Raw genomic sequence first — 61,842 nt, forward strand, 5'->3', positions numbered from 1 at the left:
CCTCCTTAAAACCACTCTGAGTTATAAAATAACAAATTTAGGCATTTATTGTCTCCTTCCCTTTCTCAACACATTTTCCTTCCCCTGGCATCCTGTCCTACCCTTCACCCCGAGCCTAGCTTGTGCCCAGCCAATTGTTGGAGAAGTCCTGGTGAACATGTCCACTGAGATGGCTCAATGGTCCTCTCTCTGAAGTATTTATGTTTTAACTGGGAGACTGGGAAACCCAGACACATTATTAGCGTGTGAAGGTAGGCTTTCAGATGCCATGGCACCTGGAAGTGGGAAGTTGTTTTTAGATGGGATTGGGAACTGAAGCTCTGAGTTCCCGCTCCGACCCAATCCGTCAAATACCGGGGAAACTCCAAAGTGAGCAAAGGTTGACCGTGTCCTTTACTGCCAGCCTCAGACCTCTTATATCTCCGGAAGGGTAAGACAGTATTCAGCATGTCCCAAACTTTATTCCGTGGAACACTCAGAGAGCCTGGTCTTCAACCTGAGCTGGTCTCACCCTCATTTTAGTGCTGAAGATTCTGTGGTCAGCAGGCAGATTGCCACAGCCAGGAAGCTCACAAGAAACTGGGAGGTGTCTGCGGTTTGGGTCGCTGCTCTTGGGCCCAGGTTTCCGCACCACCTTCCACTTGGTGCTGAAGACATTATTGAGTCTGGTGTTGCCAAGGCCTCCTCTGCGGAGGGTTTACAGAAAGCCACAGTCCTGGACTCAGCATCTCCAGGCTTCCCCTTGCTCCACAGAGCTGGAAGTTCCACGGCTCCCAAGGGGGCCTGCCCAAATGGAACATGAATTCATTTTTGCTTCCTCCTGACTGGATCAGCTCCATCCTTGAAATGCTGCTTAAGAGGAGCTGAGCTCAGGTGCCTGTGGCAAGGAGGATGGTGCCTGGGGTGCTATTCTCAGAGCAATTTGGGCAGGCCATGCCGGCTCTGCATCTCCACGTGGTCTGCGCCCAGGGACTCATGTTCCCAATGTCTTTGCCCCAGGCAGGAGAGATGGACATCCACAACGGTGCTCAGCTGCATCCTGGCTCAGCTGTGCAGTGTGGATATGAAACATCAAATCTGATGGCTTGAAAGCATGGGAGAAGGCACCTCTGCCCTGCAGGCTGTCTGCCCACTGCAGGCAGTCTCCAAACCTGCATTTGCAAACTTTGCAACCTCTCTTACATGAGACTTGCTTTCCAGGCTTGTTAACATCCTGAGACCGAGGCCGCCCTCACCCTCCCTTTAGTATTGTAATAGCTTTCTAGCGGCTCCCCCTGCCTCCACCAGATACTTGCCTCCAACTAGATCCCCTTCTGCCCCCAGCCACTCAGAGCCCTGAGCCCCCTCACTGTTTATGAGTATAACTTTCCCACACATGGTGCTAAAACTCCTTGGTAATGGCGATGGTTGCACAATCCTGAATATACTAAGGACCATTGAATTGTATACTTAAAAGTGTGAATTTTATGGTTATAAATTATATCTCATTAGACTGTTACTAAAAAAAGAAAAGAAAAATAACTTCCTGGACACATTCCCTTGTTTATTGCAGTGTTTCTCAAACTTTTCCACCAAAGCACCTCTAATAGAGGAGAGGTGATGGAACCCTTGTGTCTGGAAGTAGCCTAAAATCATCTGTCTCAATCATTTATTTATTCATTTATTCCACAAGTATTTATTGTGCATTTTTTTATGTGTTAGAAATGCAGTAATAATCAAAATAGGTGTAAGCAGACCCTTATATAGCTTAGTTAAGCAGAAAATTTCTTTGAAGTCTCATGTTTTAATTTAAAACAGCATGTGCATTTTATATTACAGTCAATAATATATCTGTGATCATTTATTTATTTTTATTTTTATATATGTTTTTGAGACGGAGTCTCACTCTGTTGCCCAGGTTGGAGTTCAGTGGCGTGATCTTGGATCACTGCAACCTCTGCTTCCTGGGTTCATGCGATTCACTTGTTTCAGCCTCCCAAGTAGCTGGGATTACAGGCGCTTGCCATCACGCCAGGTTAATTTTTATATTTTTAGTAGAGATGGAGTTTTACCATGTTGGCCAGTCTGGTCTCGAACTTCTGACCTCAGGTGATCATTTAAATACAGTATATTTTTTCAAAACTCCTCAGCTAATATTGTTGTTCTAGGAGGATACTTCTTGCTGGCCCTGGGCTTCATATACCTTCCCTCCAATCACCCTGTTCCTTTGGGGAACCTTTAGCTGTAGAGGGTATTAAGGTGGACCCTCCAACACTGAGTCTGCTCCATCCTCCTTAGGGAGCATCCTGAATTTGGGGACTTATCCTCAGCTGGGAGGGAATGCCTAATTGGTATAGGGATAATCATTTCATCCTTGTTACCAATGGTTGGTTCAGGAAGAGACATGTGGCCCAATTCTGGCTAAGAGGACATGAGGCAGGAGGTTTTGTAAGAGTGAGCTACAGGAAGCTGCGCTCTTCTCCTGTCTCCTGCTAGAAATGAAGAAGGAAGACCTTGGCCCTGACTGCTGTTTGTAGACCTCTTGTGTCTATGAGAACCAAGCAGACGTGCAGATAGGAAAGCAGAACTGAGAAAATCAACAGAAATAATTGAGCTGGCTGGAGCCCCGGCAGACCTGGTCCTGAAGCTCACACAGTTTGTGTGTGTCAAGGCATGGCTTAGGTCTTTTTAGCAAGTCCAGTTTATGTTGCCACAGCTATGAATACCCTAACGACTGGAAAGGACTAAAAGTCAAAGTGAAACTTCTTAGTCAGGTTTTTAAGCCTTCCATAATCCGCAACCGGGTCCTTACCTCCTTCCTCAATACTTAGGTGAGTTTAAACCTCCTTTGTCATGTCCATGTCATGCTGTTCCTTTAGATTACACACTGTTCCCTGTACCATTATCCTTTTTCCTATCTGCCTTTCATTGCTTGCCCCTTCTGTCCCAGAGCACCTCCGGCAGGAGAGAGGAACCTGACACAGATGAAGGAGGAGTATACCTGGAGATGCTGGGGTCCTCAAAGGACCTGCATATTAGAACTCAGCTGGATTTGCTGTTTCTCAAGAGAGAGCTGGGACCTTCCAATGGGCCTCACTAAGCCAGCCTGGCCTGAAACGTGCAGACGGTTGAGAGACACAGTTAGGAAGCAGAGAGAGACAGAAGGAGGAGGGAGAGAAATGGGAGAGGGGCGGACAAGCCCAGGATGGACAGAGAGAAAGAGAAGAAAGGGAAGGCATCAGCCAACATTAGACAGAAAGGTAGAGGAAACCAAAGCAGGTAGAAAGAAAAGGGAGGAGGGGAGAGAGAATGAGCAAGAAGGAGCAGGGGAAGGAGGAGAAAAGGCAAGAGGGAAAAGGCCAGGAGGTAAGAGGAGGGCTGCAGGGAAGGAGCTGGGAGGGGGCTGAGCAGGCTCTGGAGCCAGTGGTGAAGGAGCCAATCGCGCCACGTGAGTGCATAGCTAAGTTCCGGTGGGAGCAATTTTATCAATAGCACTTTACCATACAAGTGATTCTCATCACAGCTGGTGCTAGGTGGGTTGGGAACAGCAATAAAAAACCAGTTTTATTAAAAAAGAATCATTCCGCTTATTTGAAAACACAGTACACATGCTCCCTCAGGCCCTGGTGGGAGAGGCCAGGGTGGACAGATAGCCCCTCAGGGACTCAGGCACAGCCCCAGCAAAGTATGATGGAGACAGACCCTCCAACACGCACACACACACACACACACGCATGTGCACACACACACAGGACATAGGCCAAGTACACAGCTATGAAGCTCTCCACGGAAAGGAGCTAGGGTACTGCGGGAGCCCAGCCCACTGGGCTGGAGGTCGGCACCCCTGGCAAGGCTGGGGACCAGGAACAGAGGGGGCCCTTCCAGGCCCTGTGCCAGGCACGTCCACATGTGTGATCCTAAGTCATATGAGGTGCTCTCCAGCCTCACATGGCTTGTCTGGGAAATGCAGCCTTAAGAAATAAAGCTGCCTATCACAAAGGACCAAGGAAGGCTGGAAGGATCAAAGAATGTCAAAAGTGTTGTAAAATCACAGAAAGTCACCTTTTCAAGGGTCTCCAAACAACATGTGAGGAGTCGTTTTAAAACTGCATTGCTTGGAGTACTGGGACTCTGGGAGGTGCTGTGCTGGGTGTGGGGAAGAGGCCCCCAAGGGGCCCCTTAGCTTGCTGGTGACAAAGGTAAGATGCATGCCCCACTTTAAGGGGGCTGTTCCCTCAAGTTGTTTTTCTTCCATTTATGTAATGAGAATGTGCATTTACTGGGAGCTGGTGGGAGCCGAGGGCGAGAGGGTTTATTATTCACACTGAGATGACATCCAAGCAAACACAAGGCTTAAGGACTTTCCTATTTCCCACTGTATTCTCCAGCTATCAAGAGTCTTCTCCTGGCAGATAAGCGGCTCTTGCATGGCTAATGTGTTATTTCTAGAACATATTTATTGATTCTAAATATTGAAGAGGGGAGGCTTTATTTTCTCCTTGTCTTGTTTTAACCATGCCACTCTCCACAGTGGTTTACTTAGAGCCATAGTGTTTCATAAACTAGCGTGGATTTAAATTTTATCACCCCCCCCAGTTTTATTATTTCTGCCAGGTGATAGTATAAATATTCCTGGAGTTGTGAATGTTCCCTAATGTGAACTGGGAGTAGAGGTCTATGAACAAATGGCCTGTTGCTAATGAATTGGAAAATGCGATTTTTAGATTTTTTCATTGACACGAAACATAACAGCACCTTGCATTTGGATATTGGGTGATATTTCTCAAAGGTTGGTTTAATATGGCTCACCTTATGGATCCTGACAGCACCTCTGCAAAGTAGGTAGAGAAGGAATTCCCACTTTACAGAAGAGGAAACAAAGATCCAGTAAGGACAAGTTTCATACACACTGTTGGAACCATAACAAATGCTTTTACTCCAGGTAAGCTGTGTTGAACAAGGCCAGCTTTGTGCACATCTCAGCTAGGGGCTTCACAAGTTCTGTTTGACTCTCTCCAGCCTGTGAGGGGATGCTATTTTCAGGATACAGAAAACAAAGTTGGAACCCATGGGGATTACAGTAACTTCTAAAACGTCAAAGGTTGAAGCTCACTTGACTGACAGTGAAGGAGCAGGGATGGCCAGGATGGAGCTCTGGAAGTGCCAGACTCCCAGCACTGAGCATTAGGGTGATTTGTCACTTACCAGGTGCTCAGGAACACACTAGACTAGAGGAGAAATAAATGCCCCAATGATCCTTTTACCCAAATGCAAGGGAAAGGCAAGGTTAAGGGGCTCCCTCATGTTGTTTGAGGGGAGAGCTTTCCCCAGACTCTGACATGTGTGTCAAGAGACACAACCAGCAGGAGGCTTTGTCTGAGGTGGACCCATTGGACACAGTAGTGGTGAGAATGAGGGGGCCCTGAACCCCACTCACCCTCCAGGACAAGACAGGTACAACTAACCCAGGGGGAGATGAGCATTTTGGCTTCATGTCTCCTGTTTGTCTTTGTGAGAGTGTGTTGGTCAAGTTAACATACATTGAGTTCCTACACACCCAGATGCCTTTTGTTGCTCAGTTCCCCTATTAAAATACCCCTTCTGGAGAGTGCCCATGTTCTGGACTTTTCCTGATCTCTGAATCTCTCCAAAGCTTATTCTTTATGTGTCTCATGTCTCTGATACACTGTCCCCTGCCAGAAAATCTGGTAAAGAATTGAAACTGAGCCCTTAGTAAAAGGCTGATAATTAATATATATGTTTCATCTTTTAGAAAAGAAGCAAAATCCTCATGAAATAATGAAATCCAGAAAGACTTGGATTGAGTCCTACTTCATCATTTACTAGCTGTGTGATCTTAGGCAAGTTGCTTAAGCTCTCATCAACTTTCTCCTCTGCAAAAAAGGGCAGGACGGGGGAATTACTATATGATTGTTAAAAAAAAAAGATCACCTTTCTCTGCTCTTTCAAGGCCCTTGTGGCAAAGGCTGACGAACAGTGGGACTTCTTCCCCTTTCTCCTGAAATATTCTTTTCCTGCCTGAGAACTGAGAGCTGTCTCCTGCCCTGCACTCTGGAAATATTTACTACTAGTCTCCCTGGAATGTCAGCTTCTCCTGGGCAGGAAGATGACACCCACCAAACACTGGAAAATAAATTGTAGATATTTTTTATTTTCCCCAGACTTTCTGCAAAGTAAGCCCTGTTAACCACTGGCTGATTGACGGACTGGACTTGGGCCCTGTCTAGGCCCCAGGAGAGGGACTCTATTTCTGTGAAAGGATTCCCTTCGGTGACCTTTTAGTTATATATCTTGACAACCACCAATTCAGCCTACTAGTCTGCAAAGGCCAGCTCGCACCCTATGCCTTCAGAAACCTTCTCAAAAGTCCATTTTTGTCTTGGAGCACATCTCATTGTTTCAGAAGGATTTGCTCCCTTATTTCCACTCACCCAGCTCTCTCACTCATTCCCTGCTAAACCAGGGCTTGGCATTCAGCAGGTGTCTGCTAGGGGAATAATGAATGGCCTCGATTCCACACAGGGAGAGAAAAGCCAACTCAGTGTCTATGAACCAGCTTAAACAGAATGGATGACCAGCTCAGCCAATAGGAAAGAATGAGCTACGGTGAGCACACCTGTTTTGTGCATTTGCATGACATCAAATGCTTAAGAATAGTTTAAACTGGTTATATATGCCCTTTGCAGTCCTGTTTACCTTTTCCTTTTGTCGAATGAATGAAAGACTAAGCATTTGAATGACAGTGTACTGTGGCCATAGTATTATACTTGGCCTTAAAGTCCTAATACATCTATCCATGATTGGTGGTGGAAACAGAAGGGAGTGCTAGTTCTGAAGATGTGGAGTTGACTATTCTTATTAGGGGCTATTATGTGTCCTCAGTGTGACCCCACACCAGGGGGTGGGATGTTCTTAAAAGAGACAAAGACATGCAGAGTTTCACAGACTCAAATTCACACAGAGTTGGGGAGAAATAGGCAGAGACTGCAAGATAAATGAAGGAGTCGAGTCAAAGACAACAAGTCAGGGAAAGACCTACAAAAAGGGAGGTTGGCCCCAAATGATCAAGAAGAGCCATGGGACCTCAGGAGGCTTTATTGGATGCCTGGGAAAGGAGAAAACACAGTTCTGGCCTCAGGCATCTTGGAGTGCAGCCATGGAGGAAGGATGCTTGCACATGTGTGTACACAATTTTGACTCCCCAACACACACACCTTCAACTGGTAGAAGAAAGGCTTGCTGGCAGGGAACAGATCTCTCTGCTCCCTCAAGTTTGCCCAGCTACCAAGACCTCTGAGATTCTTTGATTTCCCTTTATTTGACGACACAACCAAGGGATTAACAATTTCCATAGCGAATTGTTGTGGGTTTACCTTATCTTTCTGCCTAGCTTCCTGACCTAGGGGCATAATCTAGCTGTTGAGGCACCACCTGCCTTTCTTTGCAAAGGGGTTGGTGTCTATAAGTTGATCAGTACAGACTGATTAAAAGGAAAAAGTAAGAGCCGACTGTTTGGAATGACCCAGCCTCAAAGGCCAACCTTTTTCCTTTGAAGGGAAAAGTATGATGAGAAAACCCACATTTCACTCCTTCCAGAAGTTTAGAGGAGTGTGTTTGGATGGGAGCAGGAGGATTACTAGGAGTTTGGAGGGATATGTTTTTGTCTGCAGGAAACCAAAGAGAAGTATCGGTGGTTTGACAAGCACCTGAGGCATCTGGGCAGTCATGTGACTGAGCCTCACCAATCAGAATTCTCTATCCCTCTGGAGTTCAGGCCATATGAGCTCTGATTGATTCAGAGCTGGGCAACTGGGCCAGAGTCCTCTCAGGGTTCTGCTGGGATTCTGGAGACAGTCACGCCTTCTGTATGATCAGAGGCTGGCTTGGCCAATAAGTATGTGGAGTGCCTGACTGAGAACAAAATCAGCACTGAAAAGCAGGAGATGGAGGAAAGGAGGCCACTTCCTGGTGTCTTGAAGGCACCCGTGTTCAAGAGGGTTGAAGCAGCTTGCTTCTTGAACCTCCCAGTTTTATGAGCCAATAACCCCCTCTCCACTTTTATTTGTAAAGAACAGGGTCCTGACTAACGTAACAAGAGGATAGTCAGTGTGGTTTACCCAGACCCCGGTTTCAAAAAGTAGCCGTAAGTACTATGGGGGAAAATAAAATGGATGAGGCTTCTTAGATTGCAAGCAGAGAAGGCCTTTCCCAGTGGCAGGAAAGAGCCTGCCATGAGAAGATGTTAGGGATGGCATTGCAGGCCGAGGCACCAGCAAGGGCAGAGGGTTCTAGTGAGGCAGGAGAATCAGGTCTGGAGGCAGGGAACCTAAGGCCAATTCATGCTGACGGGATGTCAGCGCCAACTCCGTTTTCAACCCCTCCTTTTTGTGTGTGGCAGTTGGAAAATGAAAGTACTTCTGATTGGTCCCCTCCCACAACCAGTCAGACTGGCCATGGGCTACTACTTCATTTGCATCGAGTGAACCAATGGGAAACCTCTAGTGGGTACTTAAATCCCGTAAAATTCTGTAACCGACATTCTTGAGCTGGTTGCTCAAGCCCACTCCCACCCTGTGGAATGTACTTTCGTTTACAATCGATCTCTGCTTTTTCTGTTTTGCTTTGTTTGTGCGTTTTGTCCAATTCTTTGTTCAAAATGCCAAGAACCTGGACAACTACCCTCAACCAGTAACACTAGGCGGGAAGGAGGTAAGCAAGTCAGGCACAGAGGGAATGCTATCATGGCTCTAGCTGAGTGAGCAGGGGGAGACTGATAGAACACGACAGAGAAGCAGGCAGGTGCAGAGCCTGGAGGGCCTTGAAGCTGAAGACAGGAAGTTCAGATTTTATTCCAGGATAGAAAAATCACTGGAGAGTGAAGGGATCTGATTGGCTGTGGCAGCTGTGAGGAGGAGGGCCCCTAGAGGAACAGCGATGGAAGCAGAAAGGTCAGTGAGGAGGCTGATGTAATAATAGTCCAGGTGAGCAGTAAATGGTGGCTTGGATCTTGATGGGTGGAGGAGACAGAGAGATGAGGATGGATTCTTCATGTACCTTGGAAGGAGAGCCTACATGAGTTATTAGTACAGTAGATGTGGGAAGTGAAGGAATGAGAAATCAGATACTTCTTGCAAAGATGAGGACTGGGTGAGTAACAAGTTTGGTGCATCTTTGTGAACCGCCAATGAAAATGTGCCTTGGAAAGGTGTGTCAAGCAAATGTGCTCTTGGCTGTCATCTCCTAGAGGGCAAGGGCTGGGTTCGGTCAGCAGAGTAGCTCAGAGTGAGCTGGATGGCTGAGTGGGTAGGTGGGTGGAGAAGTGGATGGGTGGGCGGATTTGGGAATGAATGAGTACAAGGATGGATGAGTGAGTGGGGGGTGGGTGGGCGTATCTTTGGATGCTTGGATGCAGGGATAGATCGATGGGTGGGGATGAGTGGTGAGTGTTGAATGGGTAGATGAGTGGATGACAAGATACATCCACCTTGGATGTCAAGGCCATATCAGAACCTTCCACTGGAGGAAGGGAGGGACCTCACCTCCTCCCATGTGGACTAACAGGCTATCTTAAGCCTCCCCAGGAGGCCCAGTGGGGATTGACTTAAAAGGCAGCTAGATTTGGTCAGCCTTCGCCTAGAAAGGGACACTACATGTCTGTGAGCCCTGAAATCAGAAGGGCAACTTCTGACCTGGCATCTGCCACCCCTGGAGTCCAGAGGGATGGGCAGGGTCTCACCAGCCTAGCTTCTTTCTCCACCTGGCCCATTACAGGAACTTACCCAGGAGGGCTGCCAGAGATCCTCTCACAGACCTAGGGAGACAGCAGCTGGCATCAGTGGCCAACATCCACATAGAGAGTGTGGACATGTGAAGGGAAATCGCCCCTTAAATTAGATACCCCAAACAAGCTCTGTGAGGAAGAGGATAGGTCTACCTGGGAGCCAAGGGATCTGGATTCAAGCTTCATGCAACTCCTCTCTCTTTCTATTAGCATCTATCAGCCTTTCCTTGGCCTTCTATAAAACTGGATTCAATGATTTCTATGATCTTTGGCATAGAGATTTTATGAACTATCAATTTCTTTGCTGTTTTCAAGAGTTTTGCTTAAAAAAAAAAAAGCAGCTTTAGGACTGGGTGCAGTGGCTCACGCCTGTAATCCCAACACTGTGGGAGGCTGAGGCAGGTGGATCACCCGAGGTCAGGAGTTCGAGACCAGCCTGGCCAACATGGTGAAACCCTGCCTCTACTAAAAATACAAAAATTAACTTGGCATGGTGGCTGGTGCCGGTAATCCCAGCTACTTGGGATGCTGAAACAAGATAATCACTTGAACCCGGGAGGTGGAGGTTGCAGTGAGCCAAGATCGTGTCATTGCACTGCAGTCTGGGCAACAAGAGTGAAACTGTCTCAAAAAAAAAAAAAAGAAAAAAGCAGCTTTATTGAAGTATGACTTACATATCATAATATTCATCCGTTTTCAGTGTATAATTCAGTGATTTTCAGTAAATGTACAGAATTGTGCAGTCATCATCACAATCCAGTTTTAGAACATTCTCATCACCCCACAGAGATCCTTGTGTCTGTTTGCAGTCAATCGCAATTCCCACCCCCAGCCTCAGGCAACCATTAATCTGCTTTCTGTCTCTATAGATTTGCCTTTTCTGGACGTTTCATATAGATAGAATCATACAACATGTGGTCTTTTGTGTCTGACTTCTACTTTGCATAATGTTTCTGAGGTTCATCCATGTTGTGGTATTTTTTTTAAACAATGGAAGTAATTATAAGTTTTTAAACAAGGACTTAATCTTACTTTTCTAAATAATCTCCTAACAGATTCCAACATTTGCTTTAGACACAATAGATTTGAATGAGGTTTGTTCCAACTTTCAAAGCTTGCATTTTCATTGTGAATCTTGGAAAAGTCTGGATTCTTAGTTATATATAGCACATGCCCGGTTGATTCGTTGGTTGACTGGCTGAGTCTTCCTGGGCCCATTGATTGGTCACTTTCACTTATTTTTCCTTTCAAAATGGTTGTCCACCACTTTACCTCTAAAGACATCCACTGTCCTGCCTTCAACACATTGGCTATGGCTTGCTCCAGCAACCACAGAGTGTTGGTTTATTTGTTAGTTTATTTGTTGCACTGCAGCATTTTGCCTGGGGACACGCCTAGGAGAGGCCATTTTCAAGCAAAGGGTGAGCCAAGATACAAACATTTTATAGTGACTCACAGGCCAGCCTGACACAGTTGCCTGGGAGAGTCAGGCTGCGTCCATCCACTGACCTTTTCAATCAATACACTTTGGCAATCTACTGGGTCCCAGGTAGTGTACTAGGCCTTGGGGACATAGAGATGAACAAAATCTGATGTAAATCTCTGGCTACTTTGATGTTATCACCTTGGGCAAATTATTATGTAACTTTTCTGGGTCTTGGTTTCCTCATCTGTAAAATGGGAATAATAATAGTGCCTGCCCCACAGGACTTCTATAAAGAAATAATGCTTGCCAAATACTTAGAACAGTGCCTGGCACTTAATACGTGCTCAGTAGGAGGCAGCTATTGAACTATTATAAATGACATTATAGTAGCACACCCCTGTCCTCAGATAATTAGATTTCTTTAAAGCAACACAGACAAAAAGTTAAACAAACTTAAAACAATGTGATGGGTGCTCAGTGCACATTTGTTCGGGTTGCTGTGGGCATGCAGAAGAACTAGTGCTCCATCATCACGTAGAGTAGGGTGTGAATGATTGGCCAGTCATGTGTACTGTTCCGGATATAGAGATGTCAAATGCATTTTTGGACTCTGATTATATACCATTCCCATGAAGAGATGAGCGTTCAGTTCCACTTGGGCTGTCCCCAGCACAGCTCCTCTGTGTCCCATGTGATGAGTGGCATGGCTGGTCTTGAAGTCTGCTCTGCCCCTTGCTATGCCATGGCCCCTTTCCATCTTTTCCTCCCTTGTCCAGTCCATCCATCTGAATCCTTCCTCCCAAGGTGCTGTTCTCATAGTTCTTTCCAACTCCTCCAGCTCCCTGGAGCCCTTCCTTCACAATTCTTTTTTTTTTTTTTGAGACAAAGTCTTGCTCTTGTCCCCAGGCTGAAGTGCAACGGCACCATCTTGGCTCACAGGAATCTCAGCCTCCCAGGTTCAAACGATTCTCCTGCCTCAGCCTCCCGAGTAGCTGGGATTACAGGTGCCCACCACCATGTCTGGGTAATTTTTGTATTTTTAGTAGAGATGGGGTTTCACCATGTTGGCTAGGTTGGTCTTGAACTCCTGACCTCAAGTGATGCACCTGCCTCGACTTCCCAAAGTGCTGGGATTACAGGCATAAGCCACAGCGCCTGGTCCTCCCTCACGATTCTTTTTTTTTTTTTTTTTTTTTTTTTTTTTTGAGACGGAGTCTTGCTCTGCCATCCAGGCTGGAGTGCAGTGGCCGGATCTCAGCTCACTGCAAGCTCCGCCTCCCGGGTTTACGCCATTCTCCTGTCTCAGCCTCCGGAGTAGCTGGGACTACAGGCGCCCGCCACCTCGCCCGGCTAGTTTTTTTGTATTTTTAGTAGAGACGGGGTTTCACCGTGTTAGCCAGGATGGTCTCGATCTCCTGACCTCGTGATCCGCCCATCTCGGCCTCCCAAAGTGCTGGGATTACAGGCTTGAGCCACCGCGCCCGGCCTTCACGATTCTTAAGGGCTTTAAGGCGTAAAGAAGTAGCTTGAAGGACCCTAGAAAATGCCTAACCCAACTCTCTTGTTTTACAGATATAGAAACTGAGGCTCAGGGAGAAGTGACTCGACAAGGGTCAGCCATGGCACCACCTCCCACTGAGTTGTGTGCCCTGAGTCACCTGGATTCCTCCTTTTCTCTGATGTCTCTGACCCATGCCCAAAGCCTGTTCCTGAGTCCTAAATACCTCTTCGGCCATCCTCACGGCTGAGTCACTATCATTTCTCAGCCTCTTCTCCGATGTCCCCACCTTCACCCCTGCTCTCCGCCCCTTCCCCAGCGTCCCCAGCACAGCAAGAATAACCTTTTTAAAATATAAACCTGATTTTTCCACTCCCCACTGAAAATCTTTAGTGATGTCCCACTGGTTCCAGAATAGTCCACTCTTACTTTAGCAAGGTTTTCTAGGCCAGCTTGGGCTTGAGCCTGGACACCATGCAGCCTCTGACCTTCCACACTGCACAGGACCCCTGAGGGAACTTCTTTCATGTATTTGACCCTGCCACATCCTTCTCCCACCTGGGTGTTTGTGCCAGCCCTTGCCTCTGCCTGGAACTCTATCCATCCTTCCTCCCTCCGCCAATCTACTTCCTCTTTGCCTGTATAATATCCATTCATCTTTAAGTGTCAGCTGAACTAATATTTGGTCTGCAAGACCCTCCTTAACCCAGATTAGACCTGCTCTGGGCCCCCATCATTCTTGGTACCTCCTCATCATAACACCCAGCCTGCTCCTGGAATTGCTGTTGTAATGCTGTCTTCCCTGGGACTCTCAGCTTGGTGAGGGCTGGTTCACAAGCACACCTGCAGCTCTTAGCACAGTGTCCCACAGATAAAGGCAGCTAAGGCATGCTTGACTTTTGCTGTTCTTGTCCCTTTCTTTTACTTTATACTGAGTTACATGGTACCTGTTGTTCTGTACCTTGCCTTGCCATTGAACAATCTTGGGTTGGAGGGGGACTAAAAATAACTCTCTTCCCTTCAAGTGGGCAGAAATAAAGATGTCAGCTTTGTTACTGATGAAAAAGCTAGGCTGGAAGATGTATTTGACCAAAAGATCATGCTAACCCTCTTGCTTCACTCTCCCAGTCCCAGTTACTCCTGGGGCCTTCAGCGGGATTCACTTCCCCAGGACTGCTGCCTCCTTCTGGGAGGAGAGGAAAGACAAGAGAGGTTGGAGGGGCTGGGTCTCTCATTGGATCAGAAGAAACAGGTGGCCAGGCCTGGCCCAGTGGGCTGTGGCTAGGTGGGCAGGGCCTCTACAAACAAGGTGTGGTCATTGGAACCCCTTAGTTAAACTTAGAAAAAGCACATTTCTCAGAAGAAGGGGAAGATGCTCGGCTCAGTAAGTGAAACAATAGTTATCTGCTTCCTAGGATACCAGAACTCTTCAGTTATATTCTTTCTGCTTTGGACATTGCCATTTAACAGAAATACTTTTAAATGACATTGTGGTTCCCCATCTTTGTGGAAAGGGCTACGTGTGTTTTTGCCTTTTTTTCCTTCTTTTTTTTTTTCTTTTGACAGAGTCTTGCTCTGTTGCCCAGGCTGGAGTGCAGTGGTGCAATCTCTTCTCACTGCAACTGCTGCCTCCCAGGTTCAAGCAGTTCTCATGTCTCAGCCTCCCAAGTAGCTGGGATCACAGACATGGGCCACAGCACCCGGCTGAAGGCCTATTTTCAATGAAAATAAAGATGTTCCTGTCTCCCACCCTTCCATTCCCCATGATAATGACACTCTTTAATAAAGCTTGCTGCTTGTGGCAGAGATTTTTTTTTTTTTTTTTTTTTTGTACCCATAGCATTGCAGGAGACTTTAATAGTTTAGCTTTCAAGGTCAAGGAAAAGTCAGTAACTTGACTAAAAACCATATAACTATTCAAAGTTTTTTTTTTTTTTTTAATTTTTTTTATTATACTTTAAGTTCTAGGGTACATGTGCATAACGTTTATATCATGTATAACTCCCCAATGCAATCCCTCCCTCCTCCCCCCTCCCCCTGATAGGCCCCAGTGTGTGATGTTCCCCTTCCCGAGTCCAAGTGATCTCATTGTTCAGTTCCCACCTATGAGTGAGAACATGCGGTGTTTGGTTTTCTCTTCTTGTGATAGTTTGCTAAGAATGATGGTTTCCAGCTGCATCCATGTCCCTACAAAGGACGCAAACTCATCCTTTTTTATGGCTGCATAGTATTCCATGGTGTATATGTGCCACATTTTCTTAATCCAGTCTGTCACAGATGGACATTTGGGTTGATTCCAAGTCTTTGCTATTGTGAATAGTGCCGCAATAAACATACGTGTGCATGTGTCTTTGTAGTAGAGTAATTTATAATCCTTTGGGTATATACCCAGTAGTGGGATGGCTGGGTCATATGGTACATCTAGTTCTAGATCCTTGAGGAATCGCCATACTGTTTTCCATAATGGTTGAACTAGTTTACAATCCCACCAACAGTGTAAAAGTGTTCCTATTTCTCCACATCCTCTCCAACATCTATTGTTTCCTGACTTCTTAATGATTGCCATTCTAACTGGTGTGAGATGGTATCTCATTGTGGTTTTGATTTGCATTTCTCTGATGGCGAGTGATGACGAGCATTTTTTCATGTGTCTGTTGGCTGTATGGATGTCTTCTTTTGAGAAATGTCTGTTCATATCCTTTCCCCACTTTTTGATGGGGTTGTTTGTTTTTTTCTTGTAAATTTGTTTGAGTTCTTTGTAGATTCTGGATATTAGTCCTTTGTCAGATGAGTAGGTTGCAAAAATTTTCTCCCATTCTGTAGGTTGCCTGTTCACTCTGATGGTAGTTTCTTTTGCTGTGCAGAAGCTCTTTAGTTTAATTAGATCCCATTTGTCAATTTTGGCTTTTGCTGCCGTTGCTTTTGGTGTTTTAGACATGAAGTCCTTGTTGTGGCAGAGATTTCTAATTGATTACCAAATATCCATTCTCCTCTCCCTCTTAGTTAACAGAATCCCAGTTTGGGGCTGAGCATGTTAAAACTAAGATATAAGACTACACTTGCTAGCCTCTCTTATCGCTAGGGTGTGATTGCATGATCAAATTCTGGCTAATGGCAGCATTGTGTGGTACTTCAGGAAAATCTTAAGAGACAGAAATACATGCCTTCCTTTCCTCTTTTCTTGCTGCCTGGAACACATATGTGATGGCTGGAATTTTGGCAGCTATCTCGGATCATGAGGATGGAAGCCATATTCTGAAGATGGCAGAGAAGAAAGATAGGAGCTTCTGTTTCTGGTGTAATCATAGAGCTTCCACATCAGCTCCAAACTGACTACCCCCAGGGTTCTTTTATGTGAGGGAGTAAGAAATGTCAATCTTGTTTGAAGATATTGCTATTTGTTTTTTCCCCCATTATATGCAATTGAATCTGATCCTAAGGAATACAGTACCATGAAACATAGAGAACTCTTGAAATGAGGCTCCCAGGCATCTGTGGCCTAGAGTTTAGAACAATTTAACTAGAAAACAGATTGCTAAGGAAATCATGATGGGAGGGTGGTAGAGATAGGTGCCTAAAAACACATCCACTGGGATGTTGTAAATAAACTGGGAAAGTCTAGGCAAATGAGCAGATCCAGGAGTCACATTAAGGAGGGACAGTTCCAGAGAAGAGTGATGGAAATTCTGGTATGTTCCACAGCATAGAAATTATGGTAGGGTAGAATTCATCACTAACTTCCTAATATTTAGACTGGCTCAGAAATGGAACAGGTAGGTAAGCATGAAATAGATGGCCATTGATTTTTGAACTGGCTACTAGTTGATTAAACAATGTGATTCTAAGAAAAATTAGAGAAGGCTTTTTCCAAAAGTTGGAACTTGATTCTGAAATTTCTGATGTCTGCTACAGGTCATAGAAGACTAGATGGGTGTATAGCACATACTAAGTGCTCAGTATATCTTTGATGAATGAATGAATGAATGAGTATACTGCTTACAAACCAATTTCTATTTTAATCTAAATGCAAACTAAAGAACAGGGAATTTTGTTTGAAAAAAACTTAGGGACTTCTCTTTATGCTTGGGGTAAAGTGCCATTGACATTGCCATGCACTGAAGACATCTTGGTGGCATAAGTTAGAGATATCCTTGCCTCCTTGGAGGGTGACAGTCCAATGTTATATTTGGGGGTACACCTCACCCTTGGATATACTCCTGAGGTATCTTTAGGGAAGCTGCCTCCTCTACGTCTGCAGAGTCCCTGCTGACAACAGCAGAACTTCTGTTCTCCATGTGATTCTGCTACTATCACCATGACCTCCATGGAGGGGTTGGGAGGGGAGCAACACTTCCCCTCCATTCCTTAATTCTGCTAAGGCAATAAAGAAGGTGCTATGGCTTGAATACTCTTTCCAAAACTCATATTGAAATTTAGTTGCCAATGTAATGGTATTGGTCGGTTTTAGAGCTGATTATGTGATGAGGACTCTGCCCTCGTAAATGAACTAATGCTGATATCACTGATGTGGTCTCCCTATAAAGGGATAATAAGTTTGGTCCCCTTTTTTCTCTCTGTCTTGTGTGCTCTTGTCTTCTCTTGCCATGTGATGCCTTCAGCCATGGAATGGCCCTCGTCAGGTGCTGGCCCTGTGCTGTTGGACTTTTCAGCCTCCAGAACTGTGAGTCAAATATGCTTTTGTTCTTTATAAGGTACCCAGTCTGTGCTATTCTGTTATAGCAGCAGAGAATAGAGTAAGACAGAAGGGTTGTGGACATCTGAAAGAAATTGTAACAAAGAGAAAAATTAAAGCCACAGGTTTAATATGACACTTCCCATCAAGGGAAAATAACAGCAGCAATAGAACAGCTAATTGTCTGCTGGAGGGGCAGCTGTGGGCACCCTTAAGTGCCCTCTCCATTGCCCTCCACTCACCTGAGTTCAAGCACCCTCACTCTGTCTTTTTAAAAATCTCCATGGAGGCTGGGTGCGGTGGTTCATGCCTGTAATCCCGGTACTTTGGGAGGCTGAGGCGGGCAGATCACATGAGGTCAGGAATCCGAGACCAGCCTGGCCAACATAGTGAAAATCCGTTCCTCCGAAAGATACAAAAAAATTAGCCAGATGTGGTGGTGGGTGCCTGTAATCCCAGCTACTTGGGAGGCTGAGGCAGGAGAATTGCTTGAACCTGGGAGGTGGAGGTTGCAGTGAGCCAAGATTGCACCATTACACTTTAGCCTGGATGACAAGAGCAAAACTCTGTCTCAAAATAATAATAATGATGATGATAATAATAATAATAATAAATCTCTATGGTGTGACTCTCCAGCAATTTTTAGGATAACCCTGTCGCCTACCCGCAGGAGCTGGACTTGCTTCCCCACTAGACAATTAGAGGGACATAACCATTCCCCACCGGCACCTTTCCCAAAGCCCAAGGGATCCATTTTGAAATGACGCTGAAGTGAGTTTGGGCAGAAAGGCTGGGGACAGTAGGGCAATCGAAGGGGCCCTTGGGGATCCAAAGCAAGTTCTGCTCTAGGCCTCTCCCTCTCCCCATTTTTCCAAACACCCAGCACCCACCCCATCCACCCTCTGCCAACACACACCCCAGGGAGCAACAGTAATCCCCAGAAATGTTAGAGTACAGCCCCATAGAAAGGTAGGACAGCTTTTCCGTAAATATGTTACCTGCCATCTGGGGAGGAGGCAAAGTGACATCCATTTCCCTTTTATTCATCCCTATCCTTCCAAGCATCCTCAGGGGACGCCACAGCAGAGGAAATAGGCTCATTACCTTTGCAGCTTCGAACAACAGAGACACAGTATCCCTGGCGGGCCCTTCGGTTTCACAGAAGGCAGAAGAAGCTTTGAAACCCCTGCTTTTCCCTGGCCAGGTGCCCCCACCCTAACCTCTGAAAGCAGAAGGGAGGCATGATGAGGATTTATGGCCTCTCCGCACATTGCAATGCCCCCAGGGTGGCCAAGAGTGTTGGTTCTGCCTGTTACAGATGCATGAAGTATATCAGAGGTCATGATTTATGGGACCACAGCAAGATTTCATCTGGAATAACGTTTACTTGTATTCAGAGGAGGAAAAGTAACTGACCTTTGCCTTCCTGCAGCCCTTCCCTAATTCTGACACAATGGCTCCGGGAGAAAATGATCTATTTCCTCACAAAAACTCTTTCCTGCGGCAGACAGAGCTTCACAGGCTCGGAGCATTGCACAGAGTATCTGGTTTTCCCCTTTCCATTACTCAAGCACTCACTGTATTGTGGAAGGTTGAATAAAGCAAAATCATAATGCATATGCTTTTATCTCAGAGGTTGGTATTTTTAGTATAGAAACCAGGCTAAATAAAATTTAAATTAAAGAAAAAAAGAAAGGAAAATAGATTGAGGCTTAAATCATTGGCTGAGATTAAGCAAACATTCTTCAGTTGTGAATCTCGGTGGAATGGTTCTCGTGGGTTTGTGTATGTGTGGGGGGTGGGGTGCATTTCAGGGCAGAGAGCAAGATGAAGGGTTGGGGAGGGAGCTGTGGTGATGGGGCTGCCTCAGTGTCCTTGAGAAAAGGCCTGGCGGTCAAGGCTGGATCTCCTGGTGTTTGCGCACTCACCATGTGGCCGGCCCAGCACTGGGCAGCGCCCTCCTGTGCATTCTCAGCAGTTCTCGGGAGGAGCTGTGAGGCAGGTCCTATCACTCCCATTCCACAAGTGGTAAGCCCAGGGCACACCCTGACTTGCCCAAGTCCCTCAGCCGGAAGCAGCAAAGCCAGGATTCAAGCTCAGCCTGTCCTACACCAAAGTCCTTGCTCCTTCCCAGCCCTGCTACTGCTGCTAGGGGAGGCTGGCCTCCAGCCTCATGGAAATGGATAATGGGAATATCCCCCAATCATGTCACAAACCTGTTTTTCTGGATTAAGAGGAATCCTGAGTCCAGGTAGAACCTAAAAAATAATCAAAGATCCCTAACAGGCCCCATCACCAAGATAGCCCTTGCTGGGAGTAGCAGGATCAACTCAGTCTGGAACTGGTTGAGGGGCTATGACTGGGCCCCCAAATCCAGACCACAAGGCGACGCCAAGACAATCAGCAGAGACCCAGGCAGGCAGCCCCCTCACTGTCCACACAATCTCAGGCTCAGGCCACCCTCAAGTGGGCCTGGTCCAGTTTACAATGGCACCAGCCCTTGTCTGATCATGGCCACCACCCCTCCCGGCTACATGGTGGTGGCCATCATGCCAGGCCACTCACCATGAGGTGGCCCAAGATACTCAGCCCAGAACCCTGGTCAGTCAGGACAGGCCTATGACTCCAGGGCTTGTGCTGCAGGCCATCTCCCGGCCAGGAGATAAGATGAAACTTCTTGGCTGTGCAATGTGGACTAGAAGGAAATCTTTGTGCTTTAGAGAGACAGACCTGGGATCAAATCTCTGTGCTGCTACTTCCTGGCTGTGTGACCTCGAGCAAGATACTTAACCTTTCTGAGCTTCCATTTCCCTCTAGCATGAGGATAAGTAGAACAATCTCATAGGATTATTATTAAATGAAATGGGATAGCTACTTAAAGCACTTAGCCCAGTGCTCTCGTTGAGGCCAAGTGTCCTGCTTTATCCTTGCATCAGGCATAGGGGATGGCACTGTAGGTTCTCTGTTCTCTTGCTTCTAGGAAAGTGATAACAACAGCCTGAGCTACAAGCCAGGTAGGGCTGAGGTCTTACTCAGTATTATCTCATTTAGTTTCCACAACAAGCAGGTGGTATTATTAGGTCCGCTTTACTGCTCAGGAGCTTAGATTGGTAACTTGCTCAAGGTCACACAGTTAGTATGTGGCAGCAGGGATCCCACCTAGGGTGCTCTGACTCCAGAGCAGCTTTCCTCATATCACAGTGCTTCCTATTCCGGTAGATGTCATCGAGACTGGTCTCATGTTCAATTGTCTGCATTGTCTCTTTAGAGTCCATTTTGTATGGACCCAGAGGGATGTGCGGTGTGTGCATGTGTGTGTGCTTCTGTGTGTGCATGTGTGTGTGTGTGTTTATCTTTCATAACAAGAGTAAGGGAGGAGGTGCTGGGAAGGTTTTTGAGTAACTAGCACATATGCTGTTTCCACAGATCTTGCCACTAACTCCGTGGAACATCAGGCTAGCCGCTGCATTCTCCTAGGCCTGCCTTTTCCTGACTTTGAAATGCAGAGTTCTCCCTGCATCATCCTTGGTAGGAAGGCAAAAGAAACAGGCTCTCCTCACTCTCAGTCACTCTGAGGCCGCGAGCCCATCTCCTTCCAGCCTGGGTGGCAACTGGTTTGGGAATGGCACTCCCACTCTGGCGATGCTCTTCTGCTCTTCCAACAGCATCAGATTCTTCCAAGGAGGGGAAGCTATGGCTGAGATTTCTCTGTATCCTCAGCACTACCCTAGGAACATAACTGATGTTTAAAGAATTCCTACTAGATCTTACAGAAAAATTGTGTGTGTGTGTGTGTATGTGTCTGCATGTATAAGAGTGTGGGTGCATTTTGATATTCCTCTTTGAGAAAGAACACATTTTCTATTTACAGCATGATTTCCAAAGGACCTTCTAATGGGGTGCCTCCTTTTAACTGGCATGCCTCCCCTACCAGGTGAGAAATGGGCTCAGAGAGTTCACGTGGCTTTCTGGAAGTCACAGACTCATTCCAGACCAGCTACCTCCCACCAGAAAACAGGCATGGCTGCATGATGCCAAGGCCTCCTTTCCTGGTGGAAGGTGGGCATTGTGGGAGGGAGCCCCACTTCTTCACCCGTGCTGGCTGAAGCCTGAGGGGCTGCCTGAGGGGAAGTGGTAGGCAGGCACATTGGCCCCTTCGGCCAGGCCCTTCTGGCCAGGCAGCCTTCCCCTCCTCTTTCGGGACCTCTCATCAGTCCTTATTACTCCTGTGAGGTAAATTTCCTCCTGAGTGGGTTGTCTTCCCCCCAGGGGAGGACCAGGGCGCAGGTGAGGCTTTGGATAGAAAGGGAGGAGGCCCCACCCAGTGTCTGTAAGGATGGTGACCTCAAAGCTAGGAAAGATGGAGAGTAGGTGTGGGAGTGCACACTGCCCAGAGCCATGACTCAGGGTCCTCCTCTGCTCCACAGCAGCCCTGGGAAAGGGGCAGGAAGTCCTGGAGTGACACAGTAGTCAGAGGTGGTAGTGGTGTGCATATCTATGTGCGTGTAAGACAGAGAGAGAGGAAAAGAGAGAGTGCAGAAGCTGGAGGAGCCACAGGGAGAAGCTGCAGAGGCACCTCTCCAGGATGCCTACCTTGGGTGCTGCTCCCCTCTGTGTCTGGGCTCCTTGGCCTTTAAGACCCCCGGGATGTCTTAGAAAACACCCGGTGGACTCCCTGGCCCTGGAAGCCTCAGGGCACAGGGCAGGCTGGTGGATGTTTTGGTCCCAAGCCCCTTTCTGATCACAGGCAGGTCAATGAAGCCTCTGGGCCTGGTTGTCCTCTTCTGGACATGGGGCGTAAGTCCTACACTACACAAGGCTGTACAGCTTCACAAAGATAGTGCTTGTGATGCTTATCCCTACCAGAGGACTTTGAACTTGAAGAATTATAGGTAGACTAGGCTTGTGCCCTTAAATTGATCATTCTTTCCATCCTGACTCTAGGCAGGGGTGAGCCAGTGTGTGCAGAGGTCTATGTATAGATGGGACTGTGGAGGAAAAGAGAAGCTTTCCTTTGCATGGTATCCTTAGAGCCCATTTGGTATGGACCCAGAGGGATGTATGGACCCAGAGGCACATCCCTCTGGGGAAGGCCTGGCCCACTGTCTCCCTAATGCAGCTGGCAGCCACAGCAGTGTGGGCCATGCTGGGTGTCCCAGGTGGGCTGCTAGTGCACAGTCACCTGGTCGCCTCCTGAGTGAGGCCTCCCTCCCTGGGCAGAGAGCACATGCACACTGTCAGTTGGCATTTGTGGAGGCCCACTGGACCACTTCTAAGCACCCATTCCTGCCCACTCACCAGCTCACCAAGAGCTGCCCAGTTGTCCAGGGATATGGGCTGCTTGGCCTGGGCCATGTATGTCCTGATTCACATACCTACCAAGACCTGATTCCATGAAGCAAACACTGACCTTGACATCAAGGCAACCTGACCCGAGCTCAGCTCCATCACTGAAGAAGCTCCTCCCTTTTTGAAGCTTCAGTTGTCATCTGTAAAATGGGAGTAAGAATAGTGCCTACCCATAGGGCTGTTGGGGTGATAAACATGAAAAAATGCGCAACCAATAAATAATATAGAACATATGCTCAGTAAATATTAGCCATTTTTAGCCACAATATTGCTGCTATTGTTGTTTGTATCATTGTCTCTCCCAGGGGAGATTCCAAGTTCTGCAAGGACAGAAACTATGTGTAATTCATCTTTGTAACCCCAGGATGCCAAGCACAATACCTGTCATAGAAATTCAGCAGTTTTGGGCTGGGCGCAGTGGCCCATGCCTGTAATCCCAGCACTTTGGGAGGCCAAGGCACTTGAGGTCATGAGTTCGAGATCACCCTGGCCAACATGGCAAAACCCTGTCTCTACTAAAGATACAAAAATTAGCTGGCTGTGGTGGTGCATGCCTGTAATCCAGGAGCTATTCGGGATGCTGAGGCAGAATTGTTTGAGCTGGGGAGACGGAAGTTGCAGTGAGCTGAGATGGCACCACTGCACTCTAGCCTGGGCAACAGAGTGAGACCCTGTCTCAAAAAAAAAAAAAAAAAAAAGAAAAGAAAGAAAGAAAGAAAGAAAGAAAGAAAATAAACAATTTTATGCATTAAGCACCTACTGTGTGAACATATCATGCTAGACCACCATCAGGATCTTGCCTGTGATGACCTGTGAGGTGCAGAAAAAATTGGTCCCCTGAATCCTTGCACAGTACATGGGCGTCTTTAGTGCTAACATGTCTTGTCTGTGTCCCAGACTCTTCCTTCAACTACCAAGGTCCTCACCTCTTCCTCTTGTTCCAAACCAGATGGATAGAGCTCCAAAGAGCATTTAATAAACTCACACACTCTCAGGTATAGATAACTGATAACCACTTGATGTGTGGTGTTGTTTCTCCAAGGGATTATTTTAATTCCAAGAAAGATTTAAACCTAAAGCAGATGTTCTTAATCTAGGTCCATTGAAGGTCTGAGTGTGGGTACAGTCAATGCGCTCAAACTTTTTTCCCTGAGGAGATAGTCCATATCTTTTATCAGATTCACCATTGGCCTGTGAACCAAAAAAGATTAAGAAATGGTCCGCCCTCCCTGTCTCTACTAAATTACAAAAAATTAGCCGGGTGGGGTGACATGCGCGTGTAGTCCCAGCCACTAGGGAGGCTGAGGCAGGGGGATCCCTTGAACCAGGGAGACGGAGATTGCAGTGGGCTGAGAAAAAAAAAAAAAAAAAGAAAAGAAAGAAAGAAATGGTTCCCTAGAGTGGGGCTGTCCAGTAGAACTTTCTGTGGTGAAGGAAGTGTTCTATATCTGTGCTGTCCAACACGGTAATCACTAAACACTTGTGGCTATTGAGCACTGGAAATGTAGCTAGGGCAAGTGAGGAACTGAATTTTAAAATCTATATGAGTTAATTCAGATTTAAACATAAATAGCTTAGCATGGCTGGTGGCTGGCGGCTACCATATTAGGCCATGTAGCCTGAGATGATAACGATTCGATGGTAGAATTTTAGATATGTTGAAGAGGTGACATTTTAGAGTATACAAGGGGAGTCTTATGAACAAGAATTTCTCAAAATTTCTCTAAAATTTAAATTTCTCTAAAATTTAAAAATTCATTAATTCATTTACTCATTCATTCATTCAGGCATGCGTATACATGAATCAGCACTGACATCTGCTGAGCAGCCACCAGGCTTGTGATACTAGGAGAACAAACGGTGACAAGAAGAGGTTTTTACAATTTACTGAGACCAGAGTGTCTGCCCAGACAGGTCCCTTTAGGGATGGCTTTGTATTTAAAGAAGCAAATTAAAAAAAAAAATGGATTGCCCTATTTGTCAGATCCTTAGGACATTTGACAATCTCGAGCAAGAGAATGTTTCTTCCCCTTGGAAGGACGTTTGATCCCCACAGATGGGGAGGGAGTGGATCAAGTAGCTTGCAAAGTGGAAGAGGCTGGGGATAGCTCCTGGAGGATCAGGTTCCATTTATAAATGGGAATCTCACAGTGAACGTTTAATGGACGTCGGTGAGACAACCTTTAGGAAACAAGGGGACTTAGCATCTGGCATTTATTGATTTTGAGGCTTCTTTTTTCCATGTTATCAGTAGCTCATCTACTCCTGGGGTTATGGTGAGGTTTAATTAGCTTTTATGGGTGAGCTCTTATAGCAGTGCCTGTTGCACCGTGAGTGCTCTGTGTCAGTTATTATTATTGTTGAGAAAGTGCCCGGTAAATGTAGAAGTGGTAGGTGCTCAATACATTTGTTGAATGAATGACTGAAATTGCTTAGTGCACAAAATTAAAAAGCATCAAGCAGAGTCAAACAAAGCTGAATGTCAATGTCTGCAATGGCCTTTGCCAATTACAAAACAGGCCAGTACCATGGCCAAGGCAATGAGTCTCTGCTTTGTGAACGTGCCCATGAGGGTTTGCCATCACAGCACGGTGACTCCCAACTGAGGGCCTTGGCTTCTCAAGTGGAAATGGACTAGACATTGCCTAAGACCTGCTTCAGCTGTCCTGATCTAAGAACGTGTCACACATCTCTAGCTGGGTCTTTTCAGCACGTCAGGCACAATGACAACATCTGCATCTACTCCAGCCAAGAGAGCTACAACAATCCACTATGTGGACATAGAGACCAGAATTCAGTTCCAAATAACCCATTTTGCAACAGCTTAAGAATTTCCAGTTGTGTCTTCTAATGAACATCAACTACAGAAGTGGGACGGCACTGTAGACATCTGCAAGTGAGTTATGGAGGCGCTCTCAGCCCTGCCAAGGAAGGGGATGCGCCAGCATCCACAGAAATAGACAAAACAACTCCAGCAAGGTCCCAATTGCACACTGTAGAATTTTTAAAACTTGGGGTGAATAACCCCTTCCGTGTCTGGCTGTCATTAAGCTGGACAGTCATAACTCCTTTCTGCTGGCTGCCTTCAGCCCTTCATGTGGTCTTTATCTTGTCAGCACAGAATCCTTTGGCCTCCAATCCTATTGTCCTGATTAAAAGGCCAGCATTGCTCTCCAGATAGCTCTTGATTTTATATCCTCTTAGAAGAAAAAGAAAAAGGAAAATTGACCAGGCCAGCTCAATGTGTGAGGAATGGACATCATTTTAGGGTGGGGAGTGGAGTAGGAGGAGGTTGGTCCATGGTAAGGTTGCTAGAAGACTCTGTCCTGCATGGGTCTCAGGAATGAGGTCTTCATGCTTGAGTTGGGGAACCAGGATGCAAAGAAGAATGTGAGCTGGCATCTCCTGGGATGACTTCAGTTCTGAGGGAATCCTTCCAGACTGGATATTTCTGAAAAGTGATAACCCCAGATCTGCCTGCCCAACCACTGTTCTTCATTCTCTCCCTCCTCCTCTGGATTGCCTAGTAATGAGAGGGGAGGGGAGGGAGTTCAGTACTTGGAGTTGGCCAAACCTGGTCAACCTAGTAATTTCCTAGTTACATAACATTGGGCGAGTGTGTTCATCTCTTTGGGCCTCTGATTCCTTAACTGTGAAATGGGAATATTAAATCTATCTTGTAGAATCACTGGAGGGTGAAATTACTGTATGTGAAAGAAGTTACACGTCGAGAGAGTTTTTGTTATTGTGATCTAATGTCTTTATTTAGCATTAAGCTGTTGGGCTTGCTCTAGTGGAACTCGCTCATCTTGGTTTTCTCCAAGAACCTTGTTTTTATCTTCAAACAACTGGTGCATTTTACTCCAAGATTTCCTGGTTTTATGGCATTATTTCCACCATCTTTGGCAACGTACCTTCCTTTGCCAACCAACACATGCTCACAAACCCTCCATTCAACATTTAACAAACATTCACTGAGTGCCTACTCATGCATTCTCTGTATGCCAGGCCTAAGTGAACAAAATAAAGATTTAGGTGCACATTCTAGGAAGCAGAGAGAGAAAAAATCTATAATATATAAGTAACTTATACAATCTATTAAGAAGTGGTAAGTGCCATGAGAAAATGAAAAGTGGACTGAGAATGGAGTGGTCTAAGGTGTGGGCTGCAGCGGTTAATAGGGTGCTCAGAGTGACCTTATGGACAAAGCAATATTTTAAAAAAGACATGATGGAGATGAGGAAGTTGGCCAAGAAGAAGAAGTTGGCAGAAGAGCTTTCTAGACAGAAGAAACAGTTGAGCAGAGCTGTGAAGGTGTTCAGGAATGTTCAAGGGCAGGAAGGACCTAGAGTCAGGGTTTTAGAAAAGAGCATGTAGATGGAGTTGATGGAAAGTGAAGATCACACAGTGCCTTGTTGACCATCTCAAGGATTTGCGGTTTGACTCTGCATGGAATAGAAGTACATTGTAGGGTTTTGAGCAGAGGAGAAACCTGATTGATTGCACTTGCCTTTTAAAAGGGTCTTCTGGTTCTATGTTAAGGGTAGATGGTAGGAGGCAAGAGTGGAAGCAGGGAAACACATTCGGGAATCTTTGCTATAAAGTACAGGATAAATGATGGTGGCTTACACCAAAGTGATATCAGGGGAAGTGGGGAGAGTGGTCAGAGTCTGGATCTATTCGAAGGTGGAAGCACCAGGTTTGCTAATCTATTAGATGTAGGGTGTGAGAGAAAGGGAGGAATCAAGGGCATCTCCGAGGTTTTTGACTGAGCAAGAGGAAGGATGGAGGTGCTATCAGCTCAGCTGAGGAAAGCTGTGGGTGGAGACAGTTTTGGGTAGGAGGAGATTAGGAATTTTAGATATGTTGAGTTTTAGATGCCTGTTAGACATCTAAGTTAAGATGTTGAGTGGGTGTTTGGATATATAAGACTGAAGTCCAGGAAAGAGGTCTGAGCTGGAAATATAAACGTGGGAGTCAGCAGCATTGAGTTGGTATTTAAAGCCATGAGACTAGATTGCCATGAGCCTTTCTTCCCACAAACCCAAGATACATCCATAATAATTTTCATTTGTGACTGTGTCACAGATTTCCCAAGCACCTCCCATCATCTTTCAGTGGATGGTTAATTATAAAATTTGAAAAGCCTAAGACTGTCAGTGGTTGGAAGGTGGAGTAGGAGGTAGAAGCTCAGAGCAATTTGTTAACTTTTAAGTCTCTCAGTTGGACTGAAGGCATGTACCAGTGCCCAGGGTAACAAAAGGCAAGATGGCAAAGTTGGGTGGTGAATTATCTTTTTGGGAGAAAAGCCGTAATTCAGTGTGGTGGGGTAGTAGTCCCTCTTTCTCTCAGTCCCTGTATCTGAGTTTCCAGAGTCACGCAGCACAGACCTGACACCAAAGCCATGCTCAACCACGACCTTGAGATTCCAGGATGATAGTCCCTGAGAAGGCAAAGTTGTCATCTCTCAAGGCCAGGAAGGAAGGAAATGCACTGCCCTTACCATGAAGACTTCACACTGGAATTCAGGGGAGCTAGAGAGCTGCCTGTGGGATATGGTGCTCGGTGTGTACTATGCATGGGATGTTGAAACAGCAACCATGGAGGAGGAGACGTCCAGGGATTTCCAGGGGCACAGCCAGGAAGACAGTCCATGCACACCCAACTCCAACCCCATGTCCCAAACCCAGTGAACAGCCCCATGAGCTATAAGCAGTGCTGAGTTCTAGGCCAGAGGTTCCAAATGATGGTGTTTATCAGAACCTTGGAGCTTATTAAGTATACTCATCTCTGGGCACCTCTTCCAGACCTTCCTGAATCAAAATCGAAAAACATATGATTTTGTAAGGACCTCTTGGGGCTTCCAGTTGAGTTCATTCTGACCCTAAGTGTCTCATATTGAGCTTGGTTCAGTCCTTGATCATTGCTGAGTATCCCCTCTGTGCCGGGGAGTGGGCCACATCCTGTGGAGAGTACAGAACTATTTGAGCCCTGGGCTCAGCCCTCAAATAGCTCAAAGACATGAGAAGAAAAAGATGACTTCAGGAGTGAATTCCAGCAAATAAAATTATGGCTCTCTCCACGCAATGCTGTGAGAACCCAGTGGATGGACACCCTGGAAGGGCTATGAGATCATAGGAGGGCTTCTGCCAGTCTCTGTCATCCAGTGGCCAAGAGAATTGCAAAATGTGGCACGGATCTGGAGCCAGGATTCCAGCTGGCTCTAAAGGGAAAACAGTGTCTCATTGTGTCTGCAGAGCTTGTGTGCTGGCAACACCCCCAGGGAGAACTTGCTGCATGGGGGAGGTGTTCTGTACATAGATGTCTGGAGCAGATATGACAAGCAATGGAGGGAGAGAGCAGGAGCCTTCTCCCTGGCCCAGCCCCTGGACCATGTCTGAAAGCTATGAAGTGGAGGCTGCCGGAGGGAGCCGATGCAGCTGTTTTCAAAGGGGCTCAAGCAGTCCTGTTCAGGACCCCAGATGACAAGTGTTCTACAGAGTGGAGGAAGCATGCATTTCTCCCCTGCTTGGGTTCCGTGGGGACTCTGGGCATCATGGTGGCTTGCGGTGGAACAGTGGGTGAGAGCAGGGGAGACTTTGATGCCAGGCTGTGGATGCAATGCCTGGTGGGAAAGTGGAAACTTGGAAACTTGGTGGGAGACAGCCAATGCCTGGTGACTATGGCCAATTACCTTAAGTGGTAACAAGACGGACTTCTCTGGGATTCATAAGAGACCTTCCTGTGGGTTTCTAGAAATATACTTACTGAGAGTAGACACCTGTGCAGGGAGTCCCGTATTAGCAGGTGAATGGAGTGAGTCAGAACAATCTGCTTAATACTGTTAAGTGCTGAGACATTTTGTGTACCAACAAACTGAGGAATCCTGGGAAAATTCAGTGTGCCTCAAAAGGACCAGAACATTGTGGGGGATGAGAGGTGGAGCTAAGAGTGGGTAAATGACTATGTGGGCTTGTATTTGTGTTTGGGAAAATGTGAGTTGCCAAGGATGACAGAGATAGCAGTCTTAACTCAGTGGCTCCCAGGGAAACATTCTTTGGTTGTTAGAGGGTCTGAAAGCCCATGTGATGTAGGCAGTCCTTGGTGAGGACTGGAGTGGGCAGGGTGCACAAGGCCCTAACTGTATTGCTCATTGAAGGCACCCAGCAAAACTGGACCCTCCTGGGAAAGTGACCACAAACTGACATTGTCTGGAGATAAAACCAGGGAAATCAAGGCCAAGAACTCAGAGATTTCCCGCAGATGGGGTCCCTGAGAAGATGAAACCCACACCCCACTGGCCTTCCCTCCCAACACTGGGGTGTTACTAATAGACATTCCAAATGCCACTTTGGGATGCGTGTGGGACACACCCTTGGAGCATTCCTATTCCCCAGGCTGCAGATTTGTAGCCACTTTCATAATTTATAATTATGTGTAACCTTATAATAATCTACTCCATACTCTCCCTCTCCATCTCAGGTGATTCCCTTCCTTTTCTTACAGAGAGGTCCCCCTTGCTGTGGCAAACACATGCAGAAGACAAGAAGCAAACTGGGCTTTGCAGCAAGTGTCCAAGGCCATTAATGATTTCACTTCCTCTCCATTCTGCTACTGAGAGAGAAAGAAATTGGCAAGCAACCTCATCCCCCAAAATCCTGACAGAAGCCAGAGGGCTGCGAGATCCATGGGTGAGATTATATGACACCACCTAATTTGTTCTGAGCTTCCTGAAAGCTGCAGGGAAGATATTGGAATTGTAGTTTCCTCTGAAATACAAAAATAAAATAAAATAAAAGGTTGTGACAGAGATTTAAATGAGAATGAAATGCCAATTAACTCAGAGATATTGAACTAGAATCTGTTTCTTAGAAGAATCCCAGGTCGCACATGGTGGATCAGTTTCAATTTCCCCCAAAGCACCGAATGGCCACACCGGGGAAGCAGACCTCAGAACAATCCAGAACTCGGTGCCAGACCCACTACTTATCACTTTAATTGACACTTACTCCATATGATGCTCATACTTTCACTGAATGGGTTCAATTTAATTTGAAATGGGGATTTCTTTTTTCTTTCCCCTATTGAAATATTTAATGCAGCAGGCTTTAACTAAACAGCTTTGATCCTCGCATTCCATTACTCTTCCATTTTGCTTTAAAAATACAAAAGAACCCCTCCAACCATGATTTATTTGGAAAATATTTGACTTTTACCACCTCTGTAATTACAAAAGCTAAAGGTCTATATCTTTTCTTTTTGTAGGCGATGGGACAGGTTGGCAAAAAAAGAAATCCCTTTGATATCTATTCTGCCATCCTCAACAATAAATTAAGAGACAAAGGTCTGTGGAAAAGAAGTCATCCTTAGACTCGGGGTGGTGATAAGGCAACTCTTCTACCATGGAGCACGTGTGTCTGGCTCCCAGCCCACCCTGTACCCCACACACTGTGAGAACCAGGGGTGGGTAAGGAGGGAGGCAGCATCTTTGCTGAGGAGAATCTGTATTCTGGGTGATCACACGAAAGCAGGTGGGTTCTCCCCGCCCTGTGTTTATTAGGGCTGACAGACGAGTGCAAGAACAGCAAGAACATCGTTCACCCGGAGGTGTTACATACTGATACACTGACAGGCAATTATCTTTGGAGATAGTGTTAAAACACAACAATTAATTGGAGGAGCGAGAGTGTGGTGGCCCCAGGCCGAGGCAGAATGGTATTTCTAAAAGCTCTGTGAGGCTGGTAATTCAGCTTCAATGGGTCATTTGATTTTCACCACCTCCCCGCCCCAACTGAAACCTTCCCAGTGCTTTGTTTTTCAAAAACATTAGCCTTCAATGTGTCTCAGACGTCATTAAAGTGCAGGCCAACCTCCCATAGCAACTTTCCAAAATGGTGCCTGGCAATAGAGAAAAATCATTGCCTTAGCAAAGATGTCTCACACAGCCTGCTTTTGTGACGGTAGATGCTGGCAGAATGTCTTTGTTTCAAACTGAGGCTGACACATGTCTGCTTAAATAAAACATTCCCACTTCAGCTGACTGATTTGGTGGGAACAAGAAGTTCACACGCCAAAGCATGGGCTGACCTTCACGACCCCCCCACCAGCAGGGGGGATGAATGCATTGTTGTATCCTTTTACTAACAAGCATTGAGAAGTGTGAGCTTTTCTTTTGCTTGTTTTACCATGGTGACATCCATTGACCTATATTTGATATTCTGCGTAATATACATGTGTCAGAGATCACACATTTGATTGAAATGGGGAAAGGAGGACAAGGAAGAGAAGGATGGAGGAAGCATTTTATAGTTTAGCAAAAACCTGAATGTTTTATAGAGAAGTCTTCATTTTGAAGAGGCAGAAACCAACTGGATTTAGCTTAAATGGAGAAAGAGGAGATTTATTTTTAGGACATAGGGATGTCTAACAGAATCTAAAGGAACTCAAGCTTCCTGATTTCAAGAACAGATCAGAACAGGAAGCCATTTGGTCTCTCTCTTCATCTCTCATCCCTGGTAAAATCTTCGTTTTCCCCTTGCTGCTCAAATTGGACCCACTGCCTCTCCAGTCTACATGTCTATGGACAATTCCAAGCCCCAGCAACCGAGGCCACATGTTGAAGGTACAACCACATGAAGGGTTCCTGACTCATGTTGTCTCATGGATAAAATTCCCAAATTCTGAACAAGTGTTTTGACTGGTCTGGCTTAAGCCAGGTGCCTATGCCTTGTCCAACCACCTCAACACAAAAAGTAATGACAGAAGCTGGAGGGTTGGGTGATTCATGGATCAGATTATATGACACCCTCTAATTTGATGTGTATCTTACTCTAGAGGGTAAGTCACTTTGAACAAAATGTTTGTGTATGTGTTGAGGCACTTAGAGGTTCAATGTGTACAGAAAGATTTTTTTTTAGTTACATTACAAAGAGAATCACACTTTTTCTTACCAAAGAAAATATTAGGGGAGATTTAACAACACGAAGATATAGTCCTAATTGTGGTGTGTTATTTGGAGAAAGCTTAACTGCAGGAGTCAGAGTTTGATGTGTTTAGGCTGGCATTATTATGGCTACCCCAGGGGTAACACATCAACTAGGGGAGGAGCTGTTTTCCCAAAGGAAGTGGGTTGCTGCTGCTGGACAGAGAGGCAGGAGACGCTGGGCGAACAGGAACCACAGATATTTTCTTTCTTTTCTAGGTACTCATATTGCTCAATGGGTTCTGGGAGTTCTTGTCCTACCATTAGGAGTTCCACAGGGGAATGCACCTTACTTTTAGATTCTCTTGACCTTCTCCCTCACCTCAGTCAACGTTGTGACAGTGTGCATGCCAATCTGCAGCATAGATTCTTGCCAAAATGGCTACATCAAGCTCATCACATTAACCCCAACATTTGTCTTAGTTCATTTTGTGTTGCTATAACAGAATGCCACTGGGTACATTATAAAGAAAATAAATTTATTTGACTCATAATTCTGGAGGCTGGGAAGTCTAAGAGCAAGGCACTTGGGAGGACCTTCATGCTGTGCTATTCCATGGCAAACAGGAAGGGAAAGCAAGGCCAAGAGTGAGAAGCAGAGAGGGTTGAACTCACATTTCTAACAATCTGCTTTAATGATAGTTAACCTACACCTGATATAATGACATTAATACATTCCCAAGGGCAGAGACCTTATAGCATAATTGCCTCTTAAGAGTCTTCCCTATTAATACTGTCACAGTGGCAGTTAAATTTTGACATGAGTTTTGGAGGGGACAGTTAAACCTTAGTATTCCACTCCTGGTTCCCCAAAACTCACTCACATACAAATTACATCTATTCATTCTATTCCAATAGCCCCCCATGTCTTAATGGGTTCCAGTACCAACTCAAAAGTTCAAAATCTAGAAGGAGTCTCATCTGAATCAGAGGTAGGTGAGGCTTAAGACACAATTCATCCTGAGGCAAATTTCTCTTCAGCTGTGAACCTGTGAAATGAACAAGTTATGTGCTTCTAAAACGCAATGGTGGGACAGGGATAGGATAGACATTCCCATTTCAAAAATGATAAATAGTCCAGAAGAAAGGGGTAACTAGTTCCCACTATGTCCAAAACCCAACAAAAAAAACATCAAGTCTTAAAGCTAGAGAATAATCTTTTGTTTCATGTCCTGGATCCTGGGCACACTGATGGGGGTTGGTGCCCCAAGGTTTTTTCAGGTAGCCTTGCTCTCATGGTTTTGCTAGGCTTAGCCCGTGCTTCAGCTCTCAGGTTAGCATTTTGTGCCTGCAGCTTTCCCAGACTGGCTTTGCACACTGGTAGCTTTCCAGTTCTGAGGTCTTAGGAGTAGATCCACTCCCCAGCTATACTAGGTATTACTCTAGTAGGGGACTGTCTGTGGTGAAAGAGTCTCCTCTGAGGTGTTACCCCATGACATGTCTCTGCCTGGACCCCCAGGCTGTCTGATATATCCTTCGAAATCTAGGCGGAGGTATCCATGCCACCCAATTTCTGCATTATGCAAGCCTGCAGAATCAGCACCATGTGGATGCCACAAAGGTTTATGGCTTGTACCTTCCAGAAGAGTGAGTTGGGCCACATCTGGTTTCACTTAATCTGTGACTGGGGTAGCTGAAGGGGTGCTGCACCAGAATGTCAGAGTTCCGAGGTGGCAGCAAACCCATGGAGGTGCCCTGGGCAGTTCCCTGAAACCATTCTGCCCTCCTAGAGCTCTGGGTCTGTGATAAGAAGGCCAGTCTTGAAGATCTCTAAAATGCTTTGAGGGTCATTCTCCCATTGTCTTGAGGACCCCTTCTATTCATATGAATCTCCTTAGCAAAGGTCTCTTGGCCATACCCTTGATTTGCTCTCTCTAAAATGCTTTTTATTCTTTACATGGCCAGGCTAAAAATTTCAAACTGTTTCCATTCCACTTCTTTTAAATTACAAATACCGTCTTGTTATTTATTTCTTCTTGTATCTTATTATATGCAGGTGAAAGTAGGCACATAGCTTCTTCAATATTTTTCTTAGAAATTTCTTTCACCAGATATCCTAGCTCATCACTCTTAAATATTACCTTCTATAAAGCCCCTGGGCATGGACACTATTCAACCAAGTTCTTGGCAAGTGTGTAACAAGAAAGGTCTTTAGTTTCTAATATCTTATTCCTCAGTTCCACCTGACACCTCATCAGAATGGGTTTCACCATGCATACCCAACATTCTTTTTTGTTTTTGGTTTGCTTGTTTGCTTTTTGGAAATAAGGTCTCACTCTGTTGCTCAGGTGTGCAATCACAGCTCACTGCAGCCTTGACCCTCCAGACTCAAACAATACTCTGATCTCAATCCCCTAAGTAGCTGGGACTACAGGCACATGCCACCACACCCAGTTAATTTTTGTATTTATTTTGGGTAGAGACATGGTTTCACCGTGTTTCCAGGGCTGGTCTAGAACTCCTGAACTCACGCAATTCTCCCACCTCAGCCTCCCAAAGTGCTGGGATTACAGCCAGGAGCCACTGTACCAGGTCTCTACCAACATTCTGATCATGCCCAATTAAGTAATCCCTAAGAAGATTTAGGGTCTTACTAGTTCTGGTGTTTTCTTCTGAGCCCACATCAGAATTGCCCTTAACACTCCATTTATGGCAATCCAGGCTTTTTCTAGCCTGCTCCTCCAAGTCCTTCCAGCCTTTATCCATTACCCAGTTCTAAAGCCACTTCCACATTTTTTTTTGTTATAGCAACAGCCCCACTTCACAGTATCATTTTTCTATCTTGGTCCATTTTGGGTTGCTATAACAAAACACCATAGACTGAACAATTTATAAAGAAAAGAAACGCATTTGAAGCATGGTTCTGGAGGCTGGGGAGTCTGACAGCATGACACTAGCATCTGGTGAGGGCCTTTAGACTGCTTCATCCCATGGTGAAGGTGAGAACAAGAGACAGAGGGCTGAATTTGCTTTTATAGCAGCTCACTCTCACAATAAAGAGCCTACTCCCATAATAACAACATTCATCCATTCAGGAGGCAGAACCCTCATGGCCTAATCACCTCTTAATATCTCTTAATTGTCTCTATCACAATTAAATTTCAACATGAGCTTTGGAAGGGACATTGAAACCATCACAATTCTTTAATATATTTTTTTAAAAAACAAAGATCTATGTGGAGGGAGCAGGGCTTGCAGTTCCTCCTCACTCCAATTTACACATGAAGAACTGAACTGAGCTTTTGAGAAGAGAAAACCAACCAACACAGCTAATTATTTGACTGTGGTTGTTCTGACTCAAAATTGGCAACCTCCTCTAGGACCCAGTCTCTTTGCAGCCTTCACTCTCCAGAATCCCACGCTCCGGTAAAATTGACACCCTACTGTTCTCTCACATGCTCTGCTCCCATCCTCCCTCCTGCCTTTCCTCCTGCTGGTCCCTCTGCTTGGAGCACCCTCCCACCTTGAGCCCCACGTTATCCGAAATCCACTGTAGTTCTAGATACAGCTTCAATACCCAGTCCTCACGAAACTCTTGCAGCTTCTCCAATGCAGAGTGGCTTCTCCCACACTGACCCCTTGAAACATCACGTCAGATGACATCACCACTAGTTTCTTAGAAAGCTGAGAGCCTTCAGATATTTTCCCACTTCATGCCCCATGGCAGGCTTGAGAAGGAGATAACATAGCCCGCTCCCTGAAGGAGAGGGGGCCGAGGCTCAGAGAAGCTGCAGCGTGGCTGAGAACCCTTGGCTGGCAAGCGGAGTGGTGGGATTGTGCTCATGTCTGTGCATTCCCAGCATCTGTGCTCATCGTAAAGGGGAAATGCTCCTGACCTGACCTTCTTCCCTACCCAATGAATATGGCTGTTCCAGGTGAGAACTGTGGTCATTCCTGGGTCCCTAAATGTGGCAGCACAGTGGCCAGCACAAGGTAGCTGCTCATTACATAGATGTAGAAGGAAGGGAGGGAAGGAGAAGAAAAGGATGATCTGAATCCATATACTCGAATCATAAGCATTAGGGGATAAATTAATTGCTTGATTTAGGATTTAATTAGGGCTTAAAAAAACAGCTGTTTATCTTGAGTACCAATTGGGTGTGATGACACATGATCCACAGATAGGAACTGAGACACTGTGCTCACTTAAGATAAGCTTCAATAAACTGAGAGTGAGCGATGAACTACTATTTAAATGGAAAGGACAATCTATTCAAAGTCTTCAGTAAAACATTACCAAAATGTAGCACCTTTAGACAAAATTGGAGTTGGAGAATATAGCAGAAGGGAAAAACTCGAAGATGGGGAGGCAGAAGACCTGGGATTGAGTCTTGGTGGTTTATTAACTGTGGGACCTTGAGCGAGTCCCCCTTGTTCCATGGGTTTCCATGACCTCATCTGAGAAAAGATGACCTGGATCACTGCCCGCTGGAATATTGTGGCGACCCATGTTCGCACTGAGCTCTCAATGTTTTGCCCAAGATTCTAGATCTCATTTTGTTTCAAGCCACATGAGCTCCCAAGGCAATCTTTGCAGGATTCTCTTTACCTTTTACCGTCTCTCTTCTGCCATGCTGGATTTTCTAGGTCAAGGAGGGAGACACTGAAGGTGGCACACATGTCTGTGTCTCCCTCATGCTGGGAGTTCTGAGAGGACGGGCCCACATAAGAGTGAGTTATCTAGAACCAGTGCCCACCTGAGGGTAGGCATAAGAGTGGGCCTTTCAGGAAAGGAGGGATGACTAAGTGGATGGATGGATGAGTGAATGAAGGAACAAATACGTGATTGTCACATTCAGGGAAGGAGGCCAAAGTAACCAGCTAATCCAGAAGATCTGCCTGGAGGAAGTGCTTCCACATGTACTGAGTTCCTATTTGCCAGGTGCCAGGCACTGCGCTTAGCCTTTTCCAAGCACTCTTTTCCAAGCACTCCCAACAGCTCTTTGGAGTAAGTGCAGTTATTTCATCCCATTTCACAGACGAGGGGACAGAGACACCAGCTGCCCAAGGTTATAGGACTGAGGTTTAAATTCTAATCCTCCAGAGGCCCAAGCTGGTGTCTTGAACCTTCTGAGTCCTGTTTGCATCTGCAACCGAGAGACCTTTCCCACCCTGACAAGTGTTGATCACAAATGATTGGTGGGTGGGCGACCCTTGACCCTTAGGGAAGATCAGAAAAGGCAGCAATTGGGATGTGATCAATGGGACAGGAAGAAGACGCCTCTCACACACTCTCAATAAACTCGAATTTTTCGTAAACACGTCTTTATTTTTTACATAAATCCAGAGCCTCACAGGCTGAACCCAGCCTCAGCTTCTTCTCCAGGCCTGCCCACCCTTTGAGAGCTTCAAGGCTTAGAATGAGGCCGGGTAGCCCAGACTCACTTAGGAGTGGGACATCTGTCACCCACCCGCCTTGCGGGACGAACAACGAAACTCTCTTATCCCACTTGTTCCCCCTCCCAGGGCCGCCAAGATGTAGGGACAGGCGTTAATTGAAGCCACAGCAAACTGGGCCAGAGCCGCCTGCGATGCTGAGAAACACACCGGCTGTTTTCAAAGCGCCTTTCTCTCCTCTCCTTTCTAATGAAAACCCTCATGTAATCTGTTAGTGCCACTGCGCTGGAGCATGAATTATTCAGAGAAGTCTCTGTTCCGTTATCTCCCCTCCCCGGGGACGCCCCTACCATTGTCCGCCCTGATGGGTCATTATGCACTCTGTGAATTTAATCTTTTAGGCTATCCGGCCGCACGGAAAAAATGTATGAATAACAATTTTCCTGTAATAACCTTCAACTAACCTTTCAACCAGAGTGAGTCATTCCAATCCCATTTTCACATCAAGAGGAGTCAAAGGCAGGCAATTACCTCTTATCTGTTTCAGAAGCTGCCCCCACCCCAACTGCACCCTTAATTTTTAAAGAGGTGTTGAAGAAGGTGTGGGAGTCAGTGGAGGAGGGGGCCTGGGTGGAGGAGGTGAGAAGGGTTGGGTGGTAAGAGGCAGGCACTGGTATTCCAACACCGAACTTCAGCCTTTCCCTCTGGACCTGCCCTCTGGGCATTGAAGCAAACTCTGTCCAATGCAAAGTCCCGGGGCTGGGTCAGCTCCTCCCATGAGTCTGAGGCACCCCCACCCCTATTTTCCCCATCTCCCTTTTTTGATCTTGAGTTCAGCCTGGTTCTGAGCACCCGTCTCTCTTCCCTAGGCTTCTTGGCTCACCAGGTAGGGTCTAATACACTCATCCACACGCAGGTCTTAGAATGGCAACTTCCAGTGGCTCAAAAAATCCTAACAAGAGGGGGCGTGAGCAGTGCTTACCCTAAGGGACTTGGCCCATTCGTAGTGTATACAACAGACTTTAGGCCGTTCACTCCTGGAGCAAGTCTCAGCTTTGCCGTTTTGCCTCACATTAATCTTTTTTTTTTTTTTAATTAACCAAGTGAAAAATGTGAACTCAGAGTGTGAAATGACTTCTCCAAGTCCTAATTCAGAAGAACAGATCCTGGACTAGGACCCAGGGGTCCTGACTCCCCTCCCAGTGCTCAGAGCATCACACTGCCTCTTAAAGTGCTTGAATGGTGGCAGTACAGGCATGATGGCCTTTGGCAGGAAGGGATTCTTGATATTCCTCAAACCAAACCTTGCCAAGCCTTGGTGGGTCTTCTTTCTAGGGTCACACAATAGCCAAGAACTTTGTGCTGAAGGCCTGATAGATTCCTCAGTGGGTTAATGCCACTCCGGAAAATCACAGAGGTAGCATGGAAAACATGAGGTGGCCTGCCTGGGTGACCAGGTTGCTCAGAGACAGTGAGCTGCAGATAGGGAGGTGCTGTGTGATGAGATGAGAGAGGACAGGGTGAGTAGGTACTGTGCTCACCAGCAGCAGGCTTCTTCTGCCATTGGTTTTCAGACTGTTGGTTAGCGGGGTCCCGCACTCCAAACCATCTGCCTGGTTCAGGCCTACCCAGCGTAGGGAGCATCACCTCCCGAGATTCCTGTTTCACATCTGCCTCCCCCACCCTCCCAATCCCACCCAAGACCTCACCAACCCGTTTTTCTACAACCTGCAACCTTGACACTCTAAGAAGCTTTCTGTCTTTCCCTCTTGACCTCTCTTCCTCCAGCAATTGGATGACTGGAAGGAGGCATCCTGGACTCAGCTCTCCCTTTCTCTCTGTTCCAAGTCTGTTGGATCCTTGTCCAGGCTTTTCCTCTGCTTCTCTCTCTGGTGCGTTTGCATCACTCCTAGCATAGCCCCTGCTGCCTTTGCAGAAGGATATTTCTGAAAAAAACAAACAAACAAACAAAAAAACCATTCTCCAAGGCCTCAGAGGAAATATACAAAAACACTGGCAATGGAGGTGAATAAGTCATGAGGGTGGGGCCCTTGTGAATAGGATTAGTGTCCTTATAGAAAGGTTTTACTGAGGGAGTTCTTCCCTTCTGTCATACAAGGACAGGTGAGGACATGACATTTTTCCCCTTTGGAGGACACAGCAACAAGGCATCATCTTGGAAGCAGAGAGTGGCCCTCATCAGACAACTGAACATGCCAGGGCTTGATCCTGGACTTTCAGCCTCTGGAAGTGTAAGAAAATAAATTTATATTTCTTATACATTACCCAGTCTCAGATATTTTGTTGTAGCAGGAAAAAAAAAAAAATTAAGAGAGTTTCCAAACTTTAGAAATATGTATTATAAAAGTTGATGAGCTAAGAGAATCACAGTCCTCAACTTTTTTACCCTCCCATTGAAGACCTGATTATGATGTGAGTGTGAGTGGTGGAAATGGGGCCTGCTACTGAGGGAAGGGCCTTTGCTGCCTTTTAGGAAGGCAGGAAGAATCCAAAATGGCAGCTTACCATGCAAGGAACAAACCATGAAGACCATCATAGGGGACCACTCACACTCCAGTCTGGGCTGCTGGTGCAGCACCTCCAACAGGCACCCAGGAGGAAGAAGCTGGCACTGCTGAGGGAGGGGGCAGCCTCTTCAGGAAGAAGCTTTCCTAGGTCAGAATTCAAACTTGGGTCCATCTGTGTCCAAAGCCTGCATGTGTCTCCATCATCATCTCCCTTTCCAGCACACATAAGATCATTCTGAATCCCAATGGACTTTGCCTTAGCTTTGTTTATTTTTCCAGTGGCCATAGTATGGACACATCCCTTTTACCTCCCCTTTCTCTACCCCACTTGTACCACCATCTTCTACAATAATGCCAAGATCACCCACCCTTAGACCCTGAAAGCAGCCTGACACCCTTTTCCCTCTGTGCCAGTTAATCAAATCTTACAGTCTCAGTCTCAGTCTCAGCTCCTGGAGAGTTTGCCTTGGAGTCTGGTACAGATTCTCAGCTCACAGCAAGGCTAGGGGAGAATGCTCTGAACTGATGGTGTGTGTTCTCTCAGATGTTTCACATTTGAGTGTATATAAAAGAGCAAAATGGGCTAAAGAGCCAACATTTGTGCTACAAAAACATGTCATATCAACAACAGCTACCTTGTCCCCAGAGAAAATTAGGTTGTATAGATGTGTATGTGGTTTTTTTTTTTCTTTTTTTTTTTTTCTGGGGGTGGAAGTGTTGTATTTTAATGCCTGATTTTGGCAGTTGGTGCAGAAAAATAATCGTGATGCCAATGGCCAAATTTTCCTCCATCCAATCTCAGAAAACTTGAGTTTATGTTTAAATTTCATGCAGCAGAGTTATATACACAGTGCATGAGGGCGGCTGTTCAAAATGTACACATTTCTAGCTCCACTGTATTTTTTTTTTCTTTTTGCAAAAGAGAACTGAGACATAAACACCACCCCCGTCTGACTGCACACAAGGTATGTATGTATGTGACAAAAATAACTCCCCCGGGATTTCTACAGCCAGGCTGTCGTGCACAGGCACTGCACACGCCAGTGCAGATTGCTAACAGGTGTGGCTCGGGGGAAGGATGAAGCCAAGGACAGGCTGTGATGACTGCACGCTGGTGAAGTGATGGCAGAGAGGGGTGCACCACCTCCCTCTCCCACGACCTGACCCCATCCCCCTTCCACAGTAAGTACCAGGCACGATCTTAGGCATCATTGCCAAAATGTGGGATTCCGAGCAGTACTATAGCTCCAAGATTGGCCTCTGGTAGAAACGTGAGAGGACATAAATGTCAACTTGAGTTTGGGGAGCTGGAGTAGCCACTCTGAAGCAAGGCTGGACTTGCTCCCTACTATCCACTGCTTAAGAAACCAATGGTCTTATGTCCCTGCAGAATCTAGGATGACGAATACTGAGGTGCTCTAGAAATATAGTCTGTTTCTGGAGCCTCCCTGCTGCCCTGTGAGATAGAAGGAGCAGGACCCTCCCACTTCACAGGTGAGTCTCTGAGAGGCTGAGCGGCTGTAGTATGGTCACACAGCCAGGCAAAGGCAGAAAAGAGCCTGGACACCTTCTGCTGCTTTTGCAACAGACCATGAGGAGAGGCCCAGGGGAACAGCATGCAGGGTGCAGCGTGACTTGATTGGAGGGACAGAGGAAGTCTTGCCTTACCCATTTGCAGGCCTGAAATTCTCAAGGGGAGTCAGCCACTGAGTGTTGACAAAATTTCCCAAAGGCGTGTTAGGTGGCACCTAGATTCAAGATGTGCAAAAGCGTTAAGAGGCTCTGTGCCCAAAAAGTCTGCACAATGCTGATTTAAACAAATGTAAAGCATTTTATACCCTGTAGGACTTCTCAGAGCCCTTACTATGCTAATGACCCAAGGTGGGGCCTTAGTATGCAGGATCTTCCAACCACATTGACCGGAAAAATATTTTCACAAAGCCCTTTTCAGACCTAGTGCTTTGCAGACACACACTTGTGGAATGCTGGATTAAGGCAATGATGAGTTTAGAAAGGCATATTTTTCTCAGGGAGGAGTAAAATATTATTCTAATATTAGTTAAATCCTTCTAAATGCAAAGTGGTTTAACAGATTAGCTTTAAATAATCTGAAAGACTCTGAAGAAATGGGACACAGGAAAGGTAAGTTTTGATTTGAAGAAGAGCAGAGGGAAGTGAAACTGCCTTAAATCCAATTTGAGAAAAGCTTATTTAAATGTGTTGCTGGAAGAAAAAAAAAAAAAAGAAGAAGAGGAAGGAAGGAAGGAAGGAAGGAAGAAAGGAAGGAGGGAAGGAGGGAAGGAGGGAAGGAAGGAAGGAAGGAGGGAAGGAGGGAAGGAGGGAAGGAGGGAAGGAGGGAAGGAGGAAGGAAGGAAGGAAGGAAGGAAGGAAGGAAGGGTTTCCAGTTTTGTTGAAGTTTGGCTTTGTACCAAAAACTCTTAGGCCAAGGTGAGACGTAAAAGGTGCTAACGCATTGCCCAAGGGTCCTATGTCAGATTTAAGCAAAGCCCAGCCAGAGGCATCTTGGGGGACAGCTGTTGGCTGGGGGTGTAGGGGTGGGATCTGGGAGCTGAGTTGTTTTTGCTTCATCTTGAAGAGGAGAGAAATAGCTGCTTTCTTAGAGGAAAAATGCATTCATATATTATTTGGGAATGCTGTGATATAAGAACACATCTCTGCTCCATCAACTGTTGGTGGGAGTGTAAATTAGTTCAACCATTGTGGAAGACAGTGTGGTTATTCCTCAAGGATCTAGAACTAGAAATACCATTTGACCCAGCAATCCCATTACTGGGTATATACCCAAAGGATTATAAATCATTCTACTATAAAAACACATGCACATGTACATTTATTGTGGCACCGTTCACAATAGCAAAGACTTGATACCAACCCAAATGCCCATTAATGATAGACTGGATAAAGAAAATGTGACACATATACACCATGGAATACTATGCAGCCATAAAAAAGGATGAGTTCATGTCCTTTGCAGGGACATGGATGAAGCTGGAAAACATCATTCTCAGCAAACTAACACAAGAACAGAAAACCAAAACCTCACGTTCTCACTCATAAGCAGGAGTTGAACAATGAGAACACATGGACACAGGGAGAGGAATATCAGACACCAGGGCTTGTTGGGGGCTGGTGGCTAGGGGAGGGATAGCATTAGGAGAAATACCTAATGTAGATGATGAGTTGATGGGTACAGCAAACCACCATGGCACATGTATACCTATGTAAGAAACCTGCACATTCTGCACATGTAACCCAGAACTTAAAGTATAATAATAATAAAAAAATGATGCTCTAATATTCAAGCTCCCAAAGACAGGGCCTGGGTCCCATTCACCCTGTTTAGGGCCCAGTGAGGGAGGACAATGTTTGTTGGGCTAAACTGGACACCTGGCCCTGGTGTTTTTAAGATGGGATCCTACTGCAAACACAACAAGACCTCCCTTATTACACAGTACCTTCCAGCAGGATTGTCCTGGAAGTTGTGAGTCTGACCAGAAGGAGCACAGGGATTGGTGGTAGGTGATTTGGGGATCCAAATCTGCTTCTCTTCGGTTAGGTGGCCACAAGCAAGTCCCTTAACCTCTCTGAGCTCCAGTTTCCTCCCTGTAAAGTAGGGATCCTGAAAGCTGCCTGGCTTACCTCCCAGGTGACAGGTGGATTAAATAAGAAGGAATAAATGCATGTTATAAAAGGAAGTTGCTATACAAATTCCAGTCATTATTACATGACAGAATGTAAGCAATATTAGGAAGGCATCCTCTTCTATCTAGAAATATTGTTATGCCAAGGCATGTCAAAGGGCCTGAAATATTATTAGAAATGTATTCCCTGGAATGTTAAAGGCTTTTAGATGTTTAAGACATTTTCACTAAAATGTATTTGGGAGGCATCAATATTCAGCCATTATCTCTGGGCCTCTGAGCACCTGGCCTGAGAGATGGACTTTTCTCGGCTGGCAGCAAACCAGCAAACCAGTGGGGATGGGGCTGAGGAGGGAGGGGTGTGATAAGGAGAAGCCAGCATCCCAGGCAGGTGCTCCCCAAGTGTGGGATAGACCAACGCTTCTCACCCCTGCATGTGTCCACGAATGACACAGGGAGGGAGTTAAAATGCAGAATCCCAGTCAGGGGGCCTGAGCGGGGCCTGAGAACCCTCATTTCTCAGGAGATCCCACATGAGGCCAACACTGCAAAGACAACATTTGGAAGAGCAGTGATACATAACAGCAAGCCCAAATGTCCCCAGAAAACCAGGCTTTGGTGGAAGGCCTAAGCCCTACAGCGTGTGATGGTTTGGGAGGAATTCTGGCAAAAAGCAGCTCTCCCTCATGAGAGAATGACTAATACACAGGGCTGCTGTTTTTAAATTTGGATCTGTATTTTCGTGGGATCTTGATTAGTGCTCTGAAGAACTGTAAGATGCACACACAAGATGGAGCCTTGAGACTTTGCTGGGGCCCATGTCCGCAGGGCCCAGGAGGGCCTGAACCCCCTTCCCCTCTGGCTTGCACATGGAGTCCCAGGTTCCCCCTCCCCTCACCTTGTGTTCTACCCCAGCTCACGGTTTCTCAGAGGTCCTAGCTCTCCCCTCTGCCTTTATGTGTCTGAGTGGTATGTGGGCGTGCTCTTTCTCTCTCTCTCTCTGTCTCTTTCTTTCTTTCTATTTGTCCCTCCCCTTCTCCCTCACTTCCCCCCCTGCCCTCTCCATCATCATCATCCTTATCCTCCTCCCCACACTGTCTCTACAGTAGCTGGTTCGCAGAGGATAGGTGACTCACAACCGCACCAAGTGATCAGAGCTCACTCTCAGAAATCACCAGCATTTACACACTGGACCAGGAGCCCCCTGAGGGCAGACACTGCTCTCTTCTGCTTGGAGCTCCAGTGCTGGCATAGCGCCCAGTACAGGGAGTGGAGGAAGAGATTGGACATTTTCCCACAGCTTGTAATACATACTTGCATTTGGAGGGCCTCATGGCAGGGCGCCTTCAAAACCCAAGTCAAAATACACAGTGCTTCCCAAGCTCTTGCTTTCTGGCTTTCTCAGGTCCTTCAGGTTAGTATAAATTAGGAAGAATCAGAATGTGATGAATAAGACCAGTCATCTAGCTCAAGAATCCAAGTGATTATCTGTGAATGTGTGACTGAAGAGTCTCTTCCACCTGGACTCTTGGGTCTTCCCTCTGGGAGAAAGACTGGGGAGGGAGTAATTCCTGGGAGGGGTGAGATGCACAGCATCTCTAAAGAGGGAAGCCAGACCAAGTCACTGATCTCATCGAATTTCAGATACATGGAATTTGGTGGGTGGAGCCTGCCTTTCAAGGAAAATGTGGTCATCTGAGCTCAAGGACAGGGTTGTCATAAATATGCAACTTAATGGCCAAAGCTCAGTGATGGATATACGAAGTTTATTATATAATTCTCTCTGTTTTTGTGTAGATATGACATTTGTCAAAATAGAAATAACCATTAAAAGAAAAGAAGAACCAACACATGCCTTGCTTTCTGATTAGAATCTGACTACTCCCCATCCTGCCGGTAAAGACTGCTCCAACCCCAGCCACGAGATCCTGGTTTATTTGGTGGTTACATTTCCCTTTGCAAATTATGAATGTGACATTCAGGTTTAGACCAGTACTGCTCAAAGTGTGGTATACAGACAGGGGCCTGTGACCTGTTTGTTACCAGAATACAAGGACATTGAGAGAAAACCCTCAGAGACTCATGTGGTCACTTGGCATTGCCCTAACTCTATGCACACAGTCAGGGGACTGGTCTTGTCTCATCAAACAAGATTCAACTGGTGAGTTTCACATGATATGAACTGAGTGTTGGTCACATACAGTGGGGCTGTATGTCAGACCATGACAGATCAGAAAATTCTTAAGTGGTATTTCAGAACATACAGTTCAGATCCTTGGGGTTTTAGTTGGCATAAATGAGTCTGTTAGAATCTAGACACCATGAAGTACCAAGAAGAACACATTTCTAGACCTACAACAGCAAGACCCCATGCATGGCCCTGCCTAGATCACCTGTGGATCCCTATGCCCTATGCTTACCTGCTCCTCACCCAATTTATTGAAAAGCGACAGATGCAAAACACACCCAATGACAGGGACAAACCCAGAGCCCCTGTTTCCCTTTCCTTTTTCGAATTAAAACGGCGAGGCATTGAGGCTGCCTCTTTCAGATCCCACTTACCGGGAGGACCTGGCAGGGACAGAGGGTCACTGAGGAGTCCCACGCAAGCTGTCCAGGCTGGTCTGGAAGTGGGTGATCTCAGAAGCGATGATTTAGAGCACAGCGTGACAGGGTTGGAAGCGGAGGTAGCTGCTCCCCACGGCGCTCATTAAGCTTCCATAGATTGCGTTTCCTGCCTCCCCCGCTAGCCCTCTAAAGTGCCTGTTATTAATTCATAAAAACACTGCAAGCGTGATTGAGTCCGCTGATTACTGGAGCAGGCAGACACAAGAGACAGTGAAATATTCCATGTCTCTCTACCAGGCTCTCAGGGGCTCAGGAGGAGGAAAAAAATAAAAAGAGAGAAAAGCAACAACACGAAGAAAGGAATATGGAAAAAAACAGTGTTGTGAAATATTAATCAGAACTGTTTGCCCCTGGGGGCCAAAAATATGAGGCAGCATAATCAATGTAGCAAGAGCTGCCCGGCGACATGTCTTTGAGAAGCTGATTATTGCGGGTAAACACAGCTAAATATTCTGGATCTTTGGACTGTGCCTCTGGTGTCACTGGAGAATCCGATTCCCTTATCATTCTTCTGCAGGCGTGGCCCCAGGGGAACGTGGGAGGTGCTGGTTGGATGTGGCTGCCTGGGCAGGGAGTCACTTGGGCCCAAGCAGGAGCTGCGTTCTTTCTTTTCCAAACACTGATTCCAGTGGGGTGGGAGTGGGTGTGTGTGGATGATGCCTAAGGCGGTGTGTGTGTGTATGGGGGTTGGAGCAGCCTCTAGAGTCTACTCCCGACAGCTAATGACCCGATGCGAGCCATGCCAAGGGAGCCACGGCTCTAGCATGGCCTTCTTCAGGGTTCCCAACAGGAGACCTGGTAGATTTGGGGGTGATTCAGGAGGGGTTGTGCATTCAGGGGTCTCCACACAGATTGTAGTCTATCCAACTAAACTGTACTGGAGAGGGTGTGGTGAGTCGACTGCAATGTAAGCTCATGGCATACACATTACCGCATTAGAGGGCCCCATGTCTGCCCTACATCCCTCAAGCTCAGTGACTGGACCATGAGGCCTGGATGCATAAGTAGAAGGGAACTCTTATCTGTCGCTATAGGCTGGAGTGAGCTCGGGAATTGTCCAACACCAAGGGTGCAGTGATGTGGATGTGGGTCTTACAGGTGCTGAGTCTGAGACAATCAGAGTGGAAAGTGAATTTGGAGAACAGGAATTGCAACCTCCACATTGTGCAGAGGCCCAGGGAAGGGCAGTGACTTGCCCAAGGTCACACAGCAGAAATGGGATTCTTGATGTATAGGTTAGGGTCCTGGTATACTATTAGGGCATGAAGAAGGAGGAGCAGAGGTAACTGATGGAAATAGTTCTGCACCGAGCCTCTGGGCCTAAGGAAAGCTTCTTGTCAACTACACGGAGACTGGGTCAGAGGGTTTGAGCCTAGAGGAAGAGATGGTACCCTAGAATTTCTGAGTCCTAGCCCCAGCTCCACAACCAAATTTTTGGAGGACCTTGATCAAGTTATGTCCCCTCTCTAAGTTTCGGTTTCCTCATTTGCAAAGGAGTTTGACTGAGTAGTGAGAGCACAGATCTCACCAAGTCCATGAATGAGAGCAGTATTTGAGGTCAGCTGTGGCCAGGATCTTTTTTATGGAGGATAGAAAGAGGATCAGGTTTAGCAAGGCATGCAGGACTGTCATAGCATCCTCCATCAAGAGATCAGGAGAGCATCTGCCACAAAGGGACTTGGGAGGAGAATCACCCTTCTCTCTGAAGTGCCCTGACTTACCTAATTCTCCCCTTGGTGTTAAATAGAAAAGCTAGAAGAGCCCCATCTCTGCCTTCTATCAGTCATATCAGCTTCAGCAGAAGATCCAAGGTAGGGCAGGCACTGAGAAGATAATGGCTGATTGCTTTGGTGAATAACTCAATTTAGAAAAGAAGTTTTCCTGGCTGGGCATGGTGGCTCATGCCTGTAATCCCAGCACTTTGGGAGGCTGAGGTGGGTGGATCACGAGGTCAAGAGATTGAGACCATCCTGGCCAAATGGTGAAACTCCGTCTCTACTAAAAATACAAAAATTAGCTGGGCATAGTGGTGCATGCCTGTAGTCCCAGCTACTCGGGAGGCTGAGGCAGGAGAATTGCTTGAACCCGGGAGGCAAAGGTTGTAGTGAGTCTAGATGGTGCCCCTGTACTCCAGCCTTTTACAGAAATAATAGAGCAAGGATGACCAAGGCCCAACAACTTGCCCAGTCCTGGGAGCTGGGCATTGGTGGAGCTGGGCCTTGAACAAGCACCTATCTGATTCCTGGGGCCCCTGTCCTTTTCACTCTGCCTCCCACTGATGTCAGCGGCTAAAGAGGAAACATATGCTTTCCACTGCTGGTTTACTTTCAGGCCAGTAAAGTGAGCTTTGGGCTGGGGAGAGGGCTAGGAGCTGGTGGTACAGCTGACACCTGTGATGAAGGGGGTGATCAGAGAGCCCAGATGAACTCAGTTCAGTCTTCTGAGGCCAATGAACTATGCTCCTGAATCCTGAGAGAGCTTGCAAAGATCACCACATAGCTAATGGAGAAATATGAAGGACTGAAGAGATGAGAAAAGCTAAATTTCTCAGCTTTTGGTGAGAAATTCACCAGTGGTGAATAGTGTGGAATGTAATAAGTGGAAATAATAATAAGTGGAAATTTGTTTTCCACTCATTATGGAAATAATAAGTGAAAATAGTGTGTGCGTATGAGTCTGATATTGATCTAGGGCAGTATTGTAGCATAAGTGATTAAAGCCACAAGTTATCAGCAATTAGAAAATGAAATAGTGATCATCGGGGCAAAGATGGCTTTACAAAGTATAGGTGAGTCAAAATAAGCCTATGTAAAAATAAGCTCCCTGTGACAAGGTTACCAGACTGGTAGTCAGAGAAACACAATAAATATAAGAGATCTAATTTCAGTAAAGCAATTGGCATGGACTCTTAGTACATCCTGATGGAGATGAAAAAATACAGTTGGAGAAATATGGGCAGGAACCTGGGAAACTGAGTTTAGCATAACTCAGGGGACTCTGAATAATGCCTAATGCCTGGATTTCAGCAGATGCTCAGCAATAGTTCCTAAATAGAGTGTCTACTAGGCAGTAGCTGTGGCTGTGACCGAATAGGACCCTACCCCAACTAACAATTTTACCCGTTATCTGATATAAACAGGGGAGTCAAGTTTAATATCAAATTGAGACTAATACCACAAGTATAACATGATCTTTTTAAAGTCCTCCATATACCCTCATTTACCCTCAAAATAAAATAAAAAAATAATTGAATATACTGAAAAGGTCCTGAAATACTACAAAGAAAACCTGAGAACAGTGGGGAGGGAGTGAAGGATGAGTGTCAAGGGCAATTCTGATTTATCTGTGGTAATTATTTTATAATGAGAAGGTAATCATACATTACATGAATAGAATTTTAAAAATAAAAATAAAAAGAGCAGCCAGGCTCATCAAAGACTTAATGGGATATGAATATCAGACATGTTGCTCGCTGGGTGACATAGAAGGTTCCAACCCTGGGCTTTATGTGTCTCACCTTTGACACAACCCTTGTTTGTGATGTTGACCTTTCTTCCCCACCCCCACTTTCTGGAACCCTGTTTTCTCTCTTACACAGTCTGGTTTAGACTTGTGTTTCCAAAGGTAGCTGCACATCAGAATCACTTGATAACCTTTTAAAAACCAAGAGATCTGGGAGTCACCCCATCCCTAACAATGAACTAACCACCATTCTTATGCTTCTTGTGGCAGAGAGTACAAACTGTGATGGATACTAAACACTAGGCACCTAGCTCTCCCTTTTGGCTCTTATCACTCATAGTGGGTATGTGATTACCATAATAAAGATGGGGACACAGAGGCCTGTGGAGATGGAGATCTTTCCAAGGCCATGCAGTTAGAACATGGTAAAGCCACAATCTGGAGGATTACCTATGTAATATGTTGTGAGGGCTCGGAGCAAAGCAATGGTTTTTCATGCAAGAAGAACAAATTCAGGAAAGAAGACTTCACTAAAGAGATGGCATTTGCACATCAGCTTGAAGGATGAGCATTGTTTGACATTACAGGCAAACCTGGTGGGAGAGGTAAGGAGCTGCTCACATAAGATCTGAAGATGTGAAAACCATGGCCTTGGAGGGTAGGAGGTGCTGTCCTCTGGCTTGGAGGCTCATGGCATGCTGGGTGAGATGCAGCAGGGGAGGGGGCAGTGGCCTTCTGATTCCCCCAGCCCATCTCCTCTGTCAGTGCTTCCCAGGGAACAGCCACTCAGGGCCCTGTTAGCCCATCAGTCAACAATTCTTGACCCCCTACAGTATGCGGAACCTGAACTTGTCCCTGGAGCTCCCAGAAGCATGGGAAAGATGTTTCCCTCCCTCAGCAGGCTCCTAGTGGGAAAAAAGACCTGACTATGCTTTCATGGAGTGCCAAATCACAATTTAGAAAATCGCTAGCAAGCTAAGACAGAAGCCTGAAGAGGTCACATTGCTTAGGGTTATCTGCAAAATGAGGACTTCAGACTGCCCATGTTGGTGAAGGACAGTGGGAGAAGATACTGTAGAACCCAGCAGAACTTCAGCTGAAGGGTAAAGCTAACTTAAAAGAGGGAGAGTGTAACAAACACGGGGCACAGCCAAGCAAAAGTGCAGAGATGGGAAGCACCAGGGCATGTGGGGGCCAGGATGGGGCTGCTGGCTCCTGTCTTTGACCCTGTCCTGTGGGTGTGCTTTGGAAGGGAGCTAGGCTGCCAGCTTTGATTTTGGAACTTCAAGACAGCTTGAAGCCCTTGAAGCTAGTGACCCGGCAGCCTTTAAGTTTCAGTGCCTCAAGCAAGTGGCTGTTGCTGCAGAGGGCTTCAGGCAGCCCAAGCCCTGGGCACTAGAGCACCTGTGGCCCCCCTACCCCAGCTCAGGCAGCCCTGGAGCCCCAGACTCTGAGGGACAGTAGCTGTCTTCTACCTGCAGGGCTGCTGGGACGATTAATGAGCTCATATTTATAAAGGACTCTCAGCTCCTCAGAAGGGCTCTGCAGAAATATGAGTGGGTTATAATTACCACCGCTGTAATTAATGAGTCCTAACTTCTTAGAGAATATAAAGTGCTTAATAAAAGGAGGGGGAAAGAAAGGAAAAAAACCTAATGTGTTTGAACTTGTTTTTTTTTTTCTTTTCTTTTTACAAAGTACACTTTGATAAGGTATCAAATTATATTGTCTTCCCTCCTTTCAAAACTGAGAGGAGCCCCAGATGGCATGTCTCAATGCCAAGGGCAGAGTTTCCAGGAATAATGGAGTGCCTTGCAGCTCTCTGGAAAACACTGGGCTGGAAATCAATCCTGCCACTCCCAGTAACTTGGAAAGTGAATCCTCATCTGCAAGGGACGATATTGCCCACCTAACACATTGGATGCGGGGTGGCTTATGAGCTTAGATAGGTGGGGCATCACCAGTCCATGGCCACCTACACTCCAGATCCCAACTGCTCTACCTGGTGAAGGAAATAATGTCTCCTGCTTGGCCTAAACTGAAACGTTAGTGAATACACACTTCCACTTTTTCATTTAGATTAAAGAAAAGTTTATAATATACACCTTTTCACTTTTTTGTTTTGTTTTGCTTTTGAGATAGGGTCTTGCTCTGTCACCCAGGCTGGAGTGCAGTGGCATGATCACAGCTCACCGCAGCCTCGGCCTCCTGGACTCAAATGATCTTCCCACCTCAGCCTCCCGAGTAACTAGGACTACAGTCGAGTGCTACTACATGGGTTAATTTTTGTGTTTTTTCGTCTCCCATTTTTACCCAGGCTGGTCTCGAAATCTCAGGATCATGTAATCCGCCCTCCTCAGCTTCCTAAATGCTGGGATTACAGGTGCGAGCCACTGTGTCCAGCCTAGCTTTTTTCTTTGGTAGTCGTGGGAATATTATTCCCTTTGGACAAATGATCAGGATTGAAGGGAAAACACATTCTTACAGTTTTGGAATGCATTGTTAAATTTCTCTCTGACTACCCAGTTGGCTAATGTATTAGTATTTTAATGTGCATATGTCTGTGTTTGTGGAACCAATGTGGAAGGGAGCACCATTTCTTTTGCGAGGTTTGCACCATTGGTCTAGTAGCTGAGAGGCTGGGAATTCTCACTCTGTCTCCTGGTACCTGCTGGTGTCAGTCAGGAGGTTATTAGTGGTGCTTCAGCATGGTAAAATAGGTAGATGCATAGAGTTAATTTTTCTTCCATAGAGAAAAATAACTAAAAAATATATAACCAGGAATATACATATACTCTTTGGAAATTTTAAGAAATTGGATTGTTTGGGGCTGGGCGCGGTGGCTCAAGCCTATAATCCCAGCACTTTGGGAGGCCGAGATGGACGGATCACGAGGTCAGGAGATCGAGACCATCCTGGCTAACACAGTGAAACCCCGTCTCTAATAAAAAATATAAAATACTAGCCGGGTGAGGTGGCAGGCGCCTGTGGTCCCAGCTACTCGGGAGGCTGAGGCAGGAGAATGGCGTAACCTGGGAGGCGGAGCTTGCAGTGAGCTGAGATCTGGCCACTGCACTCCAGCCTGGGTGACAGAGCGAGACTCCGCCTCAAAAAAAAAAAAAGGAAATTGGATTGTTTGGGAAAATAAGCCAGAAATTAATTATATTTCAAAACAATTTTTAAACACTTGTATATGTTACCTTTTTTTTTTGTTTTTTTGTTTTTGCAAATTCAACTTGAGAAAAGTCTTTCTAAGGGCAAAGAGTAGATAGCGTTACTCCAATGAGATGTAATTCACTCTCTAAGCTTGGCTTGACGTGTTCAGCTGTCTATAGCGGCCTCGGGCTTCTTTCCGGCTTTGGTGCTATCATGACTTGTTGACTCTGAGCTGTTGGGAAATTCAAGTCCAATTGCTGCATTTTATTATTTTCTGTCATGTCATTCGCTGGAATCCCTTAGGTCTCAGCCAGTTTGCTTAATGTTATCAGCTGTGGTTCAGTCTCCCTGGCCAGCGTCAGCATTTCTCACTTTCGCTCCTGCGCCTACGTAATGCATGGAGAATCTGTTGAGGAGACTTCTGTCTTCTGCTGGTGCTGACAATGTCTTTCCCAGCTGTTTAATGTATTCTTAATCTATTTGTGCAAACAATGCAGCATGTGAAACCACAGTTGGATTTTATTGAAAGCGATGGGTGTTCCTGTCTACCTTCCTCCCCTGTTAGGAGCCACTAAACACAAGGACAGTTCTACTTGGCTTTGACTCTCCAGCCTTTGGAAGAGGGAAATAAATGTAGGAACACATGTCAAGAATAGTGTGGAAGTCATTTGGCCTAGAACCATAGAGCCTTTCTGGAAAGGGACATCTCATTAGCGAGAAGCTTTCTCCATAAACCCGAAAGGAAAGCTAGTGTTTCATTAAGCACGAGGAGGAGAGCAACGCTGTCTTCAGGTATTTGTGGGGACGTACAGCCTAAGTGCCTGCCTGCCCTCCTGAGCACCCCAGGTGATCTGCCCCCAGTTTCTGCTGATGGCCCCACCTGAAGCACACCTACTGAAACAGGTGGGTGGGCATCTGACCCAGGCTTGGTTATCTTACCTTCTATCCCAGTGCTGTGGTCTGAATGTGTCCCTAGAATTTGCATGTTGAAACTTAATGGCCAGTGTGATAGTATTAAGATGAGGCTTTTAGGAAGTGATTAAGTCATCAAGACTCCACCTTCTTAGATGAGATTAGCTACCTTATAAAAGGCCTGTAGGGAAATAACTGGACCTTTTTTTGCCCTTCTGACCCTTCAGCCATGTGAGGGCGCAGTGTTCATTTCCTCTGGCACACATCACATCAACAAGGCACCAGACCAGACCGTCATCAGACACCAAAGCAGGAAGAAGAAGCTCCCAGAACGATGAGAAATATGTTTCTATTGTTTATAAATTACTCAGTCCCAGGTATTTTGTTACTGCAGCACAAGCAGACTAAGACACCCAGGGAATTTGGAACGGGGTCCTGGAGACTTTTCCTGTTGGCACTTGAACTGGCAGAGCAGGGTGACCATTCTCTGCTGTATACACAAGGGAGAGAAAGCCAAAATTCAAAGAGGGAGAGAGAGAGAGACAGTGACAGACATAGGAAGGCAGAGAAAGAGAAGTGGGGAGGGGAAGGATGAAGTTAGAGGGAGGGGTACATAAAGAATCTGAGGCAGATGAGAAGGTCGGGGGGAACTGGAGACAGAATCCCACTGAGACCTAAGAAGGGGAAGGGAAAAGAAAATCAAAACCTTGAGCCAGGTTCCCTGTTTCTGGCTCCAAGGCCTCAGGGGCCCACCAGCTTCCTGTCCTCAGTATCTGGAATATTCCCACGAATCCTTACAATAAATTCTGTTTTACTTAAAGCAACCAAGTAGCTTTCTGTTCCTTGCAACTAAAGGATTTCGGCCTAAGATACTCTTGGTTTCCTTAATACATTGATGTTATTTGTAACCTTTATAATTTTTTTAATTTTTATAAACTAAAATCTAATGAGGAAAAGATGTTAATTTCTCCTATTTATTCCTTCTGCAGCAGAGAATTTTTAGTTGCCTATCTCATATCCATTCTACTCTCCCTATACTTTGGAGGTAGCATGTGCCTAACTAAAAAACTACTGTTCCAACCTCTCCAAGTCATCCGGTGGGGTCCCCAGGAAAGTCCCTGAAAGGGACTGACTCAGATGTCAGGTGAGTTTTGTTCCTTCCTTCTTCTTAGAATCTTTCTCTCTGGAACATGGACATGATGGCTGGAGCTCCAGCAGTCATCTTGTGAATAAGAGAATGGGGCCACACTTTGGGGCTGGCAGAACAGAGAGCTGGAAGGAGCCTGGTTACTTGATGAAATCATGGACCACCCTAAGCAGTTGGCAAATAGTTGTCTATGGCCTACTTGGGCTTACCAACTCTAGCCTAGGTCCAGCCCAGGGAACCTCAATCCCAGCTCCTTTATCCTGATCTGTATCCAGGCTCCATATTTCCTCTCTGGGACTCACCTATATGACCCTAACGTCTTCCTTTTCATCCTGTTGAGTCAGCTCTTCTGACTGCCTCTTCCATCCTGAGTTGACCTGAGTCTCCATCCCTTGTCTTTACTGTAGCCCATCCCTGCTGCTTGGCATGTCCAGCCCAGACTGGGATGACCCCATCCAGTTACGTGCACTGGGAGCCAAAACCACAACTACAAATCCAGTTATTCAGAGTGCTAAGGAAGGACCATTTGTCTAGGAGACAAATCTGGCAACTCAAACCTGATCCTAATCCAGGACTTTTTAGCTCTGGTAAGTGCTGTGCAGCTTCTCAGATGCCAAAGTCAGATACCTGGGAGAAAGCCTGTATTAGTCTGTTCTCATGCTGCTAATAAAGACATACCTGAGACTAGGTAATTTACAAAGAAAAAGAAGTTCAGTGGACTCACAGTTCCATGTGACTGTGGAGGCCACACATTCATGGTGGAAGGCAAAGGAGGGGTAAAGGAGGAGCAACGTCACATCTTACACGGTGGCAGGTGAGAGAGAGCATGTGCAGGGGAACTCCCCTTTATAAAACCATCGGATCTCATGAGACTTATTCACAATCACGAGAACAGCATGAGAAAGACTCACCCTCATGATTCAATTACCTCCCACTGGGTCCCTCCCATGACACCTGGGAATTATGGGAGCTACAATTTGAGATTTGAGTGGGGACACAGTCAAACCATATCAAAGTCCCTCTCTCACCACAACATTCAGAGGACCTCCCTCTCCAGGCAACTCCATCTGCTGCTAATGAGCATAATTTCTCTCTATCTCACTGCCACTTCCTGTTCAGTCTGCCATCCTGTCTCTCCTGACTGTCCTAACAGCCCCTCTCTGAGATCTCTTCCTTCAACCTTGTTTCTGACCCAGGCTCCACCCTGTAGACAGTGTGGCCTTTGCAGAACATCAATCTGATTATCTCCTTCTCCTGTTTAGCACATTTCAAACACTCCCTGTTGCCTCTAGAATCTCACTTGCTTCTTGGGCCATATGTCCTATTTAAACATGAAGTTCTGGCCACACTGACCACTTGTCTTCCTCCCACCATCCTTAGGAAGCATTCCCTGACCTTTGGACCAGGTGGGATTTCCCTGGTGCTTGATCCCAAGACCACCTGCACATCCCCTACAAGAGCTCTCAGCTCTTGACTGAAATCACTCATTGTCAGGACCTCCTCTGCAGGGCAGCACATTCCTTAAGGATGCACATCCCACCTAGGTTTGCTCTGGGCCCACTATCTGGTTGAGCACCTGGCACAGGGTGTTGAGTAATAGAGGGCAGAGGCATTTCTCAGGGCCTGGGGCCAACAGAGAGGGCTGAAAAATTCCAGCAATTTCGAGGTTCCTCAGCTATGACCTAGGGCTACTTCCATCCATCCAAGACAGGAGCCCTCCTGGGCTTTACCACCCACCCTGTGAGGAAGGGCAGCATGAGATCAGACAGGAGGGTCCCTTGCTGCCTCCTGACACCCAGGCCACCAAACATCAGAGGAACTGATGTTTCCTCCTCCTTTCCCCTCCTGAAGGAAAACAAGGGTTCTCCCTCCTCCTTTGCCAGAAGTGAAAACCATCCCTAAAGAGCACTGGATAAGAACTTGGAATTGGCCTTGGGAAATGAACCCATATGATTGTGTAAGCTTAAGCTGTGTATATGTAAAACAGATTCCCATGTCGGGGATGCTCTAGCACAGCAACTCTCCAACTTGAGCACACATCAGAATTACCTGGTGAGGGCCAGGCGCAGTGGCTTATACCTGGAATCCCAGAACTTTAGGAGGCTGAGACAGGAGGATCACTTGAGCCCAGGAGTTCAAGACCAGTCTGGGCAAAATGGCAAAATCTCATCTCTACAAAAAATATTTTTAAAAAATCAGCAGGGCACAGTGGTGCACACTTGTAGTCCCAGCTACTTGGGAGGCTGAGGTGTGAGGATTGCTTGAGCCCAGGAGGTCGAGGCTGTAATGAGCTGTGATTACACCATGAAACTACAGCCTGGGAGCCAGAGTGAGACCCTGTCTCTAAATGAATGAGTGAATGAATGAATGAATAAACAAATAAATAAATCACCTGGTGGACTTGCTAAAACACAAGTGTTGAACCCCACCCCCGGTTTTTGATTCAAGGGGTCTAGATGGGCCCAAGAATTTGCATTTTTAACAAGTTCCCAGGAAGGGCTGATGCAGCTGGTTGGGGGCCCCACTTTGAGAGTCCCTGCTCTACTTGGACCTAGAGGAGCCAGCCAAGAGCCTCTGCTACCCTCAGAAACAAGGGAGGTGCTCTAGCTGGGCACTGACAAGCTGGGAAGCCACGGTCAGATGCATAGGAAAGCAATTGTGATGCCACCTCTTCTGCCCCAGAGAAGGGCTGCTGGGCATCTCTTGGGTGCAAACCCCATACCCAAATCCTGGTGTACCCAGGGGCAGCCTGGGCTCCATTTAACTGCTTTTTCAATCCCTTCCTGAAAACCCTTGAAAAGAAGGAGAAAGATCTAAAGTCCTTACTCTGCACCATGGAAAAAAATATTAAGGAATTATCATGTAGCCTTAAACCCTATATATGCAAATGTTCTCATTTGAATAACTGCCAATTTATAAGCCCCATCAAATTAGATATTCAAACTCTTGCCCGTGTATGTACAGTTGTTCCTCTTCCTGGTCCAGGCTTAAACAGTCACGTGAAGGATGAGCTGCTGGCTTCTCTTCTGGACCCCTGTTTCTTTAGAACTGAAAGGAATAATTAGGGATTCATTTTCTGGAGCATAAATTGTCCCTTTGATGATTGGGCTGGCCCTCTTTTTTGTTGCATCTGTCTTAATGATACAATCATCTCCTTCTCTCATACATGGGCTCTTGAAAATGTATATTTTTTCTTTAATCCCCCTGGGTTTCGTGATACCCCTGGAGGTTGCCACAGTGTGAAGTGGGACACACATTTCACAGGTGGGGAGGCTAGGGCCCATGGTTTCACAGGTAATCACTTGGACTCAAGGCTAGGGTTTTGGATTCAAAACTCAGGCTTCAGGCCGGGCGCGGTGGCTCAAGCCTGTAATCCCAGCACTTTGGAGGCCGAGACGGGCGGATCACGAGATCAGGAGATCGAGACCATCCTGACCAAAATGGTGAAACCCCGTCTCTACTAAAAAATACAAAACCTAGCCAGGTGAAGTGGTGGGCGCCTGTAGTCCCAACTACTCAGGAGGCTGAGACAGGAGAATGGCGTGAATCCAGGAGGCGGAGCTTGCAGTGAGCTGAGATCCGGCCACTGCACTCCAGCCTGGGCGACAGAGCGAGACTCCGCCTCAAAAAAAAAAACAAAAAAAAAACCTCAGGCTTCTCTCTTTGTTCCATCTTAATAGTTACACTCTGGCCGGGCGCGGTGGCTCAAGCCTGTAATCCCAGCACTTTGGGAGGCCGAGACGGGCGGATCACGAGGTCAGGAGATCGAGACCATCCTGGCTAACACTGTGAAACCCCGTCTCTACTAAAAAATACAAAAAACTAGCCGGGCGAGGTGGCGGGCGCCTGTAGTCCCAGCTACTCGGGAGGCTGAGGCAGGAGAATGGCGTGCACCGGGAGGCGGAGCTTGCAGTGAGCTGAGATCCGGCCACTGCACTCCAGCCCTGGCGACAGAGCGAGACTCCGTCTCAAAAAAAAAAAAAAAAAAAAAAAAAAAAAAAAAAAATAGTTACACTCTTGTGCATTTTATTTATTTTGCCTCAGAAGATCAAACTTGGTGATAATGTAAAACTCTTTTATTATTTTCTAAGAAAAGTTCTCCAAAAACTACCTGATGACCTCTGTGGGGCATGTGAAGACAGCTGTTCTTACTTCTGTTGTGTAGATGTGGAAACCAAGCCAGAATGTATAGGGCAAGTTAGAATCAGAGCAATGACTAAGACCAGGCCATGGATTCACCCAGTGATGTGCTCGGGCCAGCTGGGATCTGCTAGCAGGATGATTATTAGTCTCTCTTTCCAGTTCTGCATCAGCGGCCTCACATGGGCAGCTGGAAATTGACCCTGGTGGGATTATTTACATCATGTGATATGGTTTGACTGTGTCCCCACTCAGATCTCATCTTGAATCATAACTCTCACAATTCCCACATGTCGTGGGAGGAACCTGGTGGGAGGTGATTGAATTGTGGGGGCAGATCTTTTCTGCATTGTTCTCGTCATAGAGAATGAGTTTCATGAGATCTAACGGTTTTAAAAACAGGAATTTCCCTGCCGAAGCTCTCTCTTTTTGCCTGCTGACATCCATGTAAGATGTGACTTGCTCCTCCTTGCCTTCTGCCATGATTGTGAGGCCTCCCCAGCCATGTGGAACTATGAGTCCAATTAAACCTCTTTTGTAAATTTCCCAGTCTTGGGTATGTCTCTCAGCAGCATAAGAACAGACTAATACACCACGGGAATCATCAAAAACTACAAATCAGAGTCCTGTACCTCACTCCTCCCAAACCTAATTCCTGATCCCCCTCTCACAGAGAAAATGTCTAGGATAAAAAGCAGCTTTATTTTCCAGCCTTTATTTTGGCTCTTCCTGGCTACAGCCCTCAGCATCCCACTCTCATCTCTTAAGGCAGGCCAGGTACTGCACAGTGGATTCTTGAGAGAAGTGATCCAAGTACCCGTGGCTGCCTTAATCAGGGGGACCAGCTCTGGCCAGTACCCATGGGATCTGCAGGGTCCCAGGAGACAGCTTGGGGAGTTCCCTTTGTTCTAGAAGTATACACCACCCAAATGCTCTCTCACTATATCCCTTTGACCTGGGGGACCCAGGACCCTGGGAGTCAGGACATTTGCCACCTGCCTGTTCTTCTCTGTTTCAGCTGGCTCAACACCCTGTATAGGTGATGAATTCTCTGTCCCTGGAGATGGTAAAGGCGAGGCTGGGTAAACATATGGCCAAATACTATAGGAAATACAAGCATCACACAGAAGGTAGGCCCAGATGTCCCAATCTGAGAAGCCAGGATTGTCTTTTAGGGGTTGATTCTTAACCTTACCTGAACTTTAGAAGCTGCTGCCCTCTTCTTCTGGGTTAAAAGCCTGGACCTATTTTCTCCCAGCCTGTTCTGTCACATTGCAACACAAGGCTTTGTAACATAGGCTGACAACAAGCTGTCTGAATGCCACAACTGAGGTCCTCCCATGTGCTCAGAACCTAAGCAATGAACTAGGTTGCTAAAATCTCTGATTTCCCTTTGACATTCCCTCCAGTAGAACTTCCCTGTTGAAACAAGACACTGGCTTGAATAGGTCTCCCTTAACTCACTGACTGGCAGTGCCTCATCAGCCCCATGGATATCACAGGGCAGTGATGCATGGAGCCTCAGGCTGGGAGCTGCTGGGAGACACGGACTCCACTCTTGGCTTGAGGAAAAAATCTTTCTCTTTTTTCTGGACCTTGGTGTTCTCCTCTCTGGGTTGCAAATATAGGTAAATGACTTTGGGCAGTTCATAATGTGAATTTCTTCTCTTTTCCGAGAAGAAATGGTCCATTCCAGGGAAACACTCCGTCTCACCATTTTTATCAGCTCTTTAATAGAGAGGGATTCTCTCTGTATTAAAGAGAGACTAATAATCATCCTGCTAGCAGATCCCAGCTGGCCCGAGCACATCACTGGGTGAATCCATGGCCTGGTCTTAGTCATTGCTCTGATTCTAACTTGCCCTATACATTCTGGCTTGGTTTCCACATCTACACAACAGAAGTAAGAACAGCTGTCTTCACATGCCCCACAGAGGTCATCAGGTAGTTTTTGGAGAACTTTTCTTAGAAAATAATAAAAGAGTTTTACATTATCACCAAGTTTGATCTTCTGAGGCAAAATAAATAAAATGCACAAGAGTGTAACTATCAAGATGGAACAAGAGAGAAGCCTGAGGTTTTTTTTTTTTTTTTTTTTTTTTTTGAGGTGGAGTCTCGCTCTGTCGCCCAGGCTGGAGTGC

The 61,842-nt window shown here is 46.3% G+C and overlaps 1 long non-coding RNA gene across 2 annotated transcripts; it reads left to right on the forward strand.

Annotated features, from left to right (window-relative positions):
- The first annotated feature begins 6,517 nt into the window (after nt 1–6,517).
- On the forward strand, nt 6,518–30,552 carry LOC117070425. Of its 2 annotated transcripts, none has more exons than XR_004431910.1 (3): nt 6,518–6,606; nt 17,325–17,386; nt 30,254–30,552. It is a non-coding gene; the product is annotated as an uncharacterized LOC117070425 (long non-coding RNA). The 2 variants fall into 2 exon arrangements; XR_004431911.1 differs by lacking the exon at nt 30,254–30,552 and adding an exon at nt 18,461–19,015.
- The last annotated feature ends 31,290 nt before the right edge of the window (nt 30,553–61,842 follow it).

The sequence above is a fragment of the Trachypithecus francoisi genome, unplaced genomic scaffold (assembly GCF_009764315.1).
Source record: "Trachypithecus francoisi isolate TF-2019V2 unplaced genomic scaffold, Tfra_2.0 Lachesis_group3, whole genome shotgun sequence".
Taxonomy (NCBI): Eukaryota; Metazoa; Chordata; class Mammalia; order Primates; family Cercopithecidae; genus Trachypithecus; species Trachypithecus francoisi.